General features: G+C 31.3%; 6 protein-coding genes across 7 annotated transcripts in view; 3 read left to right on the forward strand and 3 right to left on the reverse strand.

Annotated features, from left to right (window-relative positions):
* The first annotated feature begins 14,081 nt into the window (after positions 1 to 14,081).
* Positions 14,082 to 20,122, forward strand: LOC130799885 (probable xyloglucan endotransglucosylase/hydrolase protein 30). Its single transcript, XM_057663162.1, has 4 exons — positions 14,082 to 14,553; positions 15,382 to 15,482; positions 15,587 to 15,795; positions 19,344 to 20,122. The coding sequence occupies exons 1-4, from the start codon at positions 14,361 to 14,363 to the stop codon at positions 19,888 to 19,890; spliced, it is 1,050 nt and encodes a 349-aa protein (XP_057519145.1). The 5' UTR covers positions 14,082 to 14,360; the 3' UTR covers positions 19,891 to 20,122.
* A 6,532-nt stretch (positions 20,123 to 26,654) lies between these two features.
* On the forward strand, positions 26,655 to 28,446 carry LOC130799701 (cytochrome b561 and DOMON domain-containing protein At2g04850). Its single transcript, XM_057662895.1, has one exon. The coding sequence runs from the start codon at positions 26,760 to 26,762 to the stop codon at positions 27,957 to 27,959; it is 1,200 nt and encodes a 399-aa protein (XP_057518878.1). The 5' UTR covers positions 26,655 to 26,759; the 3' UTR covers positions 27,960 to 28,446.
* A 4,751-nt stretch (positions 28,447 to 33,197) lies between these two features.
* Positions 33,198 to 36,514, forward strand: LOC130799688 (pentatricopeptide repeat-containing protein At4g11690). The gene is made up of 2 exons (XM_057662871.1): positions 33,198 to 35,480; positions 35,795 to 36,514. Exon 1 carries the CDS (start codon positions 33,348 to 33,350, stop codon positions 35,058 to 35,060), a length of 1,713 nt encoding a protein of 570 aa, XP_057518854.1. The 5' UTR covers positions 33,198 to 33,347; the 3' UTR covers positions 35,061 to 35,480; positions 35,795 to 36,514.
* A 118-nt stretch (positions 36,515 to 36,632) lies between these two features.
* On the reverse strand, positions 36,633 to 42,930 carry LOC130799687 (cellulose synthase-like protein D2). Of its 2 annotated transcripts, XM_057662870.1 has the most exons (4): positions 42,337 to 42,930; positions 40,588 to 41,410; positions 38,982 to 39,789; positions 36,633 to 38,880 (listed from the first exon to the last, which is right to left on the reverse strand). In XM_057662870.1, the coding sequence occupies exons 2-4, from the start codon at positions 41,400 to 41,402 to the stop codon at positions 37,117 to 37,119; spliced, it is 3,387 nt and encodes a 1,128-aa protein (XP_057518853.1). In that variant the 5' UTR covers positions 41,403 to 41,410; positions 42,337 to 42,930; the 3' UTR covers positions 36,633 to 37,116. The 2 variants fall into 2 exon arrangements, with proteins under 2 accessions (XP_057518853.1, XP_057518852.1); XM_057662869.1 differs by lacking the exon at positions 42,337 to 42,930 and having other exon boundaries at positions 36,647 to 38,880; positions 40,588 to 42,301.
* Positions 42,931 to 47,759: 4,829 nt separating this feature from the next.
* Positions 47,760 to 48,848, reverse strand: LOC130799268 (uncharacterized). Its single transcript, XM_057662371.1, has 2 exons — positions 48,364 to 48,848; positions 47,760 to 48,312 (listed from the first exon to the last, which is right to left on the reverse strand). Exons 1-2 carry the CDS (start codon positions 48,846 to 48,848, stop codon positions 47,760 to 47,762), a joined length of 1,038 nt encoding a protein of 345 aa, XP_057518354.1.
* Positions 48,849 to 63,086: 14,238 nt separating this feature from the next.
* LOC130800108 (uncharacterized) overlaps positions 63,087 to 64,095 on the reverse strand; it is an 8,854-nt gene continuing 7,845 nt past the window's right edge. Inside the window, exon 5 of the mRNA XM_057663459.1 lies at positions 63,087 to 64,083. Within this exon, the coding sequence (XP_057519442.1) occupies positions 63,496 to 64,083 (588 nt within the window). The 3' untranslated portion in view covers positions 63,087 to 63,495. The remainder of the gene's footprint in view (positions 64,084 to 64,095) is intronic.

A 64,095-nucleotide genomic window follows, 5' to 3' on the forward strand; every position in this document is an offset into this window, starting at 1 on the left:
TTTTATGATCACTCATCCAAAAACATTGTTTAATTGCTAAAAAAAATCAAAAATATTAAAAATTAGAAGTTAAAATTACAAAAACAACTTATTTGCTTTCTCTTCTTAATTTTTTTTAAAAATTTCGGTTAATTTTTAGTTTAACTCTTTACTTATTTATTATTATTATTTTTTATGTAAAATGACTTGTTGTATAGGTAAGATGTTACCTTGATGCATTCTTAACAAACACTCGTTATAATTGAGATATTTAATCAAAAGTTAGGATTATTGTCGGAAAATTAGTAAAAATTTGAATTATTCTAGGTAATTTTTTTTCTAAAATAAATCATATTATTGGGCTAACATCATCAAAATAAACCAAAATAAATTAGTAAGAAAATATTCTTAAATATAATTTTAAGAGAATGATAAAAGTGTATATCATCTTTACAAAATTTATAAAAGTAACATAGGGCTTGATAAAACATTATATATATATATATATATATATATATATATATATATATATATATATATATATATATATATATATATATATATATATATATATATATATATATATATATATATATATATATATAATAAAAATACAAATAAATATAGAAAAACAAATAAATTTTGTCTAAGAGATACTTTAATCAGGAATATTTCCCAAATGAAAATAAATTGATCAATTATGTATACATCAATATATTTTCAACAAGGTTGTACTTTGGTCACCCTACCACCAATTGATTTAATTTCATGTATTACAAACACTAGTTTTAACACTGGTCAATTCATTTTTTTTGAATTGTGACCGGTTGACAACTTGTATCTTCTGGTTCAATAATAATAATAATAATAAAATAATTGAAAAATTCATCCCATACATTATTTAATTAATAATTGTCTATAATTAGTCAAATCTTCTATTTTAAGAATTAAGCTATTTGAAACAGTGAATTGCATAATCAAATTAATCCATTAATATTATTACATTTGCAAATATTATTATATTTGACAATTTTATCTTAAAATATAACATGTGTCATTTTTCAAACCTTTCATTAGATAGTATAATAATTTTTTCAAGTAATTTATATAGGGAATTATTTTGAACAAATAAACTTTAGTTTTAATTTTTTTATAATAAATTTTAAATATCCACTAATACTTGCATGTATTATTTAATTTTCAACATCATTAATATTACAAATAATTTATAAGATTGTAAATGTTTAAAACATATAGGGTTTACTTTTTGACGATAAAGCTATAAAAGAGTTAGATACGTGTTACTGCAACTTTTCTCCTTTAATTCTACTACTTAATTTATTGTAGGTAATTTTAATTTCTAATTATACATTCTTACACTATATTTGGAAGGCCAAATATTTTTGTTAACTAACAAGATTTTATTAATCATTTTATTATTTTTTAAGTCTATTCATTTTAATTATAATGTTTTTTTATTTTTTAATTTTTATATTACCGAGAATTATACCATTATTATAAAACGATACACATAAACCTTAAATCTCTTATTCATGTTTTCATTCATACTGCAACAAAGATTAGATTTCAATATATATAACATAAAGAACGAATAATGTAACCATAAGACTTATGAAACATGATTCTACATTCAAAACCACAAATTTCTTTTAATATAAAATTCAATACTAACTCAACAACTTAAAAGAATATAATATTCAATACTAACAAATATTTTTTTATGTAAGCCCTAATTTTCAGGGTACTAAGTTAGGATACATTGATTCCCACTTATTTTTTTAGCCTATGATCTACTCATATTAACTTTTTGGCAAACCACTTTAATTTTGATCATTAATGACGTAATATCTATCTTAAAATATGTGATAATTCTATCATTAACCAAATTACGTTAATCTATATTTTTATAACAGTAATTTTTATAAATACACAAATATATAGATTTATCACAAAAATAATCAAAATCATACTATATCCTAAACAATAGAAAATTTAGACACGTGCCACTGAAGAAAATTTTTTCTTAATTCAACTATTAAGGTTCTTTTAGATAATTTTAATTCTGATTAAATATTTATACACTAATGCTGATGAAACACTTTGAAGGTAAAATATTTTTATTAACTAAATTTTATTGATAATTTTATTATTTGTTTTATGTATTTGTTTTGATTATAATGGTTTTTATTTTTTATTTTTTAAATCACCGAGAATTGTACATTGCTGTTAAACGATATAAACGTTAATCCTTTTTTCATATATTAAGTCACGCTGCAATAAAAAAAGAGAAAACTGAAATTTTATAGTCCTACATTCAACACCACAAATTTCATATAACTAAAATTTCAATACTAACTCAAACACTTACAAGAATGATTACCCATGCGAAAATAAAAATTAGTAAAATTTATTTTTGTAAAGGCTATCCATTAATCATGTTAGAAAAGTTAATGTTCAGACCATTACATAAATTATATATGTCACCGAATTTGTGTTAATTCTTGCGTACTTGTGAGGAAATTTTTTACCCAAATATTTTTGTCTAACTAATAAACCTATTCACATCCATCTGTAATTTTATTAGCACTTTCTTAAATTAATTTACACTTTCTCAAACCTACAATGGTTATTGAATGAAATTCTTTACAGCATCATTGTTTTCGAGCTCATCTTCTATGCAATGAATTCCAGATAACTCATTCCTTCTACGTTCTTGAGTACCTGTCCAATTTCTATAATCTCTATAGATAAAATCATAATTTTTTATTTTGTGAGCTGTGCATCCATGCACTACTGGAAAAAAGCTCATTTGCTGCAGATTTTTGGCCATAATTTACTGCATTTTGGCCCCAAGCAATAGTGATAGCAGAAAATGGTCTATTTTAATGCTGTGGTTTAAAACCGCAGCAAAAAGGGCATTATTTGCTGCGGTCAACCCATAACCGCAACAAATAAAGAAGAGTATTTTGCTGCGGTCAGCCTCAAAACCGCTGTAATAAACAAATTGTAATAACCGCAGCAAATTGTTGATATTTTTTTTCTTTTTTTCGTTTACTACTAATAATAATCCAATAATAATGTACAATGTAATAAACAATGACAATCCAATAATCCAATGATAAATACAAATAATCACCAATAATCTCTTTGTAATAATAAACTCTTGATCGTATAAATAATATAATATTATGTACGTACATATATATAATATTATATACATTAAAGCCCTAAAAAATCTATACTAATTACAATTCATCAAATATATTCATAGTTATAGGAACCATATTCATCTTTACAAACAACTCCAACCCAGTAATCGCATCTAAAGCAATATCATGTAAATATTTTGGTAATGATGAATCACCAACAACACCACCGTGAGTATTCCAACCCATAATTTAGTCATCTGGTAACAATTATAATATCTACCCTTTTTATCTGATATTATAAACTACTCTAATACTCCTTTCGTTTTTTTATTTATATTAATCTTTTTGGCAAACGACTTTAATTTAGACCATAAATAACGTAATATCTATTTTAGAGTGTGTGATAATTATATCATTAACCAAATTACGTTAATGTATATTTTCATAATAGTAATTTTTATAAATACACAAATTTATAGATTTATCACAAAAAATGATCAAAATCATATTATATTCTAAACAATAGAAAATTAAACACGTGTCACTGAAGAAAAATTTCCCCCTTAATTCTACTATTTAAGTTATATTAGATGATTTTATACGATGAAACATTTTGTTAAATAATTTCCCTTTAATTCTGATCAAACATTTATACGATAATTTGTGATGGAATACTTAGAAGGTCAAATATTTTTGTTAACTAAATTTTATTGATAATTTTATTATTTATTTTATCTATTTGTTTTGATTATAATGTTTTTTATTTTATATTTTACCATTCTATAAAATGACACTTAAATCTCAATGCCTTTTTCATATCTTCAGTCACACTGCAATAAAAGAGAGATTTCAACATACAACATAGCGAACGAATTATATAAGCATAAAACCTACTACAAATATAATGCTAAATTCAACACCACAAATTTCACATAACCAAAATTTTAATACTAACTCAAATACTTGCAAGAAAGATTACCCATTAAGCGAAAATAAAAATTAATAAAATTTATTTTTTAAAAGGCTATCCATTAATCATGTAAGAAAAGTTAATTTTTAGACCATTAGATGAATTATATATGTCACGGGAATTTATGTTAATTCTTGCGTACTTGTGAGGAAATCCTTTACCCAAATATTTTTGTTTAATTAATAAATCTCGGGTATTAAATTGGGACACATTGTGTCCCGTTTTAATTTTTTATATTACAATTTAGTCATGGCTTCAATTTTGACCCTTGATAATTTTATCATTAACCAAATTACATTAATGTATATTTTCATAAAATTAATTTTTTATAAATACACAAGTTTATAAATTTACTACTAAAGATGATCAAAATCATACAATATACTACAGCAATAGAAGACTTAAACACATGTCACTGCAATAAGAAAACTTCTCACTCCTAATTCTACTACTTGGGTTATTGTAGGTAATTTTTATTTTTGATTAGACATTTATACATTAATGATGGTATTAATCTTATCATTATATGATTAGTCGTATTAGTATTATATTAGTCGTACTTAAACCTTTGCAATAGGCCAAAGACCAATTACAGCTTAAATCCGTCTTTTAAATATACATACTTTAAATAAATTGAATCTTTATTTATTTTTTTTTCTTGAACTATAATACTCAATTTTTGAATTATAAATTATATAGAAGTATTATCTATACTCTACTCTTTTTATGGATATGAGACATAATCAACAATTATATATCACTCAAACAAGTTTGGCTATAACCTAGCAACAACGTTAAATATCTTACATGATAGAGCAATAAATAAGCAAGCATCATAATTTTGAGAAAAATGATTGTCTTTTCTTTAATTTAATTTGTTCATATTATTGTAGTCATCCATATAATCATATTCTTCATAATGTGGATTGGATAATAAGCAAATAATCCGTCCAAACCCATGTGCCAATAGTAATCATCCTACCTTTTTGTTTTGCCTTCATATAATGAAAAATTCAAAAGAAAATGATAAGGTTGGTTGAGCCTCCTTTAATTACATTATCAATTATTATTATTATTATTTAATTTAACCTCATATTTATTGTAATTATACATTTTCGTATCCCGTAATTAAATGAAAATAAATATTAAATTAATAAATAAAATTAGTATATAAAGATATAAAAAAAACAAAAGAAAGAAATAGCAAACTAGGTAAGACGAAAGAGTAAATATCATGTGACCAAATTCCGAACATTTGCTTTTATTATTTGTATATTAGCAATACGTAGATGATTAGGTACATGCTACATTTTATATACACCTAGTCTTGACAAATTTAGTGTATATCTTATTGTACGCAAGTTTATACTTCTCTCTGGTTCCATCAGAGAAAATGTCTTATTTTTATTTTTATTACGTTAGTTCGTCATAATTATCTAATTTTTATTTATATATTGATAATTTTTGATAAATTTAGATTCTTTTTATTGTGCTCTCCTCTTTAATTTGTACAAATAGACACTTTTTGGTGGTGGTCCTCTTCTTAATTTGTACATGTGCAAATATAGGCGGATGTAGTAAGTAACTACGAATAGCATAGGCTACCCATGTTTTTTATAAAAATAGTTTTTCTTAATTTTGTTACATTGTACTTTCCTCCGTTTCACTATACTTACTACATTTGACTTTTTATGCTATTTAATATGTTATTTTATTCATTACATATTGATATTTTCACATCTAAAAATTATAAAAAGATAATTTTATGAAAGTACGCAATTAGACGAAACAAACCAAATCTTACTTGCATATATTTTTTCTTACATATAACTATATAAGCCGTAATATATAAATAAGCTTGAACGATGAAAAATGTTAATAACAGTAATGTAGCGAGTATTTTAAAATGGAGGAAGTATTTCACTGTGTCAAACTTTGATCTCGTTGTAAATTGTAAATTGTAACTTGTAATTGGTAACTTTGTACGATGCGGTATGGATGACATATATTGTCCCTTTTCATTTTATAGTGGTAGTGTCATGAGATTATTATTGCGATATTTTTCTCACTGTTCAATTTGGTGTAATGAAAAATGTTTGGGTTGTTCATTTTTACAAACAAAATTCTGCCGAATTTTTTTATTAATTTACGTCAACATCTCGGTGCTATCTATGATTTTGAGTTCTAGATCCGCCACTGTGTAAATCTTTTATTGTGGCTTGTAGATGTAGATACAAATTTGTTTTAGTCCTTTTTGTCTTAATACATGCGTAAATTACTTTGAATTGGAGGAAGTATAATTTAATTATTACTTTGTGTATTCATAGGGAAATAATTTAATTATTACTTTGTGTATTCATAGGGAAATGATAGTTTTAACTTTGGTATTCTCCTTCTACAAGGAAAAAGCAGGACGTATCTAATCATGTAGAAACTAGTGAGTAGAAAATTCTCATCTTTTGTCCCTCGTAAACTTTTCAATTATATTTTATCATTATGTATTAGGCCTTGGCTTTTTCATATAAGATGGACTAAATGTAATTGATAAATGTTGATTTCAACTAAAGTTATAGTAATTATAGTAGTCATAATAATAATAATAATAATAATAATAATAATAATAATAATAATAATAATAATAATAATAATAATATAAAACATGGACTAAATGTAATTGATAAACTAGCTTGTTTTACCTTGTTTTTTTCTTTTTGGAGGGCTTCTCTTCCCTTTGCATATTAAGAGTGAGGGGGCGCAACCCTTTCTAGAAGGTGGGTGCCCCTTTTATACTGATGCAGTGTACAAGGCGGGAGCTGCAACCCCTCTTCTTGTATTGTATTGTCTTTGTTTTGTGAAATGAAAATTTAATTTTCCAAAATAAAATAAATAAATAAATAAATAAATAAATAAATAAATAAATAATAATAATAATAATAATAATAATAATAATAATAATAATAATAATAATAATAATAATAATAATAATAGCCCCTAGTTGTCTAATGAAGATTGATTTGTGTAAAGCATATGATACGATGAACTGGCATTTTATTAAGGAGATGATGGTGGCTCTTAACTTTCCTCTTAAGTTCATCAAAATCATTATGACTTGTATCACTTCCGATAGCTATGTCTTGATAATTAATGGCTCTCCCACCATCTCTTTTGCGACTAAGCGTGGTTGAAGGCAAGGTGATCCACTTTCTCCCTTGCTATTTGTCATTGGGATGGAGTATTTATCTAGGAGTTTGAAGAGTCTTACGGGTACATTCGGTTTTCATCCTCGATGTAAAGTCATTAAGCTCACACACTTGTGCTTTGCGGATGACCTAATGATATTTTTCAAAGGAGATCTTTCCTCAGTGCGAGTAATATGTGATTGTATTAAAGGTTTCTCTAATACCTCTGGGCTCTATGCGAATTAGGGCAAATCTGTAATCTATCTGGCTGGGGTTGAAAGCTCCATCAAAGAGGATATTAGAAGCACTTCTCATTTTACTTTGGGGACTCTACCATTCAAATACTTGGGGGTTCCTCTATCTTCCAAGCGCCTTAGTATTACTGACTGTGAAAAATTGGCTGATATGATGACTAAGCGCATTAGTTCTTGGCAAGCTAAACATCTCTCGCATGCAGCTCGCTTACCTCTAATTAATTCAGTTTTGATGGGTATTTCTTTTTACTGGTGTCAAATTTTCATTCTACCTAAGAAGGTAATCAATATTGTTAACTCCATTTGTCGTTCATTCCTTTGGTTTGGGGTGTCACACTCTCATAAACCTGGAAATATAAATTGGAAGGAGGTTTGCACTCCAAAAAAGGTAGGTGGTCTTGGTTTGTGGAATTTCATGTTTGGAACCAGGTAGCTGTCAATAAAATAGCTTGGCATATACACATATTGCAGGAATCCTTATGGGTCAAGTGGGAAGATGGGAAATCTTCAATGCTCCAGCCATAGCTAGTTAGACTATCAAGAAACTTTGTGTAGTGACTGCAGCCTTAAGACAATGGATTTGCAACACCGACTATTCAATCAAGAAGGTATATGAGCATAATTTGGCGACTCAGCATAAGGTTCATTGGAGACATCTAGTTTGGAACAGGATTTTGATACCTAAAACTAGGTTTGTTTGTTGGTTAATAGCTAGACAAGGGCTAAAAACCAAGAAGAAGCTCTACCAGTTGGGAGTGGTGGTTGATGATTTATGTCCCTTATGTGGTTTACATCCTAAGACTCATAACCATCTGTTCTTTAACTACCCTTTCAGCCGCTCATGTGTGGAGGCGGTTAAATCATGGATTGGAATCACCTTAAAGCCAATCACCCACATGGATTTTAGGAAGCGTTGTCTTTCCAAAACCAAGCAACATGTGTTAATAGCCATCTTTGCTTACACACTTTACCATATTTGGAAGTGCACGAATGAAGCGGTCTGGTATGCTTTTGTGTGTTCTCCTAGGCGTGTACTTACCATGATCAAGCTTGAAATTAGACAGAGATGCCACACATTGAGTCTCATGGATGCAGTTGATTTTTAGAACTACTTTGCTTTGTTTTTTATGTTTTTACTTTCCTCTTTTTGGTAATTTTGGTTGTGTAGAGTTTTGTTTTGGCTTCGTTTTGAGCTTTGTTGCTGTTCGCCTCCCTGGCTGTGCACATGAAGAGTGGGCCTTAGGCACCCTTCATAGAAGGTGGGCTTTGGTTCCATACTGATGCATTATCAGTCTGGGTGCGTCCTCAGTCAAGTTTTCTATTTGTTTGTTTTTTCTTGTGAATAATAAAATTTTTATTTGCAAATAATAATAATAATTATTATAATTATACATTTTATTTATTGTAGGAAAATTTGCTCAAAATAATCCCAACTATATATCACTCATTGGTCAAAAATAATCATAACTATCAATTATTTTTTAATAATCCCAACTATGACGACAGTTTGTTCATAGCATATCTCTCCCCTTGTTACCAGTTAGAACAGGTAAAAATGAATTTAATTTCTTTTTCCTTTTTTTGTTTTACTTTACTCTTGAATACAGTCTTCTCCTTCAATTCAATACTCAACTACTTCCCAATTAATTCCCTCCATAATTTCATTCCTAATTCCTTCCAAAATCTCTTTCTCCCTAAATCAAATTCTTAACCCTAAAAATCAAATCTTTCGGTTTAGGTTAATAGCAGCTTCTACGTTGTTTCTATGTAATTATAATGGATTGTTGGTTATAGTATTATGGCAGCTTCTATGTAATGTTAATGGAATATTTGCAGTAATGAAATGTTGATTGAAATCAAATAAAATGTTGGTCTATGACTTATGGCAATTACATCAATATTGATACTGCATTGTAGTACATTGATTGCAATTATATCAAACAAACTTCTACAATGCTAACTAAGAAGAAATACAATCACAAACAAGATGAACCATGAGAACACAATCAAAATGTTGTCCATAGTCTTCTTCTTTTGCTTTAATTTCTGGATTTTGTCAAGTAAAGCTCCGATTTCAACCTCTAAGTGTTCATGCTTGTCAATCTTGTTTCCCAATTTTTCAACATCATCTTCTTAAATTTAAAAACTTACGGTTGGTATCCTTCAATAGTTACACAAGAAATCAGGTACGAATTATATTTGGGAAAAAAATCAAATTGAAAAATTTTCAGAATTTTTGAGCACTTACAAGCCAATTAGCACAACCATAGAATTTGTTTTCACGCCTAATACCTCGTTTGGCAATCCGCGCAATTACGCAGGAAGACCATGGTAACAAGTCAAATTCCTCCATAAAGTGGACCTTTAGATTTGGGGTTTGAAAACTTAGAAGAACAATCATAATTCAGGAGTTTTGGGGGAAGATTATCAGAATTTGGAGGAATTTGAAAGATTTTGAGGATATAAAGTTTTAACAATTTCTAATTTTCATTTTAATTATCTGGGGGTTTAGGGTTCATCAATGGAGGGAGGAGTAATGGGGAAGAAGAAGAAGAAGGATTTAAATAGATGGAAGGGGTGGGTTTAAACAACACAATTGTAACCGGTTGCAACCGGTAATAAAGAGGATGTGTATGCTATGAACAAATTGTAGTCATAGTTGGGATTATTAAAAAATAAGTGATAATTGAGATTATTTTTGACCAATAAGTGATAGTTGGAATTATCTTGAGCAAATTTTCCTTTGTTGTATATGTATAATATTGCAGTCAACAATGTAATTTAAACATACATATTCATTATTGAAGTTTGAGGTTTATATAGAAAGAGTGTGACTTGAGATTTTTATTTTATAGTATGATATGACATGGTAGTGTAGATTTTAAACTCTCAAACATTAGTGTACTAGATCAATCAAACTCTAGATTTTGAAGATGAAAATCTTCCTTACCATGTTAACATATTAAATAAAGCAATATATGGTTAACCTTTTTAAGAAACCTACTTGATAATTACTTCAAAAGTGGTTTGATCGACAAAATTTTATTTATTCTTACTCGTGACAATAATATGCTAATAGTAAATGTTTATGTTTATGTAGACGATGTATTATTTGTTGCTACTTATAAGCCATCTCTTTGCAAGGAATTCTCAAATATTATGTGTAAAGAATTCGAGATGAGTATAATAGGAGAATTGACATTTTTTCTTGGATAAGAAATACATCAAACAAACAATAGAATTTTTGTTGATCAAGGTAATATGTGATCTCATAAAGAAGTACAACATGGAACAAAACAAGGAGGTCAATAATGAATTCGACCTTGATGATCGATAAGGATCATAGTTAAGTCTGTAGATCCAAAGACATATAGAGGTATGATAGGCTCATTCCTATATTTGGCTCCAAGTTGTCCTAACATAATGTTTAGTACTGGTTTATGTGCAAAATTTCAATCAGATTCAAAAGAACGCCACCTAAAAGCAGTAACAAGGATTTTTAGGTATTAGAATGAAACTAAGGACTTACTTCTTTGGTATCCTATAATAAACTGATTTTGCATTATTTGGATATGTTGATGTTGATTTTACAGATTATAAACAAAATGGAAAAAGTTTTATTTGATGTTGTCAATCTTTAGGCTCATCCTCAATTACTAGGCATCTAAAAGCAACAATTAGTAACCCTAAGTACTGCTAAAGCTGAATATATTGCAGTTAGTGCTTATTGTTCACAATTCTTATGGATTGCCTAGTAACTAAGAGAATTTGGATTCAACTTTAGAAAAGTTCCATCAAGATGTGACAATACAAGTACAATCTTAATAACTAACAATCCGGTTCAACATTTAAGAACCAAACAAATTGACGTGAGACAATATTTGATACAAGATCATGCAGTTAATAAGGATATTGGTGTTAGCTTTATTCCTACAAAAATTGAATTGGCAGATATCTTTACCAAACCACTCCTAGATGACAGACTTTCATTCATTATACTGCATTGATCATATTTGCATACATTTTATATCAATGAATCTTAGATTTTGCCATATGCATTGATTAAGAGGGGTAGAGGGAGCATGTGATTTTGTGTGCTTTAAAAGTTTTTTATATCAGAAGGTCTAACGAGAAAGTCAATTTATGTTACGAAACCTACAACACTAAACAATTGATGGATCATAACATAAGGAGCATATCTTTTCATATATTTTTTGGAAAATTTTAAAAGCTTTTTGGTTTTTGAAACTTTTTAATCTTTTTGCATGAGTGGAAAAAAACAACAAATAGGAGATTAGGAGTTTTGAAAGGACTTTACAATCCCAACCAAGTACATCCTCTCTTTTTTTTTTTTTGAAAATCAAATTTTAAATCCCATTTAGAACCCTTTCGTCATATCATCTCAAATCATCACATTCACATATCTCTTTTCTGCTTCATACACACAACCGTTTGAAACCACTAAAGGTAAGGTCCTTCACGCTATCATAAATCGTTGTTTGTTTCCAAAAGTTAACTCTAAAGAAATTGAAACTGACCTTAATTTAAAGCTCATAGACAAAATTTAGACCTCAAACACCCTTACTGGTGAAAAATGTTGTAGTTATTAGGACCTTTTATGACTTATTTGACAATGTGTTGACTAAGTCACTTACGTCAATATGTATTGTTACATATTAGTTTATGGATTTCATATGTGTATCTAATTATACTTATTATACTTTATGCATCTTATTAAGATATAAAATGTATGAGATTAAAAAGTCTCAATTTAGATTATAGGAGATTAATTTTAACTTTGTAGTTAATTAATGTTTGATTTATTCAAACTTAACCTATATTATTCATACTAACCTATACTATGTAAAAAATATATTTATATATTGTGTATAAATTTGAAATATGGGTTACTGAATCATGAAATGAGACTACAAAGATTTAAAATTCGATATTGAAGTATTTACTATCAACAGATGTCGTAAAGATTAAGACGTTTTGCTGATCAAGACTCTTCAAGTTTAGGAAAGTTAATGTGTAGGTTTGAAGTTTAAATTTTGAGTTATTGTTAAAGTCTGTATATGATCTAAAATTGTTCTTTACGTGAGATACAACAAAAACTTTCTAATACACGTACCCTACAACCAAAAAACTTCTTACTTGTCTCAAGAAGAAATACTTTTTAAAATTTTTGACTTAGTCTTCTTAAGTTAGTTTTTGCATTTTATCCTTAAGTGAAGTAAATTGTAAAAGCAAAACACTAAACAATAAAAAGCTGGAAAGTTTTAGGATAAACAGTGTGCCTCGATTATGCTTTTATAAGTATTGTAAAAGTATAGAAATAGTAAGTGCATAAGTATTTTAAAGTTATTATTTATGGTTACTTGGTAAGTGCGTAGGTAATAATGAAAAGGTGCTGCTAGGGTGTTTAGTGTAGAAAATAAGAGAACTTCTTCTAGTTAGTGTTTGTTTAGTGTAGAGGATAAGAGAACTTCTTCTAGTTAGTGTTTAACCTACAAGAAAGCCTAAGAGTAAAAAAGAGAATAGAATTTAGAAATCCTAAAGGACAGAGAGAAATCTGAAGGTGGAGGCACAGATCCTTTCGAAGATTAAACTCTTTAAATACTTTGTTTTGTCTCTATTTATTTTTGTCTTTATTTTTACATTAACTAGTTTATTAGTTTCTTATAGAAAACACAAAAATCTCAAATAACGTTAAGTGTTAGCTCATGACACCTGAAAGAATCTTGTTAGGATTCCAAAAACACATTTTTGAGAAAATCTACTATACTCTATTCACCCATTCCTTTAGAATATAGTTATTTAGGATTGTTGGAACAATCCTTCCATAATGTAACACCCAGTCAATTCTTGATACAAAATATGAGTAAAATATTTGATTTATACACAGTCAATTTTTAATACAAAATCCACTTTAAAACAGTATGCGTATATTGGCCAACACATTAAAGATGGTCTCACTATAAGACTGTCTTATTTGAAAATTTGTCAAATGTATTTCCTCTAATCCCTAATACTTGCTACTTTTTTTATATGTCTTATAATACTTGCTATTTTATTATATATGTCATAAAATAATTTACAAATTATCATATTTACTCCTATTTTATTCGTACTCTATATATCTAATTTACTCGTGCACTTATGTCCTTATTTAAGGTAAATGATGATATTTTGGTATCAACCAATCTTTTTCTCATTACTTGTGTCAAGTCAAAATTGTACGGCTATGCAAGTTTTATGGAATAGAAATACCATAATAGTAATAGAAGAGAGAAAGTAATATTTTCAGAGAGAGAAAATAACGTTTTTTTGAGATAGAAAGTAACATAGTTTCTTTGCTTCTTTTTACTTGCAATACATGATTTTTCACATTTTTTAATTTACGAATCAAATTATTAATATTTCTAATTATGTATATTAAAAAATTATGAAAGAAGAATAAATTAATAAACGTATATTTATACTAATGGCAATATTGGTAAATGCCTCAAAATTGAATGGCAGTATTCAAACATCCGCATTCATAAATCATAATACTCCATTACATATACACGGCATCTCGTTAGTCAGAATTCACAAACATTCCATTAAGCCCACTGCCTACCTTTCTCTTCTCTTCCCAACCTCCCATTTCCTTTCTCTCTCCTCCCCTTTCTCTTCTTTCTCTCTCCTCCTTCTCATTGTATAATCTCGTACCAGACGTAATTCAACAACAGAGAGAGAAAACTCATTTCAAATTCATTAATTCTTTTCTAATTAAATAAGAAAATAAATAAAATAAATAAAAATGTCTGGAAGGAGGAGGAACAATGTTCTCCTTTATCTCTCTCTCCTTTCTTTCTTCACCGTCGTCTCAAACGCTGCGTTTAATCGCCCAACTATCTCCTTTGACGAAGGCTACTCTCCTCTTTTTGCTGATTTCAATATTAAAAAATCCGACGATGGCCGCAGCGCAAACCTCATTCTCAACCGTTACGCCGGTAAATATTTTTATTTTTTCCTATCAGTTATAATTTACATGATTTTAAAATTTTAAAAATCTTAATTGCGCAATTAAATCCTGTTATAAGATTTTTTTTCATCGGGGTAGTTTAAAAAATTGCTATAAACAAGGTCGAAAGATGATTAATCTAACCTGTTGGCTATACCTATCACAACTCACAAGAATAAAGTCTATCATCATATGAAAGGAAAAACCGTTAATAATTGTTATCTATCAATCAACCTAATCAAAAGAGGCCCGAGGATATTACGCTAATATGTCTTTTTTACACGAGATTTCTTTGGGCTATAATTAAGTTGTATTATTTCTTTGAGCTATAAGTATGAATACAATGTATATAGTGATCTTTTATCACGTTGACTTTTAATACTTTATTAAGTAACCAAATTAATTAAAAGTTTAAGTTGATGGTTTAAGTTTCACGAGATTTATATAGTTTCGGGAGTAATTTTGGCGTCAATAGGAATTGTCATGTACTTTTTTTTAATAAAACAATTGTAAGCGAATTTGTGATACCCAAAGTCCCAAATGAATATTGCTTTTTTATATTAAAACCTTAAAATGTTACTTTTTACCTAATTTAATAGGTTTATTTCTTATTTTTTTTAAAATTTGATATAATGAAAGCAGAAGATTAATTAGATGATCCAAACGTAATTTAATTTGAGTATATTTATCCTTACAAGTTAGGGTAATATAATATAAAATAAGTTTAAAAAATAAACAATACACTATTTCAGAAGAAAGGTCGTATATAGTAATATGCTATTTCTAATATTATTTGTTTTACTAAATAATTATTCAGGTTCAGGATTCATTTCATCAAAATATTATGACTATGGATTCTTCAGTGCAAAGATAAAGTTGCCGGGTGAATACACGGCTGGAGTTGTAGTAGCTTTTTATGTAAGTACTAACATAATAATAATTATTATTATAAATAATAATAGTAATAATAATAATCATTATTATTAATTGTATATGAATTATTAATATTGAAAAAATGACAGACAACAAATGGAGATGTATGGGAAAAAAGCCACGATGAATTGGACATAGAATTCTTGGGAAACTTGAAAGGAAAACCATGGAGGTTTCAAACAAACATGTATGGAAATGGAAGCACAAGTAGAGGAAGAGAAGAAAGATATAGACTATGGTTTGATCCCACCAAAGATTTCCATCAATATAGCATCCTTTGGACTCGTACTAATATCATGTATGTACTTCTCTCCCATCTTTTCATTTCTTTTTTCAATCATTTTTTTATTACACGTAAATAAATTTCCATTTCATATATACTTTTTTCCTTTAAATTTAATGATATTTTTCTTAATAAGATAGAGTATAGTATTAAAATTAATAAGGTTATAAATTCCTTTATCTTTTTAGCCCAAGAACCACTTAAACATATAGACCAAATTAGCATATTCTCAAAATAAAAAATCTATATGCAAATAAAATTTATTTATTAAGCTACTTAACTCAACTATAAAGCATGTCTCACGTTGAGACCGTCTCATACAAAAATTTGTGTATCATTTATCTTATTATTATTATGTGTTATTGACACTTAAATACTAGTTAAATGAATTTTTTTTATAAATTTGTATTTATATTCATATAAATATATGTATTTTAAGGAAAAATAACAAAGTTAGAGTATACTATTACATAAACCTAAATCCCAAGGAAAATACTTTTAACAATAGTAAGAAAGAAAAGGCAGTTAGGTAGAAGTTGGGCTGACTTATTTTAGGTTTGGATGGCTGAAATTTGGCTTTTACCAGCCACCCACTTTTTCTAACGCGGATTAGAAAGGATGTCAAGAAAAGGAAGGACTGCGTGTTTTTTAATTTTTTAAAAAGTTTTGATGAGATTCAATGTATTAGTGCTGGAATGAACACACACAGAAAGGATTGGACATTTTGTGGTATGTAATTTGTATATATGAATTATAAATACGGAATTGCAGAAGAGATTATCTGAATCTAATAAACATAAAAAGAGCGATAATTAATTATTTTTATAGAGATAGTGATAATTAAATTTTTATCATAAAAATTAAAAGAAAAATTATTAAATACTAAGCTAACCACTTGTAAAATAGACCCTTCTAGTTAATTGTGAAGATTTTTATGCCAATTGCTTAGTTCTTTTATTGACCATCTTTGTATTATTTTATATTACATATACATATTTACGCCTCTTTTCTCTATGTGGTTAGGTAACTTTTCATGTATGTGAAATTTTTTTATTTTTGGTGACTCCTTTTCTACATGATGATTCTAAAATTGTACTTTACAATATGAATATAAATATTTGACTGATATTTATATTGAAAAATATTATTAAGATTAGATATCTATATATAAATTTATCCTTTCACAACTCATAGAAATATATATATTTTTTTTTTACTTTTATTCAAATGTTTTTTGAGATGGTTTTCCTAACTTGATAAATTAAAGATATACTCAATTTATTGCTATATTAGTTGTATATCTTTATGAAAATGATAAGAAAAACCTTTAACAATTATTTTTGTTATGTTTTCAAGCTAACAATTAGCCAAGCATATCATAATATCGACTTATCCTTCAAATTATGTCTAAATGCAACTTTTTCCTTTTTTAGCTTCCATCCACTACAATTCCATCATATTCAAATATAAGTTTATTCATGAATGTTATGTGTAACCAATTATTTGACTTTTTAACCTCTCTAAAAAACAATTTGGGTATTTTTTTAACTAAAAACTTCAATATGGGTCTTTTAACTAAAACAAGAGTAGGTGCTCCATAGCTCCATACCAAACATTATCATTGTGGGGAAAATTTTGATGTCATGAATTTTTGCTTATAATTAATAATAGGTGTAAAAGTAGTGCTTCCTTAAATTTGTTTTTATTTGTCATTTAAAGATATTTTATTGAATTGTTCGCCTAAAGAATTTTTCTAATTATATTATATTTTTTGGACATAATTAATCTTGTTCATCCTAATTTTAGTATTATAATAATATATATGGTCTCCACATATTTGTCACTATATTTTAATATTTTTATATTGCTTATAGTGCCCATATGTTTTCACTAATTTTATTTTAACATTTTTAATATTTGTAGTTCTCATGTTTTTCCTCTACTAAATTTATTCTAATATGTTTTTAGTGGTTATGGTCTCCAATTTTACACTATCGTTATTATTTAATAAAATAATATATTAACCATCTAATAGATTATATTTTTCTTAATCACCATGAACATTCCTTATAAGGACAACTTTAAGGAACTCGTGGAGTAATTGATATTAAGATCATTAGAATTATTTCTTAATCGGGTTTTGTTTTATTTGTAACAAGTACTTTTTTAGATATATATATCTGAGTGCGATTCCACGCAATTTTTTTCTTTCTCTTGACCTACTTGTGATAATAAAAAAATGTCTATTCCCTATTTATCCATACTTTCAAGATCATCTTTAAACTATGCTTATGTTGAATTGATTAGACATATTTTGACTCCGAATCTTGAGTTGATAAAAATTGCTCAATGTTTACTATCTAAAACTTGAAAGATATGACACGTAGGAAATGTTTGTTGATTATTTTATTGGATATATTAATAGGTAGTTAGTAGATAGTTTGGTGAGCAAGAAAATATGTTATTTGGTGAGAGCATCTAATACTAAAATTGATAATTAAATGTTGTGATGATTGAATAATTCAATGTGTAACTCAAACATCAAACATGGAACAAATCCTAGCTGTGGCGCACTTAGAACTACTCTAATTCTTAATGGTCATTTTCAAACAAAGCTAGCCTATCCTAACTGTAAGCCTTAGCTTGTTTAGGTACACAATCATTAACTTTTATATTTACTCCTCTATCCCAATAGAATAGTAGCACATTAAAATGATCTCTTTTTAAGAAAAAGGTATACATTTATTGTTAAGAAAATAAAAAATTAAAATATATGAATGTGTATAAAAAAGTAATAAGTTATTGTCCAAAAAAAATGATGTAAAATGAGAGACAACCTAAAATGAAAAATAATAATAAATAAAAGGGATGAATAAAGTATTACTCTAACTCTTTTCTTTTTATTTTGCATTATTTTGAAGTATAAATTAAAGATTATTTGTCCAAAATAATACAAAATAAATAAAACAAATTAACATATATATGGTGGTTATAAAATTTACTAGTAGTACTCAAATGCATTTATTTTACTTGTTTCACTTCAATGTGATATTGATGATGTATCATTAATTGTTTTCTTGCAATTATTAGAAAGTTATGTCCATATACTTTCCTTTAAATCATTATTATTATTATTATTATTATTATTATTATTATTTATTGTTGCTATTTTTCATTTTACCAAAATTGTTTTCATAAATATATAAATGGATGCACTTATGTAATTATTTATCTTTTCTCTTTAGACTTACATATTTTACCTAAATAGATTTAACAAGTCTTGTATGAGACTGTTTCACCATATGATGAGCTCACATAATTAGCTCATTTTCTAATTGATCAATTTATATAAGTTACCACTTTAAAATCATAAATAGTTATTTTGAGACAATAAATAAACATTGGATCAATTCAACAGAAATCGTCTCACCGTGAGCTGTCTTATTTAAGAATTTGTGAAAATATTTCATTTCAACTATCGGTGGAAAATCTTCAGTTGTACCTTCTTTTTTTTTTGAATAATCTTCAGTTGTACCTTATTGGACATTTTACATGCAATGCAGATTTTACGTAGACAACGTCCCAATAAGAGAAATTGTTCGCAACGAAGCAATGGGCTCGGACTACCCATCTAAGCCCATGTCCCTCTACGCCACCATATGGGACGCCTCAAGCTGGGCCACCGCAGGCGGAAAATACAGCGTCAAGTACGAATTCGAGCCTTTCGTCTCAGAATTCACCGACTTTGTGCTCGAGGGATGTCCAGTAGACCCCCTCGAGCAAGTCCTCGACACGTCCTCTTCCTCTGATTGCTCGGCCGAAAAGTTCGAGCTCGAAAACAAGGAGTACTCCAAAATCACCCCATCAGGGAGAAGAGCCATGAAGTGGTTTAGGGAGAAGTACATGTACTACTCTTACTGTTATGACACAGTCCGTTATCCGGTCCCACCACCGGAGTGTGTGATCATCCCGTCGGAAAAGGAGAGGTTTAAGGAGACTGGACGGCTCAGATTTGGTTCCATCCCTAAGAGGCAAAGAAGGCGGAGAGGCCGTGCAAGAAAGCAAATAAATATTAATGTGTCTAATAATGAATTAGAAGCTAATATGTGAGTTTTTTTTATTGTGGAGATTGGATATAATTGATGTAAATTAAGAAGAAAAATAGGTAATATATATCTTTATGTGGTTGATTCTTTGTGGTTGTTTTTGGGTATATTGTATTAATATTATTAACAGTATAATTTATAAATGGCTATATAAAGGATTGATTACTACTCATTACTATGTGGAACCACATCATGTTTTTACACACATATATATACCATAAATCTTTTTATTCGTTTATAATAAGCAAAATAAAGGCTTGTAATTTTGTTTTGCCTTTTCTATGACCTAGTTATCAAATAGTTTTTCCGTTTTATTGTACTTGTTAATTTGAATTTTTTATACAATTTAAGTGTTATTTTAATTAATTATATATAGAATTATGCACATTTAAAAATTATAAAAAGTTTATTATGAAAGTATGCGATTTAACAATTCAAACAAGATTTCTCTTGACAATATTTTTTCTTACCTAATTAATCGTAATATATAAAATATGCTTGAACATTGAATATAAAATGTTAAAAACCAAAATGTAGCAAGAATTTCAGGACGAAAAAAGTATTAAACTAATTCAATTTGCCTTAATTTTTATTTTAATCTTTTTTTATGAATTTATCTCATCTATATATGATTTCTCCAATTTTACTCTATTCCCACTTATCTATATATATGCTAATACTATATCCCGTTATATTCAATTTTTTAGTCTATGTGAAAAAGCCAATTAGGCTATATTGATGGTATGTATTCAACTCCAAAGGAAGTTTCTTCATTTCATTCCTATATGATTTGTGATTTTCTTGGCATAATTTGATCACTCCCACAAATAATATTATGCATTCCTTTTGCTTGTACAAGGTTAATTTCAACAATTTCAAGATTTAAAAGGTGAATTTCAAGACTTATAAGACCAATTTCAAGATTTAAAGCATCCAATTTTAAGAAATTCACATTCCAACTTTAATGTAATATGATAACTCAAACATTGAAATTAGTACTACCTTTGGTTTTTTTTTTTTCATTTGCTTTTTACACAGTTTTCAATGCAAATTTTAAACTTGAATATCTCTAAATACACATAATAAAAAATTCTCAATAAAAAAGTATAGATTAAGATGAATCTAATACGATCTCACATGAATATATTTTATCATCTAAATATGGGTCAAAAATATTAATTAAATTTCTTTCTCCTTAAGGTGGAATATTTCAAATACGAAAAACATTAGAGAACGGAAAGTGTATTAAAAAATTTTAAAATTAACCTTTTAAATTTTAAAATTAACATTTTAAGTCTTGAAATTAAACTTTTAAATCTTAAAATTAATATGTCAAAATAAAATAAATATTTATTAGATCTAGACCAATCGTACGGCTTAAATGATTTGACATAAAACTTACTGTTTTAAAAAATATATTTTAATTGATTATGAAATTATGTGCAGGTCTAGCTTTAGTAAGAATGTTGCAAAGTGACTTGAGTATAATGTTAGCTTATGGTGCTTGTATTTTGACCTATAAAAGGTACTACTTCTTGTTAAATATTCGTATTTAGAATTAAAAAAAAAATATTGTAGGGAGTTTAGGAATGGAAATCACCCGGAGAAAATATGGGGACTAATGTCATTACTCAATTTTGTCAAGGGTTACTTCTATACCATTTGAGTAATTTTTCCATTGTTTTTTGGTTTTTAACCAACAAACATTATTAATTGGCAACAAGCATAAAACCGAAAATATACAACAAGCATAAAGTATATACTTCCTCCGTTCTATTATACTTGGTACATTTCACTTTTTACACAATTCAATGCATAATTTTGATCATTTATATCTTAAGCTATATTTAACTAAAAATGTAGAAATTTAATATTGTGAAAGTATTCGATTAAATGATTCAAACAAAATCTCACTTAACTAAATTTTTTCTAACACATTAATCGGAATATCTAAAATAAGCTTGAAAGATAAATATTACTAATAATCTTTATTTAGCAACTATTTCAGAACAGAGAAAGTATATTACTTGCATTTTCTATGTCAAATGGAATTGGCAACATTTTTCAACATTTTTTCTATTTAATTTTGTCGTATTGAATTTACTATAATTTTATTTTTGACTATCTTTTTTATTATTATCCATAGATTTAAGTTACATTTATATCTCATCTATTTACTTTCCTTACTTTTTAATATGTGTACTTTTTTCTCCTAACCATTGATACATTAAAAAATTATACCAGAGGAGTATTAAAACCGAAAAGGTACCAATAGGACAAACAATACAAATTAGAGGCATACATTCGAGTTAGTGAATCGTTTTCAATTAGGTATTCCGATTCGGGTAAGAATCAAATACCTCTTGTATCCAAATTGATTTTTATATCATTGTAAATTTATTTTTTAAGTCAGTTTAAAGTCAAATTTAATTATAAAAAGGAGGACAAATGTCAAAAGCGGTCTACTTTAGACGCACATAACAACAAACAATGAACATTTAATCTATGGGCTAGTTAGCTTTGATCCTAAAATAACCACGGAAAAAATATTGAGCAAGTTGAGTAGTTCACAAGCAAGTTAGTAAGAAAGTGATGAGTCACAAATCAAATCAAAGGATAAAATAACCACGGAAAAAATATTGTAAATTTGATCCACACTATTTTATCGTATATCAATCTTAAAAGGTATAAAAAAATAAGTATATATAGATTCAATTATTGAAAAATACTTATTATTATTAGATTGATATTATTTTAAAATAGCGTACACCGAATTTATAAAAGATTTTTAGATACTCTGTAGTTGAACTATTGTGCCTGTGACCATTGATCCAAATTCGCACCAATTAAAATACTAGTGTCTGTAGTTTGTACATACATACATCATACATAATACCACTTGACACTTGTGGCGTATAATTTACTACACTTTAGTTAGCAAAGTTCACATGTTGTCTAGAATTCTGCCGCAAATCAGAATAAGTCTGAGACCATTAATTTCACAAGCTAGACTGATAGAAAAGGTATGATTTAAGGAAGAAGTATATGTGGAGTATTTGGTAAGACTTTTCTACATACCTTTTTTTAAGTGTACGTAGCCTTTAGAATGTCACGAGTTTCACCTATATTAAGGATCACCAATACCAAGTTAGGATTTATTAATCAAAAGATATTTATTAATTTTATAATTTGATATAGAATTATAGATCTATGCTAATAGTTTAGTGGGGGGTAATTAGTTTAGTTATTTATGTTGTATGGTATTTATAAATTGGGATTGATGATTTAAACTTATTGTTTTTGTTATAATATTGTTCTTGTAACTCTCCATGCATCAAAAAAATATATAAAATGATATTGTGGTTTTTAAGAAAATATCATTCGTACGATCAGTGACATTTTAATAGTGTGTTTGAATTTACAGAATTGGAGTGAAAAAAGGAGGTGCATTTGAAGATCTATTAATGTTTTAATAAAATCAATAAACACGGGGTAAATTTCAAGATCCCACATGCATATGTTTTTTCATATAGATCGATGAGAAATCATAGTCAAAGTTTGACGTTAAAATTCGTAAATTATATTTGAGAAGAACATATGAAAATGAACGGAGTATATTAGAATTTTGGCTTTCTAATTTCCTTGACATCTTGGCAATGGCAGTGTTAGGGGTAAAAATATATTTATCAAACAGGTCATTATAGTTTATTTAAATTTATTATTTTTGTTGAGTTTAGTAAATCTAAATTAAACAATTGTTGTCTAGGACTGAATACAATTAATTAATGAGCTAATAGTGTTGGGGATTTTAAGTCAGTAAATGTCCCAAGAGGTTGCCTGATTAACCCTTATCCAAGTGCATTGTGGCTTTTAGCTTGGAGAATTACTTATGTGATCACTTTAAGGCCTATGTGCTCACTTTTAAGACCTATGTGATTATTTTTAAGACCTATGCGATCACTTTTAAGACTTATTTTATTCTTTTAAGACCTATGTAATCACTTTTAAGACCTATGTGATCACTTTTATGACTTATATGATCATTTTTAATTTACTGTGATCACTTTAAAACTTATGTAATTACTTATGTGATCACTTTTAAGGCTTATGTGATAACTTTTAAAGCATGTGTGATCACTTTGACTATTATAAGTTATTACTTTTAAAGCCTATGTGACCTCTTTTAAGACCTGTGTGATTACTTTTAAAGCCTATACGATCACTTTTAAAATATACGTGATCATTTTTAATTTTTAACTCCACCACCACCACCACAAAACACAATCTCCATGAGCTTTATAAGTGATCACATAAGTATTAAAAGTGATCACATAAGCTTTAAAAGTGATCAATAGTAAACTAAAAATGAGCACATTGGCCTTTCAAAGTCATCATATAGGCCTTAAAAGTGATCATATAGACATTAAAAGTGATCACATAAGCCCTACAAAAAAGTGATCACGTAAACCCTACAAAAAAGTGATCACATAAGCTTCAAAAGTGATCATATATGAAATATCGTCCTAATTTTAGGACCGTCCTAAACAAGAATTTGTGAAAACATATAGTGTTGATGAGATTATAGATGACGTTAAAGTGCTAAAAAAACGTTAAACTTTATTTTGATTTAAAATTTACATTATAATTTTTGACTGTATTAATTGGCTATATTTTAGTTGAATTCAATTTTATTTTTTAATTTAGACCCTTCTAAAAATTTGTTCAAGTTTCGCTAGTGTACACAACCAACTCAACCAAGTATTGCAATGCTATTAAATTTTTTAACATTTTTAATTAAGAACTGCCACTTACCTACCCGTATAGCTATCAGATCCGCCCCGGTGTCCAATTGAAAACCTCGTCTCAATTGAGAATATTTCCACCCGTTTTGTATGTATTAAATATTTAACCGGTCTCCTGAGAATTCGTCTTTTTAAGAGACGTATCTCCGGCCTAACCCATTAAAAGTTAATTAATAAACTAAAAAATGACAATGAGCTCACCAAATTAGAGATGGTCTAAGAGACCGTCTCTTACAGGAATTTGTGTTGAGTATCATGTTCTATACTTCTATTTTAATGGACCCTAATTCATTTCAAATGGGCATCTTGGTAATATAATGTTAGAAGTCCTTGGGCTTGGGCATATCTTGGTGATACAGTACGTAGTCCTTGATGATTGATGAAGCAAGGGAAATGAAACAGAAGAATGAGGGACTAATTAACAAAAGTAAATCTGATAGAAGCATAAATAAAGCTACATAAATTATTTAAAGACTATTATTCTTAACATATAAACTCGGATTTTTAAAAATACTCCCAATAAATAATGAATAAACTTAATATAATTTAAAATAAAATTTAAGATAAAAACTATTTTTCAAATAGAGTAAATTTCTTTATACCATGTTTGGGAATGATGATTTTATTTGTAAATTTGGAATTCACTCAAATTTATTCTTTGGTAAAATAAAAATTTTCAAATTTGAATTTGGATCGAATTCCACAATTGTTTTTAAAGTAGTTAAAATTGAGAATTTGAGAATGACTACCCAAACCTTGTCATTCTCAAATTCTTCATATATGATTTCATAATTAAAATTCATAATTTGAAATGAAACACTTGTTTCCAAATACTATATTAATGTACTTTAAAATTCAATTAAATAAAATACCTAACTAATTTTAAAATTTTATTTAATAAATAAAACAAAACATAAATTAAAAAGTAATTCGACGGCTTATCTTGTATGAGACCGTCACACTATCAGATGGGCCTATATAATTAGTTAATTGCTTTAATTAATCACTTTAAGATTGTAAATGATCATTTTAGAGTTATAAGTGATTACTTTAAAATAAAACTATAAAAATTTATCACTTTAAAATTGTAATTGATCAATTTAAGGTTATAAATGATCACCTTAAGATAGTATATATATTGGGTCAGTCCAATAGAGATGGTCTCACCATAAGACCGTCTCATTTAAGAATTTATGAACTTTAACAAATTCTTGAGACGGTCACCGTGAGACGTATCTCATACTTAGGTTAAATAGCCTAATAATAGAAACTTTTAGCATAATAAACCTTATCTATAGGCTCATCTCATGGTGAGCTGTATAACTTTTGTCCTTTTAAATTTATTACGCTAAACTTTAGAAATTGTATTCATCGATATCAACTCCGTACATTAATTTTATCTTAACATCAGGTCAATGCCTATTGTTCTGAAGTGGTATTTATACAAATGAATTACATGTTTGAAAAATGTTTTTCCTAATTAACTCAGAACCAAAGGAAGAAAATATATTTGTTATCAAATCCACAATTCACAAACGCATATTATTATGAAGACAAAAATAAAAAAGATTTTTGGTTGGGGTTGTTACATACCAAACATGCATCTATATACACTAACTCTAAGCTACTCTTTAAGTGGTTCATACGCTTCGGATCTACTTTATCACTAAATATCGTATGTACACATAATCTCATCATCAATTTTGCAATCCAAGCAATCAAATATATTTCTATCTATCTATTACCTTCATTTTAAAATACTTACAACTGATAATAACATATTTTATGAAGAAATATCATTATTAATAGCAAGTACGTACCTATCATTAACTTAACAAAATACACCCACTTAATAGTTTCCCTATTGCTTGCCTTAAAAGTTAAGCATGTATTATGATCATATCTATGATATGATTTCCCTCTCCACTTCTCCTACACTCATACACTTTTTTTCATCATTAGACAGGAAGAGCTATTATATCTTTTAATCAAAAAATCTAAATCCAATTCAACCCTTTACATTAATTCATACTATACATTATACTCTTTGTTCATTAAATCCTCCATAACCATGCTCAATTTGTTCCTATTCCTTTTCATCATCTTCCCCCAATTTCAACTCGCAATCACCTCTCATTGTATTACAACAACAAGCACCAAAACCTTTGAAAAATGCATGACATTTCCCACACAACAAGCCTCACTTGCATGGACGTACCATGCACATAGTGCTACCCTTCATTTAGCCTTCTTTGGTACCTTCATTTCTCCATCCGGATGGGTGGGTTTTGGGATCAATCCTTCCTCCGCAGAGATGACAGGAACTCGGGCCTTAATCGCCTTTCCGGATCCCAATTCGGGCCAATTAGTCCTACTTCCATATATATTAGACCCAACCGTTAAACTCCAAAAATCTCCATTATTATCTCGTCCTCTTGATATTCACCTTTTTTCATCATCTGCAACAATGTATGGTGGAAAATTGGCCACTATTCATGATGGTGCACAAGTTGAGATACATACCTCAATTAGGCTTTCTCCTAATAAAACAAAAATCCATTGTGTATGGAATCGTGGGCTATATGTTCAAGGATATTCGCCTACGATTCATCCAACTACGATCAGTGATTTGTTGTCTGCTACCACAATAGACCTTTTGTCTGGCATGGCACGACACGAAAATAATTTAAACACGTTAAAAATTGTACATGGAGTTATAAACGCGGTCTCTTGGGGAATTATGCTACCAATTGGTATTGTTACATCGCGTTACCTAAGGCACATTGAAGCCCTAGGCCCAACATGGTTCTACGTGCATGCATGCATGCAACTAACCGGATTTGTCTTAGGAGGGATCGGATTTGCGATTGGTATTAGAATCGGTGAATTATCACCGGGGAAAGTGTATAGCTTGCACCGGAAGTTAGGGTTTATCGTGGTATGCTTAGGAAGTCTTCAAACACTTGCATTATTTTTTAGGCCTAAGACAACAAATAAGTATAGAAAATATTGGAAGTCATACCACCATTTTGTAGGGTATGCTTGTGTTGTTATAGGTGTTGTGAATGTTTTTCAAGGGTTTGAAGCAATAGAAGCTAGTAGATCTTATGCTAAATTGGCTTATTGTTTATGCCTATCTTCATTGATTGGGGTATGTATAGCGTTGGAGGTTAATAGTTGGGTTATATTTTGTAGAAAAGCTGAGGAGGAGAAATTGAGAAGGGAAGGTGTTCTTGCTAGTTCTGATAAGGCTAGTGCAAGTTTCAATTGATTTTAATTAATGGACTAAATTTTATTTGTTTTGATGTAGAAGAATCGTTCTTGTTTGGGTTTTTGATTAGCTTTTACCATTATTCTTTATTATGGACAACTAAACTGTCCCCTTCAATCTCCATGATGTGCATTTTTTATAGGACTATTTAAAGGCAGAACAAAAATTGACAAATATTTAGAAGATTACGTGCGATTTGATATTTGAGGACCCCAAATTGTCAAAATGCTAAAACCTTGGACCGCGTTTTTTGTCTTAAAATACTTAAGTATAGGTGCTCTTTTGGGTTATCAAGTCGATTTTGAGCCGGGTGTTGCAAGACGGTTTGAAGTCAGGTATTGTGTCCATGCAATGTTGCTTTTTACATAATTATAAATCAATTTTGCAGTCAATTCAAATTGGGTTTGGTTACTAGGTTGGATAACTATCGTGTTATCGAATCTGTTCTAAATAATATATTATTTTAAAACATAAGTTCCTTATTTTCAGAAGCCTTGTACAATCGAACATGTTGCATATGCTTAAAACCTATAATAAGGGCATTCGTTTCTTGTTTGTTTTTACATTTTACCAGTAATCAACCTTTCTTATAATTAGCTTAAAGAAGTATATATTACGTTACGTAAGTTAGAAGTTTCAAAAAGTAAAATAACATCATTTATGTTTCTTCTCAAAAACATATATATATATATATATATATATATATATATATATATATATATATATATATATATATATATATATGTGTGTGTGTGTGTTACAAAAATTCTTAATCAATCACCGTGATTTGTAAATCATTACTGACAAGAAAATAATAGAGAAATAAACAAAACTACAAAAGTGAATTAAAATCAGAACTCTTGTCCTATAAAATCCTATCATATAAATATAATTTATTAACTTTATAAATTACTCTTATCTTCATATACTTTACTACTACGTTGCCCTGCGGCGCTATTTTGTATATGTTTCAATCATTTGAATCTGCTTTGGCTTTTGGATTTTTAAGAAGCTTGGCTTGCAATATAAAGAGAGTTATGATTTGCATTATTGCTTATTCAATTTTCCGTAACTCAATAAATGCTATATTTTTATACAAAATTTAACATATATTTTGATATTAAATATTTTTATTTTGATTAAATGAAAAATTATAAATTTATATATATTAAAAAAACTAGACCTTAAGAAGAATAAAACAATATCTCATACAATTATATTTTTTTGTAGCATAAATCGTAACTACTAAAATAAGATTGGAAATGAATTATATTACTATTAAAATGTAACAAATATTATACATAGAATAGAGGAAGTATAACAATATTTGTTACGGAGGATGTGTCGATTTCTGTCAGGTGAGTTGTGGGGCCGAACAATTTCAGTTGGATAATTTTAAATCAGATCAATTTAGAGTGTCATTCTAAGTTTTTTTTAGCAAAATTGTAATTCATGTAATTTTAAAAAACTTTTTAGATAGTCAATTAATGGAGTAGGTCCAAAGTTAACTTTAAATGTTCATTATACAAATAAATCCCACACAGAATGACTTTAGAATCTAAATAAATCATAAAGCAAGCACACTTAAACATAACAGAATTTAAATTAGGCTAAACTCTTAAAAATTTGAACTATATCATTAAATTTTGAGATCTCAATAAAAAAAACAATTTTGTTTATATAATCAAATCATAACCTGAGTTCATTCAAGTATTTGAGGTGACTCAAAAATAAAATTTACGGTTTTGGCCTATTTCGTATAAAAGTTTTGTATTAGATTGTTTCACTATAAGACGTATCCATATAATTAACAGATTTTTAATTGATCACTTTATGATTATAAGTGATCATTTTACAAATGTAAGTATTTATTAGGTCAGCCTAATGAACGCAGTATCATTGTGAAATGTCTAATTTAAAAATATTAAAAAATTTAGGTATATAGTGAGAAGGACTAGGGAAGGGGTTTGCCGCAGCAGACTCAGCTTTTAGTCCGCCGTTTTCTCGGCTCTGCCTGTAAATTCCGGACAGCAGGTCCGTAGTCATGAGAGGAGGTTCTGGAAGGGGAAGAGGAGGGAGTGGTAACTCAATGGTCACCCAAAGCTCCAGCAAACAGGTGGTTTCCGCAACGATGATTGTCGACTCAGACCCAAATCAGGTGGGAAGGCAGCAGGTATCTCGTTGGGGCAATGGGACTGAAAGAAGGAATTTTTGTGGCTCAGCTTGAAGAATTTTGAAAGTGTTAGGATAATTTAGAGTATAAAAGGTACAAAATTTGAAAAAAAGAAATGAATAAGCTAATTTATTAAAAAAAAAAAGCACCAAATAAGTGACAATTCAACTTATTTCAAAAAAGAAGCGTCTAATTTTTAAAACTGAGGTCTGATTCTGTTCGCAGTTAATATATACAAACAGAAGAACTGGTCAAAAAAAGTCAAAGAACTGGTCAAAAAGGGTCAACCCCTGTTCGTAGTTACGAACTGCGAACAGCTTGGTTTTCCTCTGTTCGCAGTTACGAATTGTGAACAGCTCTTTAACTTTTTTTTAACCAGTTCAATCTTCTATAAATACTAAAACCTTATAACTCAATTCATTCATTCATATTCACCAATTTATCATCCTAAATTAAGGTAATTTTCTATAATTTAGATTAATTCTTTATTGATATTGTTGAATTGAATTATTGTTGATTTTGTTAATGTTTCTAAATATATACAAATGTTTGAAATATACAAATAAATAAATATATATATATACATAGTCAATCAAAATACATAAAAACCTAAAGTGAACGATCATCACCCTCATCTACCTTATCCAACTGATTTGGTCTCCTACGCCTCCTACGGTAGTAAAAGGCGTTCGTGTGTCGCACTAGTGGGGGAGGGGACTGGCATTTTGATGGCTGGGATGGCCCAGCCTGCGAGGTCCCCGCAACGCCACCGGGGTATAACAAGTCCATCTTCTCCAAATGAATGTCATAAGGAAGAGATGAGACGTGCACATAAGCGGTAGCCGGTGATGACTCCGCTGCGACTTCCGATATGAAGTGTTGTCCCCTCGTGCCTAGACCGGATCACAGCTGCGTATTTTGGGGTTGTATTGAGGTATCGCTCGCGTATTTTTTTGTCTGAGCTTCGTCAGTCTTGGGGGGTCTCTTAATAGAGTTAATTTCCAGCTTGAGCTTTGTTCATCCTTTCCTTTTGATATATAATACAAATTACTTGCCAAATATATATATATATATATATATATATATATATATATATATATATATAGAGAGAGAGAGAGAGAGAGAGAGAGAGAGAGAGAGAGAGAGAGAGAGAGAGAGAGAGAGAGAGAGAGAGAGAGAGAGAGAGAGAGAGAGAGAGAGAGAGAGAGAGAGAGAGAGGTGATGACCTTTGCACGTCTTCAGTGGTCTCCGGTTTAGCTACTTTTGGAATAAAGTACTAAAACTTGTTCATTTTCTTCCTTAAAGAACCACTTAACCAATCTGCTTGGGTTAGAGTGTTGCAATGCTTTCAGAAAAGCGTTGAAGGAGAGAATTAGAATCTTTTTATGTCACAGATGGACAATTGGGCTTGTTGCTTAGCGCACCATGCTATCTTATTAGTGACATTTGCTTTCACCATTTGTCGCAAGGTACCAACTCTCATATCATCATCCCAAGGTACCAACTCATTACTTTCTCCTAAGTTAACAATTACATCATTTGAAACTTGCATTGGAGGGGGTTCACAAGAAGTACAAGATGAGGAAGGAACAAAAGAGTTTGATCTTCTTGAGTTAAGATAGGAAGGATTAGAAGTTACATTTACCCCTTGATTCCATAAGGGTACCTCCTCTATGTATAAACTCCAAAGAGGAAATAGGGGTAGACTTTGAATGCTCGCACATAACCTCTATATTCTCATCATCCTCAGTCAAAAAGGCTAACAAATATCCACTCATGTCATATTTAAAACATATATTTACAGTCTTTCTTGTAGAGTCAATTCCAATCTTAGAACGTATAAGAAGTTTAAACTCATTCAAATCCTTGTTTGAGAATGAATTGCATGCAAACAGTTTACTTCTACCCCCAACATACTCCTACTACTTGATCGAATTGAACAATTCCAAAAATGTACTATAGTCACACGAAATGATGTCATTTCTACATGAATACATACAAAATCAACATCATCATCAAATATATTTACCAATATAAATTAAAAATACTTCAAACAAGTATATCATTGTAAATCATGGTAATAACGTGGTACATTTATACATTTATAAATCAAGTTTAAACACTAAATATAATCAATCATAATCAATTAAGTACATTTAACTTCACTAATTAAATATATTCAATCAAACCCTAAATAACATTTATTAACCACAAAAATTTTAAACATTCACCATCAACACATAATAAACCCTAAATAAAGAAAAATTAACCATAGAACTGTGAACATTCACCATCAACTACCAAACTCAAAGAAAATACACAAATAAGTAATAAAATCAATGCTACATACCTTAATGGGCTAAAGATGATCTAAACGGAGTAGTGATTGCAAATATAGAACCTGCATTTGAATAAAAGTTAGTAAATATGATAAAGTCCTAATTTTCGAAAAAAAACAAATCAATGAAATTATACCTTAAACAAATCCAAGTATATGTTAGACCACTTTACTAGTGTTGAATTGGAAGAGGGATGGATTAATTAAAGGTTTGAAGATTTGAAAATGGAGGAATTTGGTTGGGAAGTTTTGAAGGTTTTGATTTAGGGTTTAAAGATTGGGGGAAATGAAGAAGAAAGAAAGTCATTGTGAACTTAAGACGCATTTGTTGGCTGTTAATAACAGCGAACAAAGACTTGGAGATGTTGACTTTTATTACCCAGCATTTTTGTTCATGGTTATTAACAGTAAAAACAATTTTTGACTTTAATTGATCTTGCTCTTGTTCGCTGTTAGTAATAGTGAATATAACCAAATCACAGTTTTGAAAATTTCGTGCTTCTTTGAGAATTAAGATTCTCCTATGCCTAGTGTAAAAATTCTTATATAATTTTGCTTATTTTGTTCAAATTTACCTTATAGTTAAGTTTTGCGCTTAAAGTTGGACTTGGATTGAGCTTGGGCTTGAAGTGGGCTTTTTAAGGAAACTAAAAAGCCCGTTTGTTTAGCTCGTCTAAATGTGAGCACCTTTGGCTTTATTGTCCATAATTCATACTTCATCCCCTTTCCTATTCTGCTGTTGTATTTGAATCAGTACAGGTAACTGCCGCAAACAGGTAATTTCCCGTTCGATTTCTCTCCTTATGTCCCAGCATACATATTTCTGGGTTTTCTTTAGCAAGCTTGAATCTTATCTGTAATGGCTTCCTATTGGTAAATGGAAGTAGAAATGCAAAAAATGTCAAGAGTAACATTCCAATGTCTGTTATTGATGCAGAAAATGGTGAAAATCCCTCCAAATAAAGCACTTTTTTTGTTAAGGTCTTCAATTATTCATGATTTGGAACATACCCACCATTCTATTTATTTGATTTTGCATTTCCTTATTAGTTATAATTTCTTACCTCAAGCTCAGTTATTTACTCTTCAACTACTTTCTGGTAGATTAAAATCATCTTCACCATTAAATTCTTCATCTCTTGTTCAAATTTTCACCAACATTTACCCAATTTCACACCCACTATGTGTTCATCTCCAAGAAATGATTTTGAATGCTTATAATCAAGCCAAATTGCCTAAAGAGGCTTTAAATTCTTTCATTTTGATGATAAATCAGGGTTTGGTACCCAATTCGAATTTGTTTAATTCATTATTGATTCTTCTTTTAGAAAACAATAATCTTGAAAAAGCTTGGTGGGTTTTTAATGAATTTAGTATTAAAGTTCAATTGGATGTTTATAGTTTTGGGATAATGATTAAGGGATTTTGTCAAGGGAATGATTTGAAAAGGGCTTTTGATGTTTTGGATAGATTAGAAGATGTGGGTTTGTCTCCAAATGTTGTTATCTATACTACATTGATTGATGGGTGTTGTAAAAATGGTGATATTACTAAAGCAAAGGACTTGTTCTTTAAGATGGAGGAACTAGGATTGGTTCCCAATCAGCTTACTTTCACAGTGTTGATGAATGGATTATTCAAGAAGGGGTTTAAGAAAGAAGGGTTCCAATTATATGAGAAGATGAAGGCTTGTGGGATCTTACCTAATACTTATACCTATAATTGTATGATACATGAGCATTGTAAAGATGGATTGCTCGGTAGAGCGTTCGTGCTGTTTGATGATATGTGTGAAAGAGGTTTAGCTTCTAATATTGTGACTTACAACATATTGATTAGTGGGTTGTGCAAGGAGAACCCTTGGGAAGCTGAGAAATTGTTGACACAAATGAGAAGTAAAGGCTTAACGCCGGATTTGATCACCTATAACACACTAATCAAAGGGTTTTGTGATATTGGGAATTTGAGTAAAGCTATGAGCTTATTTGTTCAAATGAAATTGGATGGACAAATACCATCTTTGGTGACATATAATACTCTTATTTCGGGTTTCTCTAAGGCTGGGAATTCCAACAAGGCCGCTAAATTAGTCGGGGAGATGGAAGAGCGAGGTTTAATCCCGTCTAAAGTGACTTACACAACTCTAATTGATGCGTTTGTTCGATCTGATAATATGGAAAAAGCATTAGAGATTTATTATTCGATGGAAAAGGCCGGAGTAGTTGATGTTTATACTATTGGTGCTTTGATAAACGGATGGTGTTGCAAGGGTAGGATGTTAGAAGCGTTAAAGCTGTTCAAATCAATGGAGACAAAGCATGTACACCCGAGTGATGTGATTTATAATGTGATGATTAATGGTTATTGCAATGAGGGGAGTTCTTACAGGGCGTTGAGGTTTCTGAAAGACATGAGGGGCCATGGGATGGTTCCGAATGTTGCTAGCTACTGTTCAACTATATATGTTCTCTGTAAAGATAGAAAGTTGAAAGAAGCTGAATTACTGGTTGAGGAGATGGTTAGCTTTGGTATGAAACCTTCAAAGGCAGTTTACAATGTGCTATCTCAAGCGAAAGAAGATGCTAGCTGACTTTTTTTTTTGTGCCTCGGCAGGTGCCAATTAGTGGCATTGTGGTGATGAAATGCTGTTTCACAAGAAGGAAATTAACAATCTCGTGATTCAACTGGCTGTTGTCGGGAAGTTATGAAGTGTGGTAATGAAATGTTGTTTCACAAGAAGGAAATTAGTGGCATTGTGCACCATAATGAAAAATGTGGTAATGATCGCAATTGCGGTAACGGAATAGTGATGCGGTAATGGAAGTGATGCGATCATCGTATCGCCAAAATATCAGTCAAAGCTATAAGATATCTCGATACGGCTCCAAACACGATTTTTTTACACCTTTACAACACGGGAAGAATCGATTCATTTATTTTGAAAACCTACTATCTGAACAACAGATAACCGGCTTGGTTCTGTGTGCATACTGAGAGGTGCTACTCCAAGGTAACTATTAAAACCTGTTCAGCAAATTAACTGTTACTCTCATAGTTCTATAATACAATGTGTAATCCTGTGCATTATCCTTGATTAAGCTGTTGAAACTCAAATTTTAATGGTTTTCTCTTCGTTTAGAGTTCAGGTATTTGCTTCATCATTAAACTGTGTTCCTTTACATTATCCTTGATTGAGCAGTTGAAACTCAAATCTGAATGGCTTTGATCTTGGATCAAACATTGTCTTGGTGTTTGCTTCATCCTTAATTCATCTTTCCGTTTTGCTAAACTTGTTTCTTCTAATACTGACAACAACTCTGGCAGAGACTTGTTCTCAAATTAGCTTGTCGTACGAACAAAAAATTGCGGAGAATGGAGAGGACACCCTGTAGTCATTGAAGCAGCGCAGAAAATAGGACATGGTGAATTCATTTGTTGCGGGCACATCCTCAACGGAATGGTGAACGGACTGCTCAATGTTTAAACATAAGATAAAGGATATCATCTCAATTGAGAAAAAAGCTTCCAAGTGCTTGAAATTACGAAGCAAGAACGGAGCACCCTGCAATGGATCACTTGTTGGAGCGCCCTAGATGCTAGTTTGACCATGTTGTTCTAAAAATGACAGAAAGTTCGCAACATGAATAATGCAGTGTTTCGTAATGATGCGCTCTTTCATCTAAATCGTCATCAGTTATATTGGATGAAATTAAGGGATGAAAGCATGTATTTACACTTCAAATGAGTGAGATGTATGTGTATTATTTTACTAATCATTCTTATTATTTTTCTCTATAATTTGATCAAAGTTTTTGTTTTGTCTTTTGATTTTCTAATCTTCTCAAGACACATAATCATTAAGATTACTCACTTCATACCAAGTGTATTATGTGATTGATTATATCATAACTTAAGTACTTTTGTGAGGGAAATATCACAAAAAAAAAAGTTACCAATGGCCTTCGGTCAGTTATCCAAATTTCCGAGCAATTTAACACGCAAACCAATCTTCAATTTTGTGCAATTGGTGTTCATCATGCAAGCAATTTATTGCCATACACAACGGAGATTACAAACATAACCTTGTGCTTCATTTTTTAATGTACTTATTTGTATCTTTATTTCTAATACTAGAGAACTATATGAAACACAAGATGTACAGAAGTTCCTTTCTTAACAACAGGATCTTACAAAGCCATTTGGATAACAAAACTGAAAGTTGATAACAGAGTACAAAACAAAATTGCTTGCTTTAATAGTAAAATAAAATGTTATTACATATTTTTGAATCACTCTTTCAAATGATTCCCAATCTATTTATGTAAGTAAATTACAAAAGAATGTAAATGGTGTAGCAAATGCAAGTGAGATTATCCTCTTTTCCCCACATGTCAGCGTTAAGAGTCATCAACCCAGTATTCCGCACAAGTCAGAGTCTTGAAGGAGGATAGCAAACATATTATACCCGTGCACATACTCCTTTTCCCCTACATCCCACCTGGTTTTGCCTGTGGAGTATATTTCATGGGAGTTCAGCAAAAACTCGAACCCCGTAAAAAATTATAGAAAGATCATGTTTTTGAAGGTTAATAAGTTTTGGTATATGCAATAACAAAAATGTTGTGTGATAGTATAGTATATATAGCTCAAGGGAAAGTGAAACTCCCTCCAATGTCGGTATTCTGAGCGCCCGATGGTGGTTTGATAGCAACCCAGAGAAGGGAAATAGTGATGGCGATAAGCCCAGCCCACACGAAAACTATAGTGGGTGTTCTTCCTCTTCTTCCCATGAGCCCCTTGGCGAAAGGAAAGAGATGAGCCAAAACCCAGAAACTAAAGAACACTCCTCCGAGTAGCCTGCTCCACTGTGGGATGGTGCTGTAGATTGTTCGGCTAAAACCAACAGCAATAGCAATCAAGTTAATCATTATAATCACAAGAGGAGGAATCATTAGAGACGTCCATTTCACGATGTACAGGTCAACAAATTCATCGTCGTTATCATCACCAGCCGATTTTGATGTCAAAGTGAAAGAAATTTCGATACCAGCAATGACTTTAAGCAAACCCTGAAGAACGGCAGCAAGGTGAGCACTTGTGCCTCCGATAAGCCAAAACTGTTCATTTCTCCACCATTCTTCAAGGTTAATGCCAGACCATTTGATCTCGAGAAGTGCAAGCAAGCAAAGGGTTAAGGATATGATGAGGAGGTATATGAGGAAGGTTATGCTAAGGGTTTGGACGATGAATTGCCCGGTAAATAGGGAAAGTGCGGGGAGGAAACAGTAGACGATTAGAAAAATGGAGGTGAATGGGTAAATACCAACGTTAAGGTAAGCAACTCTCTGGAGAAGCTTCATTCGGTGGCTAGCTAAGAGGGCGTTGTTTCGAGAGAAGAAGATCTCAACAGAGCCTGTGGCCCATCGAAGGACTTGGTGCAGTCGGTCTGTAAGATTGATAGGTGCGGTACCGCGAAAGGCATCCCTCTTTGTGACACAATAGATTGATCTCCAACCACGGTTATGCATACGATAGCCTGTAACCACATCTTCAGTCACAGATCCGTAAATCCAGCCGATACGACCGCCCCATTCAGTTTTATCTTCATACCAACATGAAATTACACTGACGGCCTCAGCAACTGTTGAAGCATCTAGAAGGTCCCGAGGAATGGTTAGTGCACCTGGTGGTCTGCCATTCTTGATAGATGGGTGATCAGCGAGAGGACGGCCTTGGAACTCTGCCACGGGAATTGAATCGATAAGAAAGCTAGAGTTACCAAACCTTTTAGGTAGCAAAGAAAGGTCCATTTCATCATCGGAGTCGCCCATTCTAAGTGCACGGTTTTCTTCAGATGATGAATCAACAGCAGCACGCTGCTTCTTGCGACGAGGAAAGCAGCAATCACAGAAACCACGCCGTACCTTCGACCTTGGAGGATCAAACCCATAAAGGGCAACCCTACGGAAAAGGCACCCGGTCCCAACATAAACAGGTCCCTGAAGCCCGTCAAGTGCACGCATGTTGATGTCAAAGAAAACAGTGTTGTGGTTGGCATAACGATCAGACGGGTCAATGCCTTCAAATCTTTGAGGGAACTGGACATAACAGATACGATCCCCACCACGATCCATCATGAAGCACATTCCTTCTCTGATGGCTTGAGAATTGTAGATATAATGGTCACAATCAAGGTTAAGAATGAAAGGGCCGTTTGACATGATTGCTGATGCACGAACAAGTGCATTCATAGCCCCAGCCTTCTTATTGTGGTCATAGCCAGGACGCTTCTCTCGTGAGACATAAACCAGCATCGGAAGACGAATATCGACTTCAGTATAGTCAACAGGAATGTCACCATTAACTGGTGATCCTTGAAGAGGTTCGTCGCTCGGAGGTTTTAACATAACCTGTAACATAAGCAGATATCGTTAACAGCTGCCATTTCAGAGAACACAAAAAAAAAAAGGAAAAAAAATGCTCCAAGAATGCTCAAACTAAAGTCCAATACCTGTATGATTCCAGCATGATCACCCTTAGAATGGTCAGATGCCGGTTGCAACCAAGTGCCAGGCCAATGGGTCCCATCAGCCATCCAAGTAGCTTTTTGCACTTTTATTGGTTCCAATGGTTCATCTCCTGCTTGCTCTCTCTGCATTTTCAAAGCCTTAATCTCTTCTCGTGCATTGTAAGCATCTGAACGTCGACGAATTGAATCAGGAAGACCATTAACGCGAACCTTGAATTCATCATACTCACGTTTGATCCTACGACGATCCTTAACAAAATCAGACTTAACTTTGTTCTTGTATGGATCTCTTTTCAAAGTGAAATAAGACTCCGGATTTCTAGGCTCAATATCATGTTTTCGACAAAATGGGACCCACATGTTAGCAAAACTTGCTGCTTCAGCCATTGCCTCAAAGGTTAGAAGGGCACCTCCATCATCAGAGACATAGCAAGAAAGCTTCTCTACAGGGTAATCAGCTGCAAGAATAGAAAGAATCGTGTTTGCGGTCACAAGAGGAGGTTCCTTTTCTGGATCAGCCGTCGAAACAAAAATATCGACTCCAGGAAGATCAGATTTCCCGGTAGGATTATTGGGACCAGATATTTCAAACTTCTCTTTCAGAACATTAAGGTCAGCGACCCGATTCACTGGGCTAAGCTTAGGGAGCTGGTCAAGAACCCAAGAGAATGCAAACCAGATCTCACAAACCACAGACATACCCCACAGCCATATTGCATCGGTATTGGGATTCTTTACCCTCCATGCCAGAAATAATCCAAGAACGGCCAGTCTAATAAACACGAGAAGCCTGCAAGAGTTTGCAAGTTAAAATGCAGAAACAATCTTATGATGATCACTAAAAATGCACAATTCGGCATGATGAAAACAAACGCATAATATCAAGTCCTCAAGCGAACCAACAATTTCAATACATACTTCTTCCGTTCTGAAATACTCGCTACATTACAATTTTTGACACTATTCATCGTCTAAGTTTCTTTTATATATTACGGCTAATGTGTAAAAAAAAATATTGTCAAATGGGATCTTATTTGAATCATCTAATCGCATACATCTATAATATTAACTTTTTATAATTTTTAGATGTGCATAATTCAATATATAAATGATCAAAATAACACATTGAATTGCATAAAAGTCATATGTAGCAAAAAGTCATATGTAGCAAGTATAGTGGAACAGAGGAAGCATATATATATATATATATATATATATATATATATATATATATATATATATAGGGGAGGGATCCAATAAGAAGGGGTGTGAAAATAGGAAGGAATAGCTCATCTAACAGTTTAAAAAAGTTGCCTTAGCAAAAAATCTAGTAACACATGTTTATGAAGAAAGCATCACATATTAATTTAGAAAACATCACAATTTCAAGTGACACATGTTTTTTCGCGTGCAAGATGGACCATTGATCAAAGATCTGACGGATGAAATTCTTTCCTATGCTTATTATTTTCAAACCCCTTCCTATTAGATCCTAAATCTATATTATATATATATATATATATATATATATATATATATATATATATATATAAACTAATAGTGAAATAAATATTGAAATTCATATTACCTGTATGGGCTAATAACTGCTGCAGGTATCTTCAATTTGCGAGTAAGAGGCCTCCAAGGCTTGTTAAGAAACTCATGTGGCTCATGAACTTCATCATCGCCACCACCCCCACCACTAGCATCGTTTCCAAATCCGCCTTCCTTAGGCCAAATGGCGTTACCATAACCATATGTACCCTTAGTTTCAAACAACCACCTATTATGATCAAACTCCGCACCACCTGTCTGGCTTCTCTTGTACATATTAGATTTCATAACGGACATCTGTTTCTCTTGCTTTGAGGGTGGCAAAGGTAAAGCGCGTCCCATATTATCCACCGCCTTCTCATCCAAATCCGTCTCTTTGTAAGGCTCTTTACATCCGGGGCACATAGCCTCACCTCCTTTAACGGCATCAATATAACAATCCCGACAAATCTTAAAGTCACATTCACACGGGAGTATATCATTACCTCTTCCATCGCTCATCACCTTTCCGTCACAACCCTTGACTTGACAAGAAGACCCCTTAGTCCCCACCATCTGAGGATGGCTCGTCTCTGACTCGGTCACCTTATCCATTAAGTGGGCACGAGTAACACTATTAAACCCACCCGTAAAAAGGGAATTCGACACATATTGCTCCTCTACTCTCTGAGATACCGAAGAGTCCATGGGTTGATTATCAGGAGTTGGAGGGATATGAACTGTATAGTTCATGAACTCCACACTACTTAGCTCACTTTCAAGATCCTCTCTTGATAGATTATCTCTAGAATAGTTCACATATCGACCAGACGGAGTCCGCCTAGCGAATGTTACCTGTGGTTGATGCATCGGCCTCCCTGGAGGAAGGTCAGATGAATCAGACAAATTGGATCTACTAGGTTTAAACATCTTTACAGTATAATCAATCTCATACCCCACTACCAATGAACAAAACCCAATCAAAATATCAATTCTCAATAATGTACAGCCTCACTACCATCACAAAACAAACAAAGAAATCATCACAAATTCTCATAACTCCCTAGTCTTTTCCCTATAACATGCTTTTCCTGAAGATTTCAACTCTAAAATTCAAATAACATGAACAGGGAAAAACAACAAAAAAGAAGTAACTCTGACCCAGAACTTCTGTCAATAGTTCTTACTAAAACATCAAGAAATAACATACTATATGATAACTTAAAACAGCATGGATTTTCTAAGACATCAAATCTCCACCCAACATAAAATCACAAATAGGACATGTTGTCCATAACTTAAAATTAAACCCAAAAAGTGGTTGTTTGGCAAAATAACTTATTGGATAATTTTAACTTATTTTAATAAATAATACAAATAGAGGTAATCATGGGTCAACCCGGCTAATGTTTTGTAAACTGGCTAGTTGAAATAATTATTGGTATGAATAAACTGTTTTTTGAACGAGCTCTTATAATAAGAGAGGGTTTAAAATCAACTGGTTAAATAAGTTAATAAAATCAATTGGTCAAACCGGCCACTATAATCAACTATCAACTATCAGTCTTTCGCCAAACATCCCAAGATCTTGTGTTAGCTTAGTGGTCCCTTTCACCCTTTTCACAATTATCACCGCCCGCATATGGGATTAATTTTATCTCTCATTAAGCTAAATTCATGCAATTAAAAACAGCAGGCTAAACTAACAACATCAAATGACAAAAAAAAAAAAAAAAAAAAAAAAACGTGCAACAGTCAACACCCAGATAAAAATCAATCAAATAAGGGTAGGGAGAGATAATACCTTTAAGTGTTGAACTCCACAACTATGGCAGTTCTTGACCTCAAACCTTGTTTTAAAAACCCAAAAAAATATTAGTTTAACAATTCTAAAATCGTGTTGTCATATTTATGAAATCTTCAACCCAAATGAAGTTCTTTCCATTGCCTTTCATGCACCCAAAATGTCAACAACCACTTCAAAAATCAAAGATTAAATTTTTAATAATAGACTAAGTCCAACTAATAAAAATCATCACTTGGGTTACATTACATCACCAAAAGGTTTCATTTTTTATACAGACATGAGACCAAGTAGTATCCCACTTCTATTAACAGATCTTAATCATACCCACCAATTTTTTTATGAAAATCTGGTTTTATGTGAGTCAAATGATGGGTTTTTAAGTATTGATAATGATCAAATGAGATTTTTAAGTTGTGGGTAGTTGATTAGAATGAGTTTAAAGGTTTTCTTGTAAGGATTTGAAGGGTGAGTAGTTCAATTTGAGGAAGAATGCAGGAATGGGGCCAGAATTAAGGAAGACAAGAAAATTATGAACTAGAAGTTTTTGAACTGGAATGTTTTCTAGAGTCAGACGCATCCACGGCTGGAATGCTGCTGTAATTTAGGCAACATATCAAATTGTATTTTGGCAATCAAAATTAATTTTATTTCAAACACAAATCATAATAGAAATCTTCTATAATACTCCATTTTAATCCTAATCATAATTATTATTAAAGAAAAGTTGGAAAATAAAAAATAATTTATCAGAGTGTTGCCAAATGAATTAATTCAATAATAAATTATAAATATTATTAAAAGAGTTGAAAAATATTACGACTTTTTAAAGCATTGTCAAATTAATTTATTTAATAGGGTTGTATAATTAATTGTGTGATAATTTATTTTCCTAAATAAATATAAAGCTAAATTAGGTTAGTATTTTGAAGATTTTACTACATCAATTCTTTATAACAATTTTGAAAAGATTAATTGTATCAAAAAAAATATTTTATACGTAAGTAATTTTTTTAAAAAAATATATTAAATTAAATAATTAAATGTTGTTTGAATTAGATAAAATAAAACTAAATAAATTAGTATGAAATCGGCTCAAAATAAACTATGTTCATTTATAAATGGATAGTTTATTTTTTAATTAAACTCTAGAAGACCATCAAAATAATTTTAGTAGGTGTATAATTTTGGGTATAAATTAGATTAAATATTTCAGTAAGTTATAATGTTATTCAAAGTAATGATTTCATTAAAATATTTAGTATTTATGGAAATGACAAAGACACTCCAAAATTCTATAAAACAAGTATTAAATTAGTACATACTTGTTTAGTATTGAATTGAAAGCATAAAAAAATCTTTTATCCAAAAGGCCCGTGCTTTTTTTGTTGAAGTAATAGAAAATTATGAATCATATAATATTATAAAAGAATAGAAAATTATCAAATGGCGATTTTATATGGTCTTGCCGGTTAAAGCATTATTATAGGTTAAAATATGATTGTGTGACTTTCAAAAAGATTTTATTAAGTATTAAAGAAAAGTTTTCAAAAATATTTTTATAAAATCAAATATGTATAACTTATTATAATGTTTCTAAAAACTTAACTTTACGTAGCGATACATGATTTTGTGACAACTATTTTACAAGTAATATTTTGGTGATATTTATTAACTATTTTATATAACAATGCATATCTTTTATAATATAAAGTATTTTATTTAATATTTATGGAAAATGATAAATGACATTTTCTAAGAGTTTTGTCATTATTTTAATTTTATTGTGAATTATTGGATTATGTGGACGATAATTTTGCAAGCATGCAATTTCGGCATAAATTTTTTTTACAAAATCGTCAATTTCTAAAAATAGTTAATTTTGGACATAATATATAGTCAATAATTATTTATTCAATCAAGCAATGATTATATGTTTTCATAAAAACTTATATCAATTATTACATTTTATTAATATTATAATTTAATAATTATAATATGCAACTGGCTATTCCTCTTAAATTTATATTATATATATTTTCATACTAACAATGCAAACTTCATGTATTACATGAGTTTGTATACTAGTATGATATAATACTATGTGCACTTTTTTTTGACAATGTTCTTGTCATCCTTTTTTTGATTTCATATCCTTTTTCTATCTTTAACCATTTATTTCTATAACATATTTAATTTTGTCTTATTCACTTATTAAATTCCTTTTTTATTTTCCTAAAAAGTAAGTGAGGAGAAATGTAGAGATATGGTAATTAATAATAACAATTTCATTCTCACAATTACACTAATTGACTTGTACAGTTGTACTACTTGGTGAAACAATGCATATTTGTTTAAACACACAACTTATTAGCTGTTGCACACTTTTCAAAATTTCTACAAGCCAAATTTAACCTTGAAATCCTTCTCACGTTCTAGGATAGGGATGGCAACGGGTCGGATCTGGACATAAATCAAAAATTACCACTAAACTCAACATAAATCAACCACTAAACTCAAATAAATCAACATAAATCAACCACTAAACTCAAATAAACAAAAAACTACTCAACATAAATCAAAAATTACCACTAAACTCAACATAAATCAACCACTAAACTCAAATAAATCAACATAAATCAACCACTAAACTCAAATAAATAAAAAACTACTCAACATAAATCAAAAATTACCACTAAACTCAACATAAATCAACCACTAAACTCAAATAAATCAACATAAATCAACCACTAAACTCAAATAAATAAAAAACTACTCAACATAAATCAAAAATTACCACTAAACTCAACATAAATCAACCACCAAACTCAAATAAATCAACATAAATCAACCACTAAATAGTTAAATAGTTAAATGTTTTGAACACAATTTTTTATTGGAACTATGGTTCAACATATCATAATTACATAGTTAGTAGTGCAACTTTTTAGTATGAATTAAATTCAATGACAAGTAAAAAGGTCAAACAATCTTATATGAATCCATTTGATTATCATGTATAAAATGATGGCCCTAAAATCTTTTTGTACTTTGTCATTTTACTTATTACTTCTATTATATAATTAAGTTGAGAATTTAGAGTATTTTAAGAAGATTTTTTAATAGAGGAGCTAACTATAGTGCACGACATTAAGAGTGCATGAATGTTAGTTCATGAACGAGCATAAAGCTACTTGGTCTAGTAGAGTCGCATAACGAGAGCCTGACGAGTAGTTGAGGTACTCATCAACTGGTCGTCGAGGCTATGCAAATGATGGAAGTGTTTGAAGGTTCGGCGGGTAGTTGATGTATTTATCAACTAGTAGTCGAGGTTCAACAAAAAGAACTCTGATGGCGAGTGTTTGAAGGCAAATTAAAAGAACCCTAATGGTGTTATTTGAAAGCTCGACAACTAGGGCTATACAAAATGTTGTGCGACAGCGGAAATAAAGATTGAAAAACAATAACGGAAGCAATAAAGATTCAAAGAAACAATAAAGAAATCACACCGAGACATTGACATGATTAACTATCAATGTGATAGCTACACTCACCGGCACTAAAAATAAACTTTCCACTGTAAACTGGGAGATTACAAGATGAACGAGAAGCCACAACAATGGCTCTCCAAGCTTTTCCTCGCTTAGTTTTCTTCACTTTGTGTTGCATTGCATTGCATACCCAAATTCTAATTAAAAGAGAGGTTTATATACTATATCACTTAATAAAAAGAAATTAGGGTTAACATTACAAAGTAACCGACCCTTAAACAAAGTAACTACCAAAAATGTGTGAAGGAACCGCAAAACCGCATAAACTCCGCGCCCCGTACTAGGCTACGCCCCGCGCATGCGCGCCATGCGTAGATCTCCGCGGCACACGCTCTAGTCTGTTCCAAGACATAAGCTTCCCTCGCCCTGCGTAGTACTTTGTACCCCGTACCTCCGCGCCCCGTGCATATCTTCGCGGCCCGCGCACTTGCATTCCATCACCTTTTTGACCCATCTCTTGATTCATCATAAAACCCAAACTTAGGCTCGGTTCAAGTCATAAAATCCCACACACAAAACTAACTGATGATCCGAAAATCTGATGATTTGATCTGATATCTAATTCGAATCTTAGGATATCCGATTCGAAATTATAAATGGATTAGATATCAGACTTGAAGATTTAGATCGGATTCAGATTCAAATATCAATTTTTGAGATACGGATATCAAAATATTCGACATTTTAATTTCCAGATTTCCCATATTCATAAGAATAAAATTATATTTTTAAATAAATTATTTTGTCTTTGTTCGGATTTCGGATATCAATTATTTCGGATATCCAATTGGAATCTTTCAACTTATCCTCATTGCATCGAATATCGGATATATGATTCAAATATTGTCGCATATCTAATTTGACCGCATGTTTCGGATATATCCGATTATGCTCACGCCTATCGACAAGCCATCGAGTTCACCTTCGACGACTCATTGAGTGTGTTTGTTCTGTTTTTGCAGTTTTACGATTTTGCTTGGTTAGTGGGTAGTTTATGCCCAATTTTAAATGACTAAAAAAGTTGAGGAGTAGTTTTGCCCATTTTATCAATGCTATGCAAAAATACTCAAAGCCTTAATGAAATATATTCTCTTGAAAATTTATGAAAAACGCAAACAATCTTATGTGATCTTGCAAACTTAATTTGAGTTTAGATTTATGTCATTTCTCATATTTGGGTCATTCATTTGAAGTCTTTCCTGATGCTTAGTTTAACTTATTCTCTCTTTTATCTCTTGAGCTCATTCCTTTAACATTTCAAGCATTAAATGGAGAGAAATAAACTTAAAGAAAGACATATAGTTGCTTAGAGAAAAGTATATGTTTTTTATTTTATCTCTACACAATTTAATTATTGCTTCAATTTGGTTTAAATATGATTACAACAATGGATACTAATGTATATAATGTACAAGATAATTCTCCGATGTAGATTGATTCAGTTGCCATGCAGCATTTATGCAAGGAACAACTCTACCATTAAGGTCATAGGTATTGTACATGTAAAAGTGTTTAGTTCAAGAAAATCTTTCATTCTACCGGGATATGTTGTATGCATCCGACTATATAAATACCTTGTATTAAAACCTAGACTTATTCGTTAGGTTTTAAGTTATTATCACATATTAAAATCTTTAGTCCTTTTCTGCTTGTCACACGTGGTACAACCACATATAGTTGATCATGGCTGAAAATAGATTTTGGCAAAAATAACCCAATGTGTGGCAAAGACTGTCCTTGACTTTTGTTAATAGTCATAGCAAAATATATGCTTATAGGAAACTGCCTTCTCTGTATCTTAACAGGCAGATTAACATTATCAGTTGGTGTAAGAGTGATACGTGGAATAGGGATAGTATCTCCCTCTTTACATCATGTAAGAATCTTAACCTCTATGATATGTTCCCCGACATGACTTACAATCAGCCTTGTGCCATTGCTCAAACCAGCTGATTGATCACTATTTCTAAGCAACATAATTGGCACACCTTTTTTCAATCTGATTTCATGATTCGGCAAACCAGAACATTTTATTATATTTAGAAACTCAACTGAGAATACATTGTTTTGATTGTTGACAAAACCATATGCTTTGCTTATAGAATCTGAGCTCAAGTATACCTTTTCCTCACTGTGTATTAATGACATTGCATAATCATTAACTCTGCAAACAATTTCATTTGTAGCAGCTGGAACAGCCCAGTCATAGAAAAAACTTCCATTGCTCAATTTGCCTATTAGATTAGGATATGTGCCATGAACAATTGACGCAATAGGATCTTGTACATTTTTCATCAAAATATCTTCTGGGATGTCAATCATAACTTCACCGTCATTCGGTTCTCCAAGTTTTCCATCTCCAATTTTAAGTATCCAATCAACAAATTCTCTTATTTCATCAGCATCACTTAAATCAATACGAAGCCTTATGTTTTTGGTTAATCACAACACTTTACATGAGTTCCATAAGTATGACGAATTAATAGCTGCAAATACAATATCTTGTCGAGTTCCTTGGGAATGACAGGGAGTGTGACGACAATTACCACCAAATATAACTACTTTGCCTCCAAAAGAGATATCTACGGGGAGTCCATCAGCACCACGCAATGCATCCCACATACTCTTTTCTAAAGCTTCAAAACAATACTTCCTCACCATAGGTGCTTCATCCCAAATTATCAGTTTGGTTTTCTGTAAGAGTCCAGTTAAGTCACTACCATGTTTGATGCCTGAACACATGGAATCTTGAGTGGCAGTCAAAGGTATACCAAATCTAGAATGAGCAGTTCTTCCCATAGGAAGTAGAAGCGATGCGATACCACTTGAAGCAACAACTAGTACAATATCTCCCCTTGAACGAATAGCAGCACACAATGTTCGCCATATGAAAGTTTGTCCAGTCCCACCATGACCGTATAGGAAAAATACACCTCCTTTGTCAAGTGCAATTGCACTCATAATATCATCATATATGCTTTTTTGCTCAGACGTTAAACATGAATATAGTTTTTCATGTTCAACACGCATTGTTTCTTTGTCATCCTCAATTCTTCCACAATGAGCTTATTACCGCCATCTCTCCCCAACAGCACATCTGGACATAACTCATTTGAGAAATTATGAATTGTAGTTCCATTATCTTGTACGATCTTCTCTATCTCTATTAAAGCATAGTTTTTCAATTGGATTTCATTTAGCTGCAAATCTAAACATAGCATAAATTATTATAAATTATAAATTGTTTATGTTTCTCATTTAAAAATTTGTAATATCTATCTAAATGAAAATTTTCTTACCATGTATTCCAAGAATTCTTCACTGTTTATGGAGAACATCTTCTGAAATAATGTGCTAGGTTTGATTCCAAACATACTCTGGTCTTGAAATATTGTTGGAAGTGAGTAAGACTGCAAATAATTTGCATAGATAATGTCCTGAAGCCCAAAGCCTTGCATCTTTAAACATAGGATATGAAATCCCATTCACGGTCCTTAAATCTTCATAACATGTTGGACCTTTTACATAGTTGAGTAGCATTCTTAGATAATATCTCTCTCGGCTCCCCGGGTATGCATGGTAGAGGCGACCAATCGAGAAACCTCGTTGGCGAGGACGCTATTCACGATCCTTTTTTTTCCATACATATGTCCCTGGAAATTTAAAGTACCTCAATTTTCTAGCTTCGGGATACTTGCATTGCATTTTATCCATTCTAGGAACATTGAGCGATCAATTGAAGTCTTGTTGATAACATCATCAATAGATTCTTCTTCAGTGAAGACAACTGTTTGTTCATTAGGCAAGTGGAAAACTCAGCCTTTTAACGGAAGGGTATCTAAAATGGATTTCATTACCGTAAATTCTCCATGATGCCTCTGAAGCTGAAACATAACGACAATCATAATATTGTTGGATCTCATCAACATTTAAAGTATCAACACTATCAATTCGATTACTCATAAAGCCTGCAGTCACTCTATCATTTCCCTTATTAATATATTTGAAAAGATATTTTACAGCTTTTGATTGGTTACACCACTCAACATTGATATGTGCTTGATTCTTCAAAAGTAGTCTATGATTATAAGGCACAACATAACAATTATCTATGACTACACCGTTCTTTTTAACTGAAGCACCGTTATTTCTCCTTCGATACACAGTATACCCCTCATCATCAAGAGTAGTTGATTCATTGTAGCGTTTAGGATAATGTTTTGTACATTTTCCTGCTTGCATACATGGGGAATTTTTGTTAGCAGTACCGCATGGTCCATGAATCATCTAGTCTTTCACAACCTGATAGAGATGAGGGAGTTTTTTCTTGTCAGGTATCTCAGCAGATATCAAATCATCAATATCTACCAGATTTGGAATCTTGTGATCTCTATGCAAGAATAAGACAATATGTTCATGTGTCAAACCCCGCTTTTGAAATTCAATACTATATACAACTGTATAAATGAAAAATACATATTAAACTTTGAATAATATATTTAAACCAAAAAACTCATATAAATTTAAGTTATTATTTAGTAAAAATAAATATTGATTAAATAAAATAACTAACCTACATTTGTTTTGCCAAATATATGTCTCTTTGTGAGATCATCAAACAATTCATCCAAAATCTTCTTAAAAACTCGACAATTTATGTCTGGTCTATCTTCGACACGTAACCCTTTGTTGTTAGCGAACCTTGTAAGTTCTGGCCATTTTGTGTTACATGTAAATGTAATGAACAGATCAGGATATCCGTACATCTCACAGATACCCATTGCATCGTGATATAGTTCACTCATGAATCTATCTCCTTGAAATGTAGAAGGCAAGATGGCACGACGCCCAGACAATGTGGATTCATTGTTGCCTGATCTAGCATATTCAACCAAGTTGTCGTAATTCTCAGCACACAATTTTTTCTGATTCCTCCAAATGAAGAATAATCTTTCTGACTCAATCATTGTCCAACCATTAACAATAAATTGTTGAAGTAATTTTCCCGCACAAAGAACTATATCAGCTTCACCATCACAATCCATTAATCTATACGCAAACCACTCACGCATAGTTAATTGATTCCTTGGTTTACCGATCTTAGAACTTTCACCGTCCCTTTCTCAGTGAGGGATACCAAGCCTATATCCATCCTCCCCATAAGGAAAAAGAAATGGATATTGAAGGGGGAAATATGTTGGATGTAGCTCACTTATTTGTTGTAAATGGCCTCCATTAAATTGAACAATAATGTCGCGTTTTCATCTGAACTCCCAATATCACCAACAATCAAAACTACAATTTCAGAAGCAGTTGGAGGTTATATTGTCGTCTGTCTGAATTCCTATTACCTATCAGCTTAAGTTGGACATGCATGTTGTAACAACCCGACTTACCGTTGACTGAGTAAACAGGGTCATCATGGGGTTCATTTCCCAAGAAACTGAAATCACACTTCCAAAACTTTGAGCAAAGGGGTCACAAGCTCTTTAACGTGACTAACTCAGCTAAATCTCAAAACAAACATCTAACTAAAACACAAGATAATCATACAATTCTCTACAATTCGAATATAACCAACACAACTAAATCTAATATACATTTATCCAAAATCCTAATACAAATCTACAAATTCCTACGTGCTCAGCTCAATATACATCCTTGGAACGCTATTCAACACAGCTAACCCATCGTTCCCAACCGGTTCCGATCTGTAATCAAACTAAAAGATGGAAACAACAGAAAGGTCAGATTAAACTGAATGAGAAGTAACAATCCAAAACGACAAAACACAGTAAATCAAATCATAGGTTTAAAAGCAACATCCATTTCCTAGATCTATGTGCACACAGGGAGTCTAGTTGAGAGGAACATCCATAGCTCTAAGGCTATGTCACTCTCGGATGAAGCTAGTCAATATCTGAATGACAATTCGCTTCAAAAACAGGGAGTAGGGAACAATGTTCCTCAACTCCGTCAATGACCAGCTTCCGTCAATGACCAGCTTGCAAGCCCAATCCATTGACCATATCATAATATCAACATAAACAATCACAACAACATTTGTCTCAATCAATTTTCAATTTCAAAAGAACTTTATTAAAAACTATTTTACACAAAAAGTAGTCTGGCCAGACCCTTTAAGGGACTGCTACTACACACCAAAAGAATGCTTCAAGAATCTAAGTCTGGTACTCCGCGATCACTAGAAGGGCTCCTCGATAATGTCGCCTCCTGAAGCATAACAAATATAGCATCACAACAATGCATACGATACTACAACTAGGTTCATATAGCTTATTGCATCTCATCCTAAGAATGCATCTCAGTTCCATCTTCTATTCTAATATTTCTAATTTCAAAGATTGCGCAAGTTCTAACTCTAACCCCTAAAATCATAAGAAAATATATAACCTTATTTAAAACTAGCTTATATTCTTGTATAGATCGTACGTCTCCACAATCCCCTTTGCATTTCCAATTCAAACACTTCTATGTTCATCTAGACTCAAAACCAAGAAACTAAACAAGATTAACAAACTATCCAAAAGAAAGACTCAGCTAGTCTATCCATTCAACTAATAATTTCCACACGAACCCTAGATACCTTCAATAACAACCAATCAATCAACATTTAACCATTACCATAATTTGAAAAGGTTAATATTACATCCAAGAACACTGAACTAACCACAACTAAATCATTCGAATAATCTACTACTAAAATCATAGCCCACACTTAAATTCTCATCATCACATAACTCACTAATAACACATTTCCATGAATTTCCAATTTGATGACTCCTCTACTAATTCATACACATTCCAAGATTCAACAACATTTAGGGTTTAACACATGAACGAAGGATTATACAAGGGAAAGCATATGAATAAGAGTATAATCATTAAGGAAAAACAAGGAAAGAAATTAAGAAGGACTACCTTCTATTTGCAGCAGCAAGAAACGGAAAAATTCAGGTTCAATGCTTTATTTTCGGCTTGGATTTGATGTTTAATCAACAGGACTAAAACTCACTCAATCCTTCCCTAAATCGGCAGAATTTAGGTCAAGGGAGGAAGACATCGGCTGCTTCTACACTTATGGTGGTTCGAAATCAGAGAAAACCTAAAGATAATGCTGAATAACGTGTCGAAAATCAAAGAAAGAATCGAGTAGATTATACCTGATTCGTTTTAGTTCGTTACTTTTCAAGAAAATCAAGCAAAAGACTACGTTTCTTGAGGAACCAGGAGCGAAATCAAATGGATAATCGACATTGTTGTTTCGAAATTAGATGAAGGGAATGGTGTTAGGGCTGTGGCTTCCTTCGAAGGTCGAAAACAAAGAAGACGACGGCCATTGTTGTTCTTCTTGCGAAAACCAAATGTAAGAGATGATTAAGGCTTGCTTTGCCCTAATGTGCGAAGAAGAAAGGGTTGCCCTAAATTTCGAAAATCTGGAGGAAGAAGTGCGAGTTGTGTGTCGCAGACTATAGGAATTGAAGAGGGTGAAGAACGGTTAGGTTACCTTTGAGAAGAGAATCAAGAAGGAATCAGAAGAGTGGCGCCAATGTTGAGGTTCGAAGGAGAGCTTCAAGAATGAGGCTGTGATTATGTTGTTGCCTGAGTTCAATGTCGTGAGAGAGAAGGAAATTTTGGGTATTTTAATCAAAATAAAACAAAAGGAAAAGAGGGAAGAAATTAAATTGAGAATGTTTCATGTCATGTGTATTTAAGATTATTCTCGCACTAATAATTCTCTTAAACTTACTTGTCTTAAAATATTAATTTCCCAAATGTTACATATGTCTTCTGTATCTTGAATCCTATCTCTAGCCATTCTGTATATTTTCACATAAGGGTTGCTTTCATCTAGCGTGTTCTTTAAATTCTCAATGATTTCATCATCATAATCTGCATTTCCACCGGAGTTGAAAAATAGTTTTTAAGTACACATGTATTCAACTATGATAAAATGCATTTTGTATATAATTTTGTGTTAAGAATTAAATAAAAAAATTTTGAACTTATTTACCTTAGAGCAAGTTTTCGATTTGTAAGCTCGATTTGTGTGTCAACTACATATAGTTGTTGAAAATTTTGCAGAATTTCCATCATCTGGCAGTAGTCTTTCAATGCAATGATAGTTTTGTCCTCCTAATTTAAAGCAGTATGGTCCTCGACCTTGGTTCACACTTTTATCGATTTTTTCGCCCATCGACGTGAATGCAAACATTATGTTGTAAGCACGTACATTTTCAACAAAATGTAAGCTACTTTCACTATTTCGACTCAAAAAGTTGCTTTAGATAAGAAGAAGGCTCTTTTAGTGGAGGTAGTTCAATTTTTCCTTTCATACAACACATTGAGAATATTACAACATTTGTTGATCAACCAGCACGAGTTCTTTCCATACCCCACATTTTAGCACCACATGACACACAAACAAAATCTGGATTGCCAATGTCCTAATATCCTATTACATAAATTAGTTATCTATTAAAAATTATCAAATAATAATTAATATTAATAAATAAGTTCACCAATTACTACACTTTATATTAATATCTTTCATAAATTTCTATTTTAAGCCTATAATTGTTTATTATACTTTACAATGGATACATGATATTAGAACACATATCTTAGCTTAACAGTTAACATTACATATAAGATTTAACATTAGGATAAAAAAAAATGCATAAAGATCATATTTTATCAACAACTCAAACAATTCATAGATTGGATTTAGTATTTCAAATTTTTAATTGATCTAATAATACCTGATTCACAGTTGTCAGTTGATTGTGATACAGTTACTTCAGTGTCATGAAATAAGTTGTAAATTATGTTGTTCCTCTAAATTGTGTATTTTCTTGATCGTGCAAGTCTTATTGATATAGCATTGGATATTGAACACACATTTTGAAGAGCAAATGTTTCTTTTAAACACTCTAAATTATTGAAAAAAATATAGTATAAGTATGCATAATCATTTATTATGTGTACAATACAAAAGAAAGATATAATAATTTACTTACCATTTGTAGTGTTACTCCAATGTGTTTCGCTAGAACTTGGCGACGTATCAAAGCAATTTGATAATGTTGAAGTTTTTTGAGTATTATAAGTTTTGACAAGAAACTGTCATAATTTCAAGATAATTATTAATCATAGACATTGTTAATATATATATATATATATATATATATAATATATATATATATATATATATATATATATATATATATATATATATATATATATATATATATATATATATATATGATGAGTTATAAACTTAAAAATAACCATTTGTAATATCTTTGAATGGTTGTCTTATGGGTATAAGTGATCTTTCACATTCCTGATTTTGGCCTACAAAAAAATAAAGAAATAATACATGAACATATGGTGAATATAGCATAAAACACTCAAATATTGAACCTAAAAAGATAGAATAAAAATTAACAGTATAGAAATATTACCCATAGAAAAATTACTAAACTTACCTATAGAGATAAAAAATTTTGCCTGTGTCGGTATAGATACATCTGCATAATAGCCTTGTGCCTGAGAACGTCCCTTTTTTACTGCAAAGTTTATAGCATTGTCAATATATATTAATAGCAAATTCATACATATAAAACATAATTTTACATTTGATTAATGATTTAATTAGAATTTAAATTCATAAATTATCTGGAGAATATTTATTGATTGTTTTTCCTTTTTTTTTCTTCCAGTATTAATTTCCTCTTTAATCTTGCAATTTTAGCCTAATGATTTTCTTTATCCATAGATGTTCCCTACATAATATTAATTGAATAATAGTAAATATTTAAAAATTAAACAACATAAAAACTAATCTTTAATATGAAATAGATACTTATGAATTAAAAAATAATTTTATGGAATACCCTAGCATTATTAATAAATTGTCCACTTTCCATTAAAGTTCTAAGCATAGTCGAATTACTTAGTGAATAGCTCTTTTATTCTAAATACCAACACAACAAAATATACTACTACAATGGGAGTTATAATGTGCAAGTAAAACTAAATGTTATAGCTCAACATTTATACATGCATCTTTTCGTCAAAATCTAATAATATAATATAAAGTTGTGCTATCAAATACTTCATTTCATAATTATGAATAGTGAATAAAGTTAAATATTTCTTCTTAATAAATAAAAATTGAGCAAATTTAAAAGGATGAAAATTACGACAAATTAAAGGGATATAAGAGTAGTATTTTACACTTCTTTACAAAATATGTATGTAACATATATTAATTTCATTTTTAGTAACTTTGTCTCATTTGGTTTTTGACACATTCTCAGTTCACTTATAAAATTTTATTCGTAATAAGTAAGTTAAAACGTAGTTAAGTGAGATAGTTTTTAATTCGTCTCAACGCGATGATTATTAAAATCTAATTTGTTATAATTTTTAGTTTTACATAATTTAATATTAAGGTTTCAACAATAGCCATGACAAATGTACGAAAACCAAATTAAACAATATCCCTAAAAAAGAAGGATTATATTAGTTTAATGATAAAAATATAACGAATTTAGTAGGACGAAAAATAGGATGAACTGATATTAAAAAATTCAATCAGTCTTAATTGTTAGATACTATTGATCAATCAGTCTAAATTCTTTTAATTTATAATTAAAACATAGTAAAATGAAATCTTATTTAATTTGTGTTATATACATTTTAATTAATACAACAAATTTTTATTATTTTAGTCAAACACAATTATAAATAATTTTTATATAAGTCAAAAACCTTTTATCAATCAATGCATTTAATTGCCATTGCAAATCTCAATGTCATGATCAAAGCTACACCTACACGTTAGCTTGGCATTGGAAATAATCAAAACTTTTTCATTATCTTGTCATTCAATATATCATAGAGAAATATCTTTTATCCATGAAAATTGTGCTATTAAATATTTCTTTATCATAATTATGAATAGTGAATAAAATTAATTATTTCTATTCAACAAATAGAAATTGAGCAAATTTAAAAAGACAAAAATTATGACAAATTAAACAAATGTAAAAATTTTTCACAGTAAATTATTAAAGACAACTAAAGAAAAGAAAGGTTGTATTGTTCTCCGTCTGCAGCTGAGAACATGAATTTGTAATTCCTTTTTGACGGTGTAATTGAGGTGCTATCATCCATGATCGATTCAGATTCCTATAATACCAAAGGAGAAAATATTTTTAGATTAATTACAATTTTATTAGTATTGATTTTAATTAAATATTTACCTTCTCAGAAAAAGTAAATTCAGAAGTTGTATGTTCATATCCAGCAATATCTGCACTGCAGTCTATAATAAAAATAATAAGTTTGATTTTATTCATACCTTACTACTATCCCCAAGAGTATATTCATACTTATAACCAGTTGCATCAACCAGCATCTGTAACGACATATATTTAAAATTTATTTTACATCAACTAATTTGTACCTATGTTCTTAACTTATGAATTAGTATTAAGCTATATACTATGAATACTCTTTACAAAAAAATATATAATTAAATTAGTTCCCTTGGTATATATTGGTAATAGGCATGGCCACGGGGCGGGTTACCCGGAACCGAACCGGTCCCGAACCGCTTGGAACCGGAACCGGAACCGGAACCGTTTGCGACAGGTTCCGAACCGCCCCGAACCGCGAAACCGTGAAACCGCCGGAAAAAGTCGCCGGAACCGTGAAACCGCCGGAAAAAACCGTCGTGAACCGGGCCAAAAAACCCGCGGGTTGGAACCGGAACCGGTCCGGGAGAACCGGTCCAACGGTTCCATGGAACCGGTTCTGGAACCGGAACCGGGACCGGTCCGGTTGAACCGGCTCAACGGTTCCATGGAACCGGAACCGGAACCGGTCCGGTTGAACCGGCCCACCGGTTCCATGGAACCGTTGAGCCAAACTAGCCGTTAGAGAGCCGTTGGAATCCATCCTATAAATACTCATCACTTTCAATCATTTTCATTCACAACTCATCTCTTCTCCTACTCTCTCTACTTAATTCTTTAATTACGCAATTATTCTCTTAATTACATAATTAGTCTTCTAATTATTTCTTAATTTAGTTAGTTACATAATTAATCATTTATTTATTTCTTAATTCTATATTTCTATTTTTACTTCTATACTATCAATCATGTCTTCATTTTTGAAAAAAGCCACAAAAAAAGTTACTAAAGTGGCAAAATCATTAGGAGGTTCCAGTTCCTCCAAAAGAAAGGCCACTTCTACTCCGTCGGTATCAACAACACCCTCCATTAGTAATTATAATTATGAACCTAATTATCCGGAAGGGTACGACCCGGAGTTACATCAATATGCAGAAGAAGTGGAAAAAGATATACAAATTGAAGAAGAAGAAGAACAAGAAGAAGAACCAACGACCCCAATTGGGGTACAAATATCTCGACAGTCATCAACAAGATCAGATGAAGAACAAGGAGAACAACAACAACAAAGACAAGCTCGTGGTAAACGAGTCAATTTCCAAACTATCGGTTAGTTTTATAATTTTATTCTTCAAATTAATTAAACTTTAAATTATTTATTTATTTAATTATAGTTTTATAATTTTAAATTATTTATTTAGATGAAGATGAACCAGTAAGACAACCTTTTCCGGCAATGCCACCTTCTAGTGGTAGAGCTGTTTCACATGTGTGGTCGTATTTCACAAAAGAACCAACCGAGAATCCAGATATGTTCCTATGCACTTGTCAAATTTGTGAAAGTCAAGGAGTAAAGCCCTTAGTTTCATACAATTTCGCCAGAGGTAAATACTTTTTAAGTTTTTTATACATACATAATACATTCATACATTATATATTCATATTTTATAAACATTTATTTATTGTGTTTTGTGAATACGTGTTAGGTGGTGGAACGGGATCTTTTAACAAACATTTGGCAAAGAAGCATGGAATCACAAAAGAAACTCATGCATCAAGCGGCAGCGGGACCACAAGTGGAAGCCGACAGACACAATGGGACATTCCCAACACAGGTATGCCTTTTAGATATAATCGTAATGACATGATTGATGAATTTTCTAGGTATGTAATTTGCGATGAATTGCCTTTTAACCACGGTGAAAGTAGGGCATATGAGCGTCTCACTAGACAACAATTGCAACCACAATTTAGAGCAATCCCTAGGAACACTCTTAAAAGACGAACAATTAAATTATACGAATCAATGCGCTATGACCTAGTTGAAATGTTTAAATCGTTTAATGGTAGGGTTAGCATAACAACTGACATATGGTCTGCTCCCCCACATTTAGAATCTTATATGTGTGTAACAGCACATTGGATAGATCGAAATTGGATTATTCAAAAAAGAATAATTGCTTTTGAGACTATGCCAGAAAGACACACCGGCGAAAACATAAAATATAGATTAATAGAGATATGTAGGGAATGGAACTTATTAGATAAAATATTTTGTTGTTCAACAGATAATGCAACCGCAAACATAAAATGTATAGAACTTTTATTTAACGAACCCGCCTTTAGTTTAATCCTTGGGGGTAGCTTATTACACATACGTTGTTGTGCGCACATAGTTAACTTATCTTGTCAAGTAGGTATAAAACAATTAAGTGAATTATTAGAACCAATTAGGGATATAGTAAAATGGCTTAGGATCGGAAAGATTAAAAGAAGATATAAACAATTATGTGACCAATACCAACTTAAAAAAGTGTATTGGTCATTAGATACTCCTACACGTTGGGGGTCAACGAACGATTTATTAAGAAAGGCGATTGCTTATCGCCCAGTAATAACACAACTATATAGTGAGTGTACAGATAGTTTCATAGCTGATGAAACTTGGGAATTAGCAATAGGTGTACATAACATATTAGAAGCGTATGACCACGCGACTAAGATTTTTTCTTATGTTTATGAACCGAACGTTCACTTAGTAATAAGTGAATGTATTACTATTTTTTATCACCTGCTTAAACATACACAAGAAGATACTAACCCACAATTAAGGCCGATTCTTGCTGAAATGATGGAAAAATGGAAATCATATTTTACCGATTTTCCTTACATTTATGGAATCGCAACCATTTTGGACCCACGTTTTAAAACCGAGGTCCTAACCAAAGTAATAGGATTTTATTATCAAGCGTTAGATCGCCCGTCTTCCGATGTAGCTTATTATGTCGGAACATGTAAAAAATATTTAGCTGAACTGTATGAATTTTACGCTAGTGTATATAACCCGAAACGCGATATGTCTAGGCGTGCTAGCGTTTCGGCTCGTCCCTCTTTCTATAATTCAGTAATTGCTAACATAATGACGCAAGATGATAGTTTTGTAGGATCTTCTTCTTCCTCGACCACATTTTTAGAACTAGATAGTTATCTAAAACACCACTTTGAAATAGACCCAAGTGTCTATAATATTTTGGAGTGGTGGAAAGAAAAATCTTTTAAATTTCCCATTTTATCGAGAATTGCAAAGGATATCCTTGCAATTCCCGCGTCCACTATTGCGTCGGAGTCTGCTTTTAGTGCAGGTAGAAGAGTTCTGGATGAAAAGCGATCTCGTCTTGCTCCACATAGTATTCAAATATGTGTTTGCAAGAAAGATTGGGACCAAGCGGAGATACGAACACAAGGACTAAGGAACGATGATGATCAAGACGACGATGATGATCCATGGATGATGATGGATGCAACTTCATCATCGTCAGGAGGAGAGTCAGCGGAAGCATCTAATCAATATCAACCACATGATGATGACGAAGACGAATAGGATCAATCCGACAAGCGACAACGATGAATCAACACTCAACAACTATAAATAAAAGGTATGACAAAGAACTACGTGGGCTTTGATTCCTTCGGGATACGTAGGCAGCTTAGTATTCATTTGGGTACTAGGTTCAAGTCCATTTTCTCCCTCTTTTTTTATTAATCATCTTTATCGACATTATCATTGATTCGTTTCTTATTAATTAATTTTTTTCCATTCATTTTAGTAAATATTTCAATAACGATGACAACTTGACATGCAATGAATTTCGCTAATAATCAAGTAATCATCAAAGGTACGTCCGCGATATTATAGTATTTTTTTATTATACAAAAATTTAAAGAAAAAATTAAAATGGAACCGATGGTCCGACCCGCCCGTCCCGTGAGTTGGAACCGCCGGAACCGCCTCATGAACCGCTAAGGAACCGTTTGGAACCGCCCGGAACCGGAACCGGAACCGGAACCGTTCGCGACAGGTTCCAAATGGAACCGGAACCGGGTGGAACCGGAACCGGATGGAACCGGAACGGAACCGGACCAACCCGGACCGTGGCCATGCCTAATTTGGTAATTAATTAATTACCTTGGATAAGCAACAGTCTAGAGTTTTTTTTTTTTGTGAGATTGCATATGCACATCACTGAATCCAACTACTTGGTCAATCACATAGGTTATATTATATTATATTCAAATGAGAAATATTATCACAATTTTGTTTTTTTTTTATTAATATAATTAAAGCTTAAACTTTTTACCTACCAATCTACCATAAAGAAGTGATATATCATAAGATTGTGATTTCAAGTTGTTAAAACCAACAAAGTTTAAGTAGTAAGTAGGAAAATCAATATCTTCACTGACTGTGACTGCTGTTGTTGTGAGGAAAAAAATCTTGTAATTGTGATTGTTAACTTTGTAATCAGCATTATTTTTGTAAATCGAAAATGGTTGTATCAAGTACAGCCCTCCCTCTTTGTAATCCACCCCGCCCTGCCATCCAACTCCCATCGTACCTCCTAACAGACCACCACATTCCTATCCCTCAACCTGCAAACAACTACCATCACCTACCCAACTTTGGCAACCCAATTCTTTCGTATTTAGTAGGCTTCAAATCAGAAATCTGTGTAAAGAATGTCAGATATTAAGCTAATTAAATCTAACTCATTCTACTAAGTCTATCATTAATTTTAGCAGTCATATCCATACAAAACACCTACTCAATCCAACCCAAATTATATAAGATTCCCAGAAAAAAATCACATACTATATGCAGAAAATCTATCATGAAATATTTTCTGAAAAATGTGCAAAACATTAATGGAATCATGAAAATCCATTACCAAAATAAATAAATCACTGAACGCTTTTCATTTCACATGCAATCATGTGAATTTCAAATAATAAAATGGTATTAATAAAAATACAAGAGTTAAAAGCCAGGGGAAATATGAAGGGGGAGGGGGAGAGGGAGAGGATGGGGGTTAGTGGTGGTCGTAGTGGCCGAAATTAGGATATGTGCTGAAATATATCAAATGAACTGCCTTACCAAGCAAACTTAATGTTACATGAATCGTCATTGTGGTGAAGTTTGAGCATAATTCAATTGATGAAGATGAGGGGCAGTGATGTTTTTGTTTCAGATTTTTTTTTTGACAATTTTAATTTATTTTTTTATTTTTTATTTCACAAAATAACATGTTAAGTAGGTTAAAGGTCGGTTAAAGGTCGGTTGAGAGTACTCTTAGCAAACATTTTATAAAGTTGAAATTATTCATGATTAATGAGAAGCTGAAATTATTGTAGAAAAATCATTGAAAAATTGAATTATTCTGAGTAAATTTACTCAAAATTTTGCTTTATATTCTTATTGTTTTCAATTAATGAAGCTTTAGATACATTCAAGACTAAGGTAAAAATTCAACTAGAGACCTAACGTGCTTATCCGCAATGATCAAAATAATTTAATCTTTTCATGCAAACAATAGCAGATAAGTAAGGATCATATCCACAAAAAAAGGCAAAATTTTATTTTAATTAAATTTAATAATAAAAATGGGATTTTAAAAGGTAAACCAAGAATACCTGAAATAACAGTATATTAATTAAGTTTGAAAGCAATGTCAAGAGTAGCTTTACATGGTTTTGATGATAACAAACCAAATAATGGACTAACTTGATTGTTTAGTTTCATGTGTACAAGCAAGATCAATGTAAGTGTGTCGTAATATCAAGTATAAAGTATACATGATTAAGTTCCTGTCAAGTTGTTGTAGAGTAGAAACAACAAAGTCTATCAAATTTGTTTCCAGAAGAAAACAACAGATATCAACAAGTTGTTCCAAACTTATCTTGAGATTTTCCCGCTAATATTAAACTTTCTATTACTATTACCGCCATACTACACTTTCTATCATTATTCTCGTCATTTAATACTGACAACCAAACTGGCTGAAAGCACATATTCAAACATATAGAGTACAATACAAATTTGCACCCAGTAAACACTACTCCATGAAACAGCAGTGAACTTGTGTGAGTTTGCAGAATCATTTATGTTTAATTTCCCATCCAAAGCTCCTAAAAATGCCACTAATTTTAATGCTAATGCTCTAGTCATATTGTAAAAAGACTATGGTAGTAAAACAAAAACAAACAATTGGTATAACTTAGGCCACTAAACTGCACAAATAACCAAATTGGAGAATGTAAAGGGTTAGCTACTTCTGCAAATCTATACATACACATGGACAAGGTAAAATGAAAGTAAAAACCCACTAATCCTCACGCCTTTGATCAGTCGTAGAGCAGCAACAGCAACAACAATTCCACGTACAACACCCTTTGCAAGAACAGCACTCACTTGGGCATTTCGGTTGTGAACATTTGAAGCAACTAGGTACGCAGCAAGTCAGGCATTTTGGCCATCCGAAACAACTGCAGCAATTTGTGCATTTAGGGCAGTTAAAACAACTCCGGCAGCAATTTACTGAGCAGCGGTTTGCAGAGCAGCAGTTCGGGAAGCAGCAACGAGATTTTGGGCAACGAGGTTTCCAGCATTTCATCTTACAGGTACAACTACAACAGTCCCAACAGCTACATGACCGGCTGCATGTCGTATTGGCAGCTTGTGGATGCGGGGGTTTTGGGTGGAGCTTGAGGGTATCTCGGATTTTCTTGAGGCGTATTTGGGTGGTAACGTTCTCCATTTCCTGTACAAATCGGCAGAGGTGGCGAATGTAATCAGGGTGTAGCTCCAAGTTGCAGTGGCCGCCACCTTTGATCCACAAGGGTTCATAAGGTTCCCTGGCTCGTTTCCATAGTCCATTCCCATGTAACCAATTCACTACATCGTCTTCCGTACCCTGCATCGAATA

The sequence above is a fragment of the Amaranthus tricolor genome, chromosome 14, assembly GCF_026212465.1.
Source record: "Amaranthus tricolor cultivar Red isolate AtriRed21 chromosome 14, ASM2621246v1, whole genome shotgun sequence".
NCBI classification, from domain to species: Eukaryota; Viridiplantae; Streptophyta; class Magnoliopsida; order Caryophyllales; family Amaranthaceae; genus Amaranthus; species Amaranthus tricolor.

Bases quoted from the DNA above. Each gene is read 5' to 3' on its own strand.
- LOC130799885 (XM_057663162.1), top strand. From the start codon at position 14,361: ATGTCTGGAAGGAGGAGGAACAATGTTCTCCTTTATCTCTCTCTCCTT. The intron at 14,554-15,381 runs GTAAATATTTTT...ATAATTATTCAG, and splicing joins CATTCTCAACCGTTACGCCG to GTTCAGGATTCATTTCATCA. The intron at 15,796-19,343 runs GTATGTACTTCT...CATGCAATGCAG, and splicing joins TGGACTCGTACTAATATCAT to ATTTTACGTAGACAACGTCC.
- LOC130799701 (XM_057662895.1), top strand. From the start codon at position 26,760: ATGCTCAATTTGTTCCTATTCCTTTTCATCATCTTCCCCCAATTTCAA.
- LOC130799688 (XM_057662871.1), top strand. From the start codon at position 33,348: ATGGAAGTAGAAATGCAAAAAATGTCAAGAGTAACATTCCAATGTCTG.
- LOC130799687 (XM_057662869.1), bottom strand. From the start codon at position 41,462: ATGTTTAAACCTAGTAGATCCAATTTGTCTGATTCATCTGACCTTCCT. The intron at 39,790-40,587 runs GTAATATGAATT...AAACTCTTGCAG, and splicing joins GCAGTTATTAGCCCATACAG to GCTTCTCGTGTTTATTAGAC. The intron at 38,881-38,981 runs GTATTGGACTTT...CTTATGTTACAG, and splicing joins ATCATGCTGGAATCATACAG to GTTATGTTAAAACCTCCGAG.
- LOC130799268 (XM_057662371.1), bottom strand. From the start codon at position 48,848: ATGAGTGCAATTGCACTTGACAAAGGAGGTGTATTTTTCCTATACGGT. The intron at 48,313-48,363 runs GTCATACTTATG...CAAAAACATAAG, and splicing joins GTATTTGCAGCTATTAATTC to GCTTCGTATTGATTTAAGTG.